Source organism: Muntiacus reevesi, chromosome 3 (assembly GCF_963930625.1).
Source record: "Muntiacus reevesi chromosome 3, mMunRee1.1, whole genome shotgun sequence".
NCBI lineage: Eukaryota > Metazoa > Chordata > Mammalia > Artiodactyla > Cervidae > Muntiacus > Muntiacus reevesi.
Window position 1 is genome coordinate 140,730,038 of NC_089251.1, and position 72,089 is coordinate 140,802,126.

Sequence of the window (72,089 nt, forward strand, 5' to 3'; positions counted from 1 at the left end):
GAAGAGCACTGCCATCTCCTGGAAAACCCTCTATCCTTGGGGCCTGCCGTCCCGGCTCCCCCAGCGCCACCAGGAGGGAAACAAAGCCTTACTCATGGTCTTCTATCTTTAGAACCCAAGATCTTGGTACACAGAACCATCTTCTCCTGCCCCTTCCACTTGTAACACTCCAATTCCCTGAAGGACACGAAAAGGTGTGGCTTTGTCCTGTTAATTAAAACAAGTAACTAGGTTGGGGAGGCCACTGGTGCTGAGACAGTGATCATTACTCCCGCCTTCTGCTCCCAAGGCTGGTAGCAGACGCTGCTTCCTGTAAATGAGTGCCTGGCACCAGTACAGTCCTGCCTCCGGGATCTTCGGAAGAAGCTGTAACCTTATTTACGCTGTTGAGGATGGTGCTGAGGACTTGGGACCGAAGTCACCTGCTCAGGCAGAGCTTGGGAGAGTTCTGTGGCAATTTCTTGTTTCCATCTTACAGGCGTGATGCGATAACTAGTGAGATATTTTTCAGAAAGCACTGAGGACATAGAAAAGCCTCTCTGAGTTTCCACTGAAACTCAAGGCATGTGAAAGCCAGCACACACGATTGTGTCTTAGAGGTTCAGTGGATCTTCTGTAACATAGCTTTATTGATTAGAGCTGGCTCATGGTCAGGCTTGGCCTAGAAGAACAAAATACACTTGGGAAAATATCAGCCTCATCGTTATGAACAAGAATGGGGTAATGGATTTGTCTACCAACAGCTTTGCTTTGAAATAAAAAAGGTTGTCAGCATAAAGGCAAATAAGAAAATATTCTCATTAACTGAATTAACTGATTTCAGTTAATTAACTGAATTGTTTAAATTCAACTAGCATCCCTCTGAATCAGTAGTTCTTATCTTTTGGAAGACCCTTTGAAAAATGTGAAAATGTCTGTATCCTTTCCCCAGAAAAATGAAGACACAGTCTGCATTCGATTTAAAAAATATCATCACCACCTGGACAAAACCAGAGTGGTCTTAGAGGCACTCAATTTAAAATGCCCTTTGTAGCTTGACTTTGCAACTCCAGGTTTAAATTGTGGGTTTGTTGATTATTTGGGGGAGAGATGGAGGCCCTAGAAATCTTTGCAAATGAGCTGACCCCTGCAATGGCACCCACAAGGAATGGACAGGTATTCCCTTCTCTTTCACTCCCTGGACTTATATTGAAAGTAGGTTTAAATGCTCATCTTTTGATAACCCTGGGCTTGTGAAGGTACACATCTGAAAAGCTCTGATAACATCTTGTTTTCAGCCTGGCTCCAGGGAAACAAAGCTGAATCAAGGGTTCTGCCATGGCACCTATTTAGACACATCCTGTGTCTCTGAGCCTGGAGAGAAACTCTAATGAAAGTGATTTGGGAAAGCGGCTTTCCACTTGGCCGAAGGATGCAACACCACCTCTTCTGACACGGTCATGTTTGTATTCCTGCATCCCTTCCAGGGGACTGTTGTGTATGAACAAAGGGCAAATTTCATGGCACCAAGGTGAGGTGAATTGTCAGAACTCCTTTGAAATTGCAGTAAAATATGGACACACAGGATTCATTCCCGGGATCCAGGCTTCTAACCCAAGGCTTGTGTCCTTGTCTTCTTGATTTTATACTTATCAACAGTTTCTGCAAGGAAGCCTTCTCTTACCTTTCCTGATTTGTTGGCAGACGCTGTGTGGTTACATGGGTAGTTTCTGGTTTGAGCTTCCAAAGAAGTTTCACCCTCCAGCTTCTCTCCTGCCTGGGCCACTTCAGCAGGTCACTGGGAACTCACTTTCATTTCTGCACTTCACTATTTAAACCTCATCTCTCTCCACTTAGCAGATGGAAAAGTGAAGCACACATAGATAAGGATAATGAACATAAACTCCTAGCACTTAGTAATGATAATAACGGATTAATACCAATTGGTTCTTGTGTATCAGGCAGCTTATTTAGTACTTCATGTGCTTTTTCTCATTTACTCTCCCCAACAACCCTATAAAAGACACAATTATGAACTCTTCTTTTCAAATCATGTAAAAGAAAATTCAGACATTGAGAGGAGATTCAGTTAACTGTTATGAAATAATGCTGTATAGCAAACAGCTATAAATTCTCCATGTCAGACAGCAGTAAGCACCTAGTTAGACTGTATCTCTGGGTTTACAGGAGGTTGGATTTATACTAAGCTGGATTCAGCTGGGGCAATTCTATTACTTGCGTTTTTCATCCTTTTTAGACCAATCTGCTGGCTGAGGCATAGTCTTCTCATAGAGATGGTGGAGATGAAAACAGCAAAGTGGAAACATATGAGGCCACTGAAGTCTTAGGCTCAGAACTAATACAGGGACACCTTTACCTACACAAAATTAGCCAGCACACGTCACATGGGTGAGCCTAAATTCCAGAAATGAAAAGGACACTCTGCCCAAGATGGAACTATGGCAAAGTGGATGTAGAAAAGGGTGAAGATACCCTGAGAAAACCATAATTCAAAAAGTTACAGATATCCTAATATTCATTGCAGTACTATTTACAATGGCCAGTACATGGAAGCAGTCTAAATGTCCATTGCAAGATATAGATAAAGTAGATGTGGTACATAATTACAATGGAATATTACTCTGCCATAAAAAGGAATAAAAATGGGTCATTTATAGTGATGTGGATGAACCTACAGTCAGTCATACAGAGTGAAGTAAGTCAGAAAGAGAAAAACAAATATCATATATTAATACGTATATGTAGAATCTAGGAAAATTGTACTAATGAAACTAGTTGCAGGACAGGGATAGAGGCACAGACATAGAGAATGGACATCTGGACACAGAGATGGGGAGGGGAGGGTGGGATGAACTGGGAGAGGAGCACTGACATATATTCACTCCCATGTGTAAAGTAGATAGCTAGTGGGAAGCTCTACACCACAGGGCGCTCAGCTTGGTGCTTTGTGATGACCTAGACAGGAGGAGAAGGGAACGACAGAGGATGAGATGGTTGGATGGCATCACCGACTCAACAGACATGAGTTTGGGTAAACTCCTGGAGCTTACCTGGACAGGGTAAGCCTGGCGTACTGCAGTCCATGGGGTCGCCAAGAGTCGGACATGACTGAGCAACTGAACTGATTGACTGAGAGGGGTGGGATGGGAGGCGTGGGATGGAGGCTCATGAGGGGAGGGGATGTATGTATACATATAGCTGATTCACTTTATTGTATGGTAGACACTAACACAACATTGTAAAGCAATTATATTCCAACCAAAGAAAGAAAAAGGTGAAGAACTGGAAACAAACCTGCTAAGGGACAGGGTTGGAATTTGAACCAAGGCAGCCTGGCTTTAAAACCTAAGTTCATAACTACTGTGTTATATCAGAAAGGCCACTGTTGCTTTCTTGAAAACACAGCTTGTCCCTCACAGACTAGTGGGATTAATGTAGACAAACAAATGAGAATAGGAGTGGAAAGCTATTAATAAGGAAAAAAGCTGGAAGAATAAGAAATAGGACAGAGAGGGAGGTTGTAGCTATGGTGTTAATTCACAATTGCCAATATTCACCAGTTACTGAACACTTGCTTACATTTTATATCATCATTTCAGAGTAAACAGACTCCTGAGCATCCACACTGACATGTGTCAAATGTTTTGAGACTCAGAGTCACTTTTCAGTAATTTGGGAGATGTATCCCACTGTGGCAGCAGCACTCATTTGGACAGGTCAGGGATACTGTACTCTTTTGGAAAGGGTACTGGGTCAGAAATATGAGGATCCAGGCTCACAGGGAGCAGCAAGAGAGCAATGCCAACATCAGGAAATCAGATGAAGACAAATTGGACGGACAACACCTTAGAATGACCTTCGAGAGCCAGTAGGATTGGGATAAAATAAAGGTGATGGATAAAGGGTAGATGACTGAGCACAGATGAAACGTTTGCCTATCAGGGAAAGGCAATCTCGTTTCTCTAAGTTTGTGCCTCAACTCAGAGCTAGATTTCTGGTTGTTGTTGTGGTGGTGGTTGACTCTCAGTTGTGTCCAACTATTCAACCCCATAGAAGGCAGCACGCCAAGCTTGCTTCCCCGCCCTTCAGTATCTCCCAGAGTTTGCTCAAACTCATATCCATTGAGTCGATGATGCCATCCAACCATCTCATTCTCATTATCCACAGATTGCTGGTGGCAACTGCAAATAATCTGACAAGGGAGAGCAATCTATGTCAAGGCCAGGTATCCAAATTCCTGGTCATCTTCAAGGAGGCCCATTCAGTCCGTATTTGGGAATTTGATTGAAACTGTTGGAAAATAGAAGCACTTTTCCTCCAGTGTTGCAGAGAGGGTAAAATATAGGCCTGGAGCTGTGGGTGGTCACTGGCACCTATGTGGAAAGAACCTGCTTCAGTCAAACCAACAGAAAAAAATGCTGATGCAAAAGTGAAAACTGAAAATTTACTAATTCTGATAACACTTGGAATTGCCAGATCCTTTTCTCCCTGAACTCCTTCTATACATTTCTGTGATCCAAACTGGTAAATCCCCTTTTATTGGTTTAAAGCCAGACCGTTTGGGGTTCTAGTCCCTTGTATCTGAAAAAAATCTCCCTAAGACATCTGTGGTTCCTTGGAAGAAGGCATGCTCCTCAGTCCTAGGGTTTAAGAACTCCATTCCTGCAAGGGTCAGATCCTGAGGATTTCCTCCTGTGACCAGGGAGAGCAGCCAATATCAGATGCTTGGCTTTTTATTTTAAGAGGCAAACATCCAGAGACAACCAGGTGTTTCTTCACTCTTCTCCCCGACTCTGAGAGAGGGTTTGTGCATGCTTGTCCCCGACCCCACCACTCTCCTCCTAGCTCCTGATTCCCAACAATACTCCCCCTCCCCATCTCACCCTGCCTCATTCTCCTTCATAAAAGACTGAGAATACTTTCATTACAAAAGCATAACTGAACGGAAAATCCATGGCTATTCATAAGCTCTCAAATGAAAGAATGTGTCTTGCATAGAACACATATCATTTAAGCAATCAGACCCTTTCCAAGTATTGCTCCAGCTTTAAGGTAAGTAGGGGAAACCTCCCCGGGGCCACCCTAGATACTGTCACGGAGCCTGAGGTCGTGGCTCTTCTACTCTTAGCTCTGTGCACGTGGCCCATGTGAGGCGTTTGCTTGCTTTTCTGTATTTTGAACTAGACTCTAAGATCCTTGAGGGAAGAAACTTTTCACGCTTTATCCCCTTTTACTTAAGAAAATAAATCAAGGTACCCCCGATTATTAGTGGCATCTATATCCCAATGATGAGCCAAGTGCTCTTGATTAGGGTTCTGCAGTGTGTTTCCTAGAGCAGTAGCAGCAGCATCACCTGGGAATTTGTTAGAAATGCAAGTTCTCAGGCCCCACTTGCTGAATCAGAGACTGAGCTGAGCCCAGCAAGCCATTATTAACAACCCTTCCAGATGATTCCACTGCCCTAGCCTCTTGCTATTCACCAATAGTAGCAGCCTCATCTGGGAGCTTGTTAAACATGCAAAATTTCATGCTCTACCACAGACATGTTGCTGTGCCTGAGAATCTGTGTTTGAACATGCTTCCCAGGAAATCTGTAGCTCTAGTCATATCCAACTCTTTGTGACCCAATGGATTGTAGCCACCAGGCTCCTCTGTCCATGGGATTCTCCTGGTGAGAATACTGGAGTGACTTGCCATACCCTCCTCCAGGGGATCTGACCAACGCTGGGACTGAACCCACATCTCTTATGTCTTCAGCAGTGGCAGGCAGCTTCTTTACAACTAGCACCACCTGGGAAGCCCCATACTCTAAAGCAGTGTTTCCTGTATTTTTAAGAACATCACTTTACTTAAGGAAAACTCAAGTTCTGATGCCTGAGAATTGGAATTTTTAACAAGCTGCCAGGTGAGACTGATGCTTCTGGTTCATGGACCACACTTCGAGTAGTAAGTGCCTAGAAAGAAAACAGCAAGTTCTTCAAGACTCAGGGAAATTTGGGGCAAAGGAGAGCAGAGAAACATCTCCAGACCTACTTACTAACCATCCTCCTCCCAAGATCGGGCAGAGCAAATGTGTCTTTATCTGATTTTAATATCACACTTTAAGGAAATTTTTGATTTCAAATAATAATTCTGCTACAAAACAAATCTTCTAGGCAACTGCATTACAGAAAATAGTCAGCCTTTAAAGTGATAGACGTGCACATGTAATTCTAAATTAAATGTCATAGGGCAAATTAGTGTATGTGCAGGAAGAAGCTGGTGGATTCAAATGAAGGTTGCTTGTTCCTAGAGACTTGGTTTAAAGTTGCAAAGCAAACCTTAAGTTTTAACAGATACTTCAGTGAGACAATTTTGCTTTTCCTATTTCCTGTCTGAAACGAAATGGCTCATCATTTTTCCACACTGCTTCCCTTTGGGCTCCATGGATCTGTAAGTCTGTATTCAGCGTTGGTCTATGTTATACCTTTCTTGGTAGTGATGGGGTAAAGATGAATTAAGACAAAGTCTCATGATCTTCTAATACCACTGTTTTTCTGTTTGGCCATGCCCAATGATTCCAATCCTTCTTTTTCCACATTCCCATAATCAAAAAGACCCCACACTGAATCTTTCTGAACAATATCTCTGATGTCTGTTTGTTTCCATCTTTATGACTACCAACTCAACTGAAGTCTTAGTCAATTATGTATGTGCACCATACACTATATTCTTAACTGTTTGCCTAATATGTCTCTCCTCCAACTGTCTCATTCTAATCCGTCCTTTGAGACTGATCTTCGTGTTAGGAAAAACACACTGACTGAAACCGCCCACCCTGGCCAGGCACCATGGTAACCGTTTGCATGAGTTATTTTACGAAAGGAGGTCCTAGTAAGGAACTTGAAACTAACAAGCCACCCCCAAGCGTTAGAATTTGGGAAAGGTCAAGAGGAGACGCCATGTGTCCTACCGTCTCCCAGAATCCTTCTCTCTGGCAACCGTTTTGGCTGAGCAGTGTGTATGCCCCACTAGGAAGGACCCTGAGTTAGAGTGATGGGCCAAAGACAACCCAGAAACTAATCCCACCACCATAACCCCTGAGACCATGAGCCACTTGGCAGGGCAGTTCTCCCGTGTTCCCTTAACTTACTGCGCTCCACCTGGGAACCTTCCCAATAAAGGCTCTTGCTTTGTCAGCTCGTGTATCTCAAGGGACAATTCATTTCCGAGTGTTAGACAAGGGCCCACTCTCAGGCCTTGGAAGGGGTTCTGCTTCCTGCAACATTTACACAACATGTGTTTAATTACCCTCTTTGTGCAAAAATATGGGGACTCCCTGCAGTCTATAGGCATAATGGCTAAACTCCTATCCAGTGCTCAGGGCCTTACAACAGATTCCAGCTTGACTTTCCACCTCACTTTCTCAGGATCTTCCACCTAATCAACCAGATTTTGCTGGTTTCAACCCCGTGAATACACATTCCAACCCCGTGAATACACATTCTTCTTTGCCTCCTCTGTGTTTCTGTGGTTGCTTTTGTACCATTTATGTAAAGAGGGAGGGAGACTTTTTTTTTTTAATTGGCACCATTTTTAGAGCTGACTTGCACAAATGTATTTTTTTTTTTTAAGAACAAATTCTCAGAAAAAAACATAATAAGAGCTCCAGAGGAAAGGAACATGCAGGTAGGAAAGGAGTTAATACATTCACCATTTAAGCTCTTTGGAGCTTTATTTTTTATTAGTATTATTTTAAATGAATGACTCCTTGGAAAGAAATAAAATTCTTTTTTCAGGGGAGCTAAGAAAAGACTATGTAGTCTTGATTATGGCAGAGTGGAAAACTGTTATAAGTGGCTATTATTTTCTCATAAAGTCTTATCATAATACCAGATATTTCAAAATTTACAAGTCCATAAAGGCTAATCTTTTTTTTACTGTGCCTTCAATAGAGACCAGACTGGAAATGCATATGTTTTCCTGAAGTGAAAGTCTTTTCTGGAACAAGATTCTTCATGTTCCAGAATGGTTACATCTTCAAAATAGGAAATATTTCTGTCCATATGATGTTGTAATCCCCAGGCATATTCTGAATATTAAATATAGTAATACTTTAAAAAATTTATCTCTAGGTTTTTAAAATTAAAGTATAGTTGATTAACATTCATTTTCATTTCAGGTATATAACACATGATTCAGTTATATATTTTTAATATATTATAAATATAATACATATGTAATATACATGGGGCTTCCCAGGTGGTGCTAGAGGTAAAGAACCCAACTGATGCAAGAGACCTGGGTTCAATCCCTGGGTCGAGAAGATCCCCTGGAGGAGGGCTTGGTAATCCACTCCAGTATTCTTGCCTGAAGAATCCCATGGACAGAGAAGCGTGGCAGGCTGCAGTCCATAGGGTCACAGAGTCAGACACGACTGAAGTGACTTAGCACACAAGCACACATATAATATACATAATACATATATATATTATAGATATATATGCTTTTATTAAAAGCCATTTTAGGAAATTAATAAAGTATTATGTTTTGGTAATAATTCCCAAGGAGATTGTCTTATGTTGGGTTCCCTAGAGGTAGATCCAGAAGTGAGGATTCATGTACAAATGGCTTGTTTAGGAGGTACCACCAAGAGAAAGTGACACAGGACGAGGAAAGGTGGAAGCCAAGCATGGCTGTAATCTCAGAGAAATGTTTGGAGAGTCACGTCAACTGTATCCCACAGGAACTCTGGGACATGAGTGATGCTTTGAAGTTTTCCCCAACCTACTGCAAGGTGCTGGGTTTCATATTATTGGACCCACGTGTTTCTATCCAGGCAGAAGCTGGGAGTTTTGGTTGGTGGGTAGAACTCACAAATCACTCAGTTGTGTCCGACTCTTTGAGACCCCATGGACTGTAGCCTACCAGGCTCCTCCATCCATGAGATTTTCCAGGCAAGAATACTGGAGTGGGTCACCATTTCTTTCTCCAGGAGATCTTCCCCACCCAGGGATTGAACCCAGGTCTCACACATTGTAGGCAGACGCTTTACCGTCTGAGCCACAAGCTGAGAGAGAAACTCTCTGTAGCTGCAGGCAAATCACATGCAGCTGCCCAAGGGCAGACATTGGATAAAGAGTCACAGAGACACATCAAGGACAGAGAGAGATGCAGGAGAAGGGACCTAACAGGATCTGAAGGAAGCAGTGGCCGGGGCCACTAGACAGTACTTTTAACATGGTAGAACCAAGAAGTTCCTATCCCAAGAAATTATTTGATCAATCAAGAATGATTAAGAACAGTGTGACCACATGAAGGGTGCAGATGTGTTTTCTTGGACCTGTGTGGCCTTGTAAAAATAAAGACATTTGGGGATTTCCTTGGTGGTCCAGTGGCTAAGACTTTGCACTCCCAATGCAGGGGCCTGGTGTTCAATTCCTGGTCAGGGAACTAGGTCCCACATGTTGCAACAAAGAGTTCACACATCCAACAAAAAGACCCCTGCATGCTGTAATGAAGATCAAGCTTCTGCATGTCGCAACTAAGACCTGGAACAGCCAAATAAATAAATAAATGTAAAAAAAAACAAAACAAAAATTGAAAAAATAAAAGCAAGGACATTTGATAGGAAAAAAAAAAAAAAACCACTGTGACCATATATATGCTACTTACATTCTCTTCATCTCAGGCTCTTCATCAAATTAATAAAAGTGCCCAACTCAGGATTCTTGTGAGTATTATGCAAAGGAATACATACAAAGGATTCTAATCACTACCTATAGTATCAGATTAATAATTACTAATTTAATTTTTAAAAACTCTTTCATGTTTAATATTGTAATTTTATATTCTTGGGCAGTGGGCCTCTCTTAGTGACATAATAGTATTATACCAGATTCAAATTATATGCAGAAGATAAGAATAACACCAGGCAATATGAAGAATGTATTTTCAGTAACATATCAGAAGACTGCTAAACTGCATAAGAAAAGGAGGGGAAATAGAGCTTGGCCATACCTAATGTAAGCAAAAATATAACTCATTTTGACACTGAGGTAGAAAAAAGAGCTAGAAGCTTGGATACCATCTGAGTTTATCATTTTGCATCATTTTAAACTCTAAATTCACCTATGGGTCAAGAAGATCTCAATCCTTTGTAGGAATTGTTGAGAGAAAAAGCATCAATCAAGTGTAATGGAAAGAAAGAAATAGTAAAAAAAAAAAAAAAAAAAAATTTAAACTTAGGAGTAAAGTATGTGTGCACACTCAGTCCTGTCTGACTCTTTGTGACCCCATGGACTGTAACCTGCCAGTTTCTTTGGTCCATGGAATTTTCTACTCAATAATACTGGAGTGGATTATCATTTCCTTCTTCAGGGGATCTTTCCAACCCAGGGATCAAACCCATGTCTCCTGCATCTTCTGCACTGGCAGGCAGATTCTTTACCACTGTGCCACCCAGGAAGCCCTGGAAACAAAGGAAACAAATGTAAATATGCTGATGTTCACGCTGTTTCCTATGCTGCATGTGATAACTTCCTGTCTCTGACTCAGAGGGTTCATGTTTTCTAACAATCCTGAAACAGCAGCGAGCTAACTTCCTAGCTTTAAAATGTGTCTGTGTGCTCAGTCACATCAGTCATGTCCGACTCCTCTTGCGACCCTGTTGCAGGAAGGGGGATCACTTCCAGGGCCCGAAACTGGGCCCTTGTCTAACACTCAGAAATGAATTGTCAGAGGAGACACATGTGCTGACAAAGCAAGAGATTTTATTGGGAAAGGGCGCCCGGGCAGAGAGCAGGAGGGTGAGGGAACCCAGGAGAACAGCTCTGTCACATGGCTTGCAGTCTCGGGTTTTACGGTGATGGGATTAGTTTCTGGGTTGTCTTTAGCCAATCATTCTGACTCAGAGTCCTTCCTGGTGGTGCAGCCTTGTTCAGCCAAGATGGATGCCAGAGAGAAGGATTCTAGGAGATGGTCAGACATGTGGTGTCTCCTTTTGACCTTTCCGGAACTCTTCCGGTTGATGGAGGCATATTAGTTCTGTGTTCCTTAGCAGGACCTCCCGTCGTAAAACAACTCACGCAAATGGTTACTGTGGTGCCTGGCCAGGGTGGGCGGTTTCAGTCAGTGTGCGTCCCCTAACAACCCTAAGGATTGTATTCCGCCACGCTCTTCTGTCTGTGGAATTCTCCAGGCAAGAATACTGGAGTGAGTTGCCTTGCCTTCCTCCAGGAGATCTTCCTGACCCAGGAATTGAACCCATGTCTTTCCTGCATCTCCTGCATTGCAGGTGGATTCTTTACCCACTGAGCCACCTGGGAAGCCCCAGCTTTAAAGTAGGGTAAAATAAAATTTCAGACCCAACAAAGCCTCAGTACAGGCTGCTGCTGCTGCTGCTAAGTCGCTTCAGTTGTGTCTGACTCTGTGCCACCCCATAGACGGCAGCCCGCCAGGCTCCTCTGTCCCTGGGATTCTCCAGGCAAGAATACTAGAGTGGGTTGCCATTTCCTTCTCCAATGCACGCATACATGCATGCATGCTAATTCGCTTCAGTCGTGTCTGACTCTGTGCGACCCTATGGACAGAAGCCCACCAGGCTCCTCCGTCCACAGGATTCTCTAGGCAAGAATACTGGAGTGGGTTCCATTTCCTTCTCCAGTACAGGATACTTTCAAAATTGCATTAGTGGCATCAGTTGTGAAGTTTTCCCAAACTACTACCATTTAAGACTAGAAAGTTGAAAACATCCTTGAGAAAGATCAGTGTAGTCATTCATCACTGTTCTAGTCTTGCTTTTAGTATCCTTTCACATAGAATAAAATACTTTCAGAAGAAGTAAAAAACATGTCATGCCCCTCAGTCTCCCATACCCTCAGAGAGATGTGAAGCCCCTGAGAAAGCTACAGTTGTATCTGAAACTTTTGGAAAATCCCTGTAGGAGGTTTCAGGCAAGCTGATAGCTTGCATTTCCATCCATTCCCTACCAGCTTTATTTGGCCGTGGACTCAATCTTTAGACATGAATTGAGCTTTGTAACTCCTATACTCAGAGGTCCAACTTGCTAACAGACAGCCTTAGAATCTAAAACACGGACTGAATGAAAGCTAATAAACTAAGTCTCAAGCCTCAGCACCTCAGCTCTTTTCTAGGATATGGCATTGGTGACCATACTAGTTTTCTTCCTTCACAGGCTGACCATTGATGGAACCCAACCATTTGCTCCCCTACAATGCCACAATTGTGGAGCTGGCATTTTTATGTAAATAGCTCTTCTCTGATTCATTAAGCCCCGCTGCCCCTGACATTTTCCTTTCTGACCCTTATCAGCCACACACTGGCAAAACACAAAAAAATAAGAAGGACAAAGAAAGGCAATAAAAGGGTTACAAGCAAGAAGTGTATTGTGACTGTGATCAACAAGGAAATTCAGAAATGGGTGACTGAACACCCAAGGATGCCTTGTCAGTCGGTCACAGTGACAACATTTGTTCAAAGCCTGACAAGTGCTTAGCATCATTTCAAGGTGTCACATAGAGATACATAGGAAATGACAGTCATAGGTGCTACCTGAAGAGCATGTAAAATGTCATGGACAAGATGGCACCATTAAATGGGTGTGTACCTGGAAACATATAATCTGGCCCTACTTACCTCTCTCCTTATTCTTTATTTCTTTCCTAGCCCCTGTTACAAGCTGCTATGGTTAGTTTATATATTTGTGTTCTTGATTATAATGGCTCCCCAGAAAGGAGATTTGCCTGATAAGCAATACTGTCCATTCCAGTCAATCTCACCCATTGGAACAGAAATTCTACGAGAACAGGGACCATGTCTACTTTACTCACCATTGTAAATCCAGCAAACCTAGCAAAACGTACCTCGTAGATTCTCTAAAAAAATTTTTTTGAATAAGTAAAACATTAAATAAATAAGTAAAACGAGCAACAGCTATAGAGAAATTATATAACTTTATCTTCTGACTGCTGCTACTAACACTGTTGCAAAAAATTAAGAGTAAACTTGGATCAAAGGCAGGAGCAAAATTTTCAAAGAATTTAGATAGGAAAAAACTTTCTAGACCCTGAGGCAACTGCCTTGAAACTGACCACAGATCAGATTCTGTGAGCACAGGCAAGATCAGAACTTCCTAGATGACCTATAGATGTGTGAGCCACTGAATTGTAGAGTGGTACTTGGTGAAGAATCTGCCTGCAGTGCAGGAGACCTGCGTTCGATCCCTGGGTTGGGAACATTCCCTAGAGAAGGGAAAGGGTGCCCACTCCAGTATTCTGGCCTGGAGAATTCCATGGACTATAAAGTCCATGGGGTTGCAAAGGGTCAGACACAACGGAGTGACTTTCACTTATAGCATTACTCTACCAATAACTAATATTATACTCTTTTAAAGTAATAAAAATTAATTACAGCAGAGCAAACATGAACATACAAAGATGATTCATCTTTATTGAAAGTATTTCTAGTTAAATTATTTGGTTTCTCCGTATTCGCAAAAGTACCTATTGGGCAGTCATATCCATGTCACTGGGGCTGAGCAGGCCTGGGTAGGATGCACTCAGAGAAGAGACATGAAGGGCATCAGAAAGCTCAGCACCAGAGCAGTAGATTTTGCCTTTCTGGCACTGTTTGTGTACCAGTATTTCTCATACACATCATCCAGGACTGAAAGCACAGCCTCCATGGTTTCCTCACAGGTGGCCTGAATCTGAGCTTCTGGCAGGACAAACCCATAGGTACCATTGTCCCTCAGTTCAAATGTGTACGAAAAGGGGATCCCAATGTCCCGAGCCCAATCTCTTGAGGATCCTGACGTAGCATCTACAAATAAAACATGGAGGCAGTGTTAGAAGTTACTCTGGGAAAAGATAGATATCTACAGCCATTTAAGGGACTAAAGGTTCAGCCTAGCAAAGTCAACTCTTCATACTAGGATCTATGGACAGCTGCCTTCTTCCTCTCTTTGATATTTTCGGCTTTGTCTCCACTCACCATCCCAATACCTGGCATTATGCCTGGCACATAGCAGAGGTTTGGTTAAAATTTGTCAGCTGAATCAAAGACAAGACAATCTGATATTGGATGGTTAAGAGTCAACTGACATATCGGGGACAGAAACAAAATGACCTATAGGAAAAATATTAGGAAAATATCATCTTGCTGGTTCTTCAGTGCTTGGAGGGGGTGGTAGCTGGGGATTGAGAAAGCAATGCACTGTTCTTCCAACTAAATTCTTTTTTTAAAAAACACTCCAGGCCCCACCTCATTTGCTTTCTTAGCCTGATGGTCCTCTGGGAACTAAATCAACTGATCAAGGGTCACTGGAAATGGTCTTTCCTGTTAACTCCTGTACCTTCTCATGGCTAGCTCTTTATAACTGAAGCCAGAGGGAGTACTGGGCTGAGCCAGTGTATTAATTTTTACCTTTAGTTAGCTTGCACCTTATCCCTAGAGAACACAATTCTGGATTTGTACAGACTGCCTTTTATCCTTGATCACTTTGATTTGTACAACTTCCTGTTGATCCATGGAACATTTTTATCCTGTCCACCCCACCCTACTCCAAAGTCCACTGACTTCTTTTGTGCCTTAGATACTATTGAAGAAGCAAAAAAAAAAAAAAAAAAGATACTTACATAAAATATCTGCACTAGATCCAACTCTATAATTGGTTCCATGCTTTGCTTTCAATGCATTTGCTGCCTTCTGTCCAACTTGGATCTGTAGGTGGGAAATGCAGAGACAGATATCTGGTGTTAAAAATAAATCTAACAATCCAGAGGGTTTGCTATTTTGTCCAAATCCATCCTCTGAGTTCCAGACCATCTTTCTAACTTCCCACTGAACACCTATACCTGGGTCATCTGCTGATACTTCAGACTCAACATACTCAAATCCAGTTTCATCATCTCCTCCACTAATAAGGCTGTTTTGATTTTCATCATTCTGTCTTATCATGTGCCCCAATATGTAAATTCCGACAATCATCTTTGACTCTTCTCTCAAATGATGACCAAGTTGCACTTCTAACAGCATCACTCTATTTCAGTTTTATTAACTCTGAAATGGACTGTTGTCATCTCCTCATAAGTTTTCCTTCCTCTCACCTATCCTTAATCCCAGCTGATCTCCCTGACTACAGGGTGAACCTTTGAGAGCAGGACCATGATCATGATCCTGCTGAAAACCCTCACTGACTCTTGGTTGCCCGCTGAGTTAGGGTACACTGCTCAGTGTAGTATTTCAGATTCTCTACAATAAGGACCTAACCCACCTTTCCAGCATCATGTTCTCTTGATCCTACCCTAGATTATAGTCAAACTCCAGTTCTCTGACAGTTCCCCAGATGTGCCCCCATGTTCCTCAGCTTCTCTGCCTTTTCTCAAGAAAAGGCTGGGTTGTCTCATTTCTTATCTCTGCTGAAATTGCACACCACCTCAAAACGTTCTCAAATGCCAAGTTCTCTTAGGTCTTTCTTGAGCACCATGACTAGATTATCTCTCCCCATTTTTTTTTCTCCCATAGCCCCTTGTTCATACTTCCTCTTATTGCTTCCCTCTTATTTTTATTTAAAGTTATTTGATATTTATCTTTCACAAGCTCACAGATTTTCAGAACAGGAAATGATACCCTTCTCCATACCTATCACCATGTCACCTGACTGCTTTGGAAACCCTTCAGAACTAGATGATGTCTAAGGTCTCAGCCTTGTTCTCTGAAGACCCTTTCCTGAGATCAGAAACACTAACTGAAGTCTAAGTATATTGGCTATATTTATTGACCAGGCAATAAATCTCCTTTCATACCCTACTGAAAGTCTAAGTATTCCCCACCCTAGATTCCCTAGTGCTATATTCTAGTCACCTGATGAATTACCCCACTACTTTCCCTTGGGTTCTACATAAGACACCATGAAAATCCCCTTAGTCACCACCTGCCTGGATCCACCATTCCTTCACCCCTTAGGGCAGCCAGACTACACTTTCAGGAGCATCAGTTCCCATACTTCTTCCCTTGACTAGTGACAGATCTTGTTTTAGATTCTGTCTTTTTTCTCCCTGCTCCTGTACTATCCCACTGAATCCTAATGTATGACAGTGTGGTGTCTGGGTAGAGTGGATTTAGACACAGTGACATTCAAAAGGAAAAGCAGGAGAGGTAATAAGTGGCGGTAGGGTTCCATGCAACAGTGGTAAGACTTAGAACTTTAAGTTGAACATATTTGCAAGTTTTTTGCCTCCTCTCCACTCACTACTGAGTTTTATATTCTCTCTCTCTTCTGGAAAGATTCTACATCTGCCCTAGTTCCTGGTTCCTGTTCCTGTCTCCAGAACTGAAATGATGGGTAGGAAGGGTTAAATAAGTGCAAGGAATAAAGCTGGTTTTAATCACTTACACTGGAAAGAAGTTTCTGTTTTTGTTGTTCAATTGCTAAATCATGTGTGACTCTTTGTGACCCTCCAGGCTCCTCTGTCCATGGGATTTTCCAAGCAAGAATACTGGAGTGGATTGCCATTTCCTTCTCCAGGGGATCTTCCTGACCCAGGGATTAGACCCTTGTCTCCTTCATCAGACAGGCCGGTTCTTTACCACTGAGTCACCAGAGAAGCCTCTGGAAAGGGGTACAAGAGCTGTCTGCAGAAAGAAGAGGAAATTATAAGAAGGAGAAGAGAGTCAGAGAGGGGATTTCTGGAGAGAAAAATTCCATTAAGGAAATCAGAAAGAAGAGTAGAGAGAAAGGAAGGATTCAGGGTAGCTGCTGTGGTGAGTGAAATTAAAACACACACCCTGGAGAAAGAGTTGCTAAAATTTAGCAGCTCACTCCTTTTTGTAGTTCTTTGGGAGTCTCTGGTAGAGATATGAATTGCTTTTAATTATTCTTAATTCCCATGTGTTTCTGTGTTTCTTTGAATGAAACTCTGCTAACTTGTCAATGTGGGGTCTTAACCGTTATTTGGTTTGCATGAAGCAGCTCCAGGCTACATTTTCTATTCAGATGGGTTCTTGCACTCATTTTTTCTTTCTTGCAACTCACTCCAGACCAAGATTCCTTCTCCTCATGGCCAAACTTAATTTTATATAGTTCCCTCTCCTTAAATCCTGCCTATTGGGTGGGAAAGAGTCTTTCCAGTTTCCTTTTCTTTATTGACAAAAGAACTTAGGATTTTTTTTTTAATGATTACACCAGGAATTACAATGGATAAGTAGATAGGAATAGGAAATATAACATCTATGAGAAGCACACAACTGTGATACTTAGCTTATGAGATTTGTCCTTTCTGAAAGATGAAATGATTTCCCTATCTCTAGGGGTCGACCTCCTGATTATTCTTCTGCCTCCTTTTGACACTATACTCCAAGACCATAGAGAGTCAATTCCTCTGCTGTCCTTCTTTTCAGCCTAAAGTTTCCTTCTAGCCAAAATAATAAAAAATCTCTTTGCTAGTAGTATGTAATTTACATTGTTAAAGACCTCGTGCATGCTTAATAACTTCTTTCCTGGGCCCAGAGAGTTTCCTATAGGCATATATTCACAGGCAAGCACTCAGCAAGATTGAGCAAGGCCCTGGCATCTGTGTGGGAGGATGGAACTTGGAATGGGATATAGGGGTTGATATGGAAAGAGTTCAAATGGAAAGAATGTCAGCATTTGAAACATTAGACTTCTTATAGCTATTCTAATTTCCAGAGAAGTTTTGAATGAGGCTATATATAGTTCTATTTCCCCTACTTAGTGATTGCCAAGTTGTCTATCACGCAGTACAATATTTATCATGATTTCTACAAATTTTTGGTTTTGTAAATACATAGAGATTAATTACTAGTCTCTGGTGGTTGTAAATACACCAGAAATGGAAAACTCCTGGAACAGTTGGTGTGATTCTGTCTTTGTGGGCTCTATCAAAGCTTACCACTGAGAATCTAGAAACACTGCTAACTAGCTTCAGTGAGTTTGACACATGGCGGCAACATTTTCTGACTTTTTACGGAGAAGTCTTAGTGATGAATGTTATGCTAACTTTTCAACACCTGATACTGTAAGAGACACAGAATTGAAGCAATCTTTGTCAATTCAATTTTCCAATCTCTACATAGAGTATTAAGGATTGCCAGTAATTCTCATCTTAGAGTTCCACCTTCCGCTAGTGGTAAAGTCAATGCCCACTCTGTGGTCAGAGGGTTCTAAGGAGACAGCCATCAGTAGCCCAAGACCCTGTGACCTTTGAATGCAAACCTTGCAACATGGTGATGTAGTATTTGTTTTCCTGGACCAAAAAAGGGAATGAAATTGCCTAGAAAAATACTGGGATATATGAGCCAGTATTTTTTTTTTTCTGGTAGAAGACCTGTTGCATCAAAGATCTACAATGGCCTGTCTATGGTGGTTCATTTGTATTTGTCACAGAATCCTTTAAGAGGAAATCAAACGCCTATGGCGAGATGGTTGGATAGTATCATTGACCCAATGGATGTGAGTTTGAGCAAACTCTGGAAGATAGTGGAGGACAGGGAAGCCTGGCGTCATCCATGGGGTCACAGAGAGTCAGAAACAACTGAGCGACTGAACAACAGCAACAACGGCAAGCATCACGGGAACTGGGAGATAAGGAAGGGTCTGGGCTTCTTCACTGAAATCCCTGTTTCTGTACGTTCCTGAAGAAACAGAATTTCTGGGGCACAGAAATGAGAATATAGGACACGGTGGCCCAGGCATTAAAGTCAGTGACAGCTTCCAGAAGTTGCAAAGCCTTCTTAAGTGGAGAGGAGAGGCAGTGTCTGGTGGCCTGATGAATGTGACCCTTGGAATCTGAAGACGTGAGCTCCAACCCAGACTCCACCATTTACCGTCTACAGGGATTTTAGAAATACTATTAACTCAAGGTCTTAATTTCTGCATCTCCAAAGTGAGTTTACTATATTGTCATGAGGATCAGATAAGGGCCATAAAATCTCCTTGTAATTTTTAAAGTTCTAGGTAAATGTTATTTCTACCTCACACAAAATAATCAGGTAGTACAAATGCCCAAAAACAATTGTGGAAAGACACTGGGGTACTGCTGGGTATTTTTGACTACTGGAGGAGGTATTCCCCTCAGCAAAGATCTCCAGTGGTTTTTCTTGTAGAGCCCCGATGTGTGTTTTATAAGTGATGTTCCAGGGGGAGAGAGACATGAAGAATGACAGAGTCCATGGGCAGCCAGCCTTCTGTGATCTTAAGAACAGAGCAAGCCAGGCCCCCATCCAACCCAGCATTTGTTGATAATGAGAAACTTGTTTAAAAAATATTTTTAAAGGGTATACAGAAAATAACAAGTGTTGGTGAGAATGTGGAGAAATTGGAACTCTTATTCACTATTGGAGGGAACGGAAAATGGGGTACTTTCTCTGGAAATGATGGCTCCTCAAAAAGTTGAAGATAGAATTACAACATGATTCAGCAATTCTACTTCTGGATGTGCCATGTGCTCAGTTGTGTCTGACTCTTTGTGACCCCATGGACTGTAGCCTGCCAGGCTCCTCTGTCCATGGAGTTTTCCAGGCAAAAATACTAGAGCAGGTTGCCATTTTCTCCTCCGGGGGATCTTCCTGATCCAGGGATCGAAACTGCATCACCTGTGTCTCCTGCATTGCAGGCAGATTCTGAATTGAAAGCAGGGTCTCAAGGAGATATTTGTACATTTGTGTTCATAGCTGCCTTATTTGCAATAGGTAAAAGATAGAAACAATTCAGTTGCCCATTGATTGATGAATGGGTAAAGAATATGTGGTGCATACATACAATGGAATATTATTCAGCCTTGAAAAAGGAACTTCTGACACATGGTGCAACGTGTATGAAGCTTGAAGATATGCTAAGTGAGAAAATCCAGTCACCAAAAGGACAGATGCTGTAAGATTCCACTTATATGAGCTACCTGGAGTAGTCAAACTCAGGAGTCAGAGAGTTAGAATGGTGGTTGCCAGAAACAAGGTGGATCTGGAGTTGTTTGACAGGTAGAGATATTTGATGATGCAAGGTGGAAGTTTTGAAGATTGGTTGCACAATAATGTGAATATACTTAACTACTGACCTGTCCACCTAAAAATGGTTAAGATAGTAAATTTTATGTTATATCTATTCTACCACAAGTAAAAGTTGAAAAAATAAATTTTAGGAAAAGATAACAAATACTACAACAATTCTAAATTGACCCTTTCTTTGACTTATGTCTATTGTTCTCAGGTTCACAAAAGGGCAAGAACCCAGTACTTTCCAGCAATTCTGCCCACCAGGGCTTGGGTAAACAGAGCTTCAGAAAAGGACCCCAGATAAGACAAAGCAGAATTTCCCTGCCCCGGCTTGAATTTCACTGGCACTTCCCCTTACAAATATTCCTAGGCAGAAACTAGAGGCAGAGTTCAGGAGGAAATAAAGCATTGTGTTGAGCAGAGAAGGGAGCAGATATTATTTAGCCATGTTATTTTAGATATGCCATATTCCACTAACAGCTGGCAAGCTCTTTAAAGCACAGTTCAGAAGCTATAATTGCTGAACTGAGCTTCAAGAGAATTTACAGAAATGAAAGCACATTCCTACAGATTATTAACATAATCATCTCATTTATATTATACATGAATACCTGAGATGTCTCCCAACTTGACACTTTTCGAAACAGGTAGTTAATTAATGGAGGTAAAGCAGCATTTAACCTGAAGCCTTCCCAGCAGGCGTCTGGCAAGGTGAGAAAAGCAGGAGAAAGAAAGGAAGGAAAAGCAGAGGGAATAAAAGCAGGGCTGGAGCCAAAACCCTGTTAAAGGAAATGAGGGGGGAAAGGAAGGCAGAGTCCTATTGAGGCTTCTCAGGGCTCCGGCACCGTGTATGGGCTTACCAATTCTTCATGGTTATTTGATTTATTTTTGGTATAGCCATAAGGCACGAGAATGAGCTGCCCGTAAGAGTGCATGGTCAGGAAGCAGGCAACGTTCTCCTTCTTGCTCTCGATAAAGCTGGAAACAGCTTTCGTCTCTGGTTCAGACACGGGTCCTGTTCCACAAAATGTTAAACTTTCACAGTCGTTACTTGCACCGATACCTGAAATATACAGGAAACCCCAAGAAAGGCATCATGGTCTCTGTTTAGCACTGACCTGGGTGGGGGATGAGATGGCGGGGGGGTTGGGTTGTGAGGAATCACTCTTACTCAGGGCATCTGTGGGTGGAATCAAGGCTTGCCTTTGCTTGTCTAAGTTTGTCCTGGTTAAATAAGTCATTTAAGGAGGAGCATAGAAAGGCAGGAGGGCTGGTGTTCAGATTTAGAAACAAACTCCCTGCTTATGTGGCTGGGGAAGGAAGATGCAAAAAGGAAGAGCATTTTCAGCAACCTTTCACTAAAATTTTTGGTGAACCCTGAAACAAATGCTTGGGAACCAGTTCTTGGGTCCCAGGGTCAGCCTCTGTCATAGTCTTATTGTCCTAAGTTTCTCTTGCTGTTTTACTGGCATGAGTCTCTCTAGAGCTATTTTGCAAGGATAGAAAAACAGTTATTTTCAGTCAGTTGTCCTCACCAGTAATAATAAGGACCATCAAGAGAGCACCTTTTCCATGCTGGGCACTGTACTCTGCCCTCCTGTGAGACATCTGAGAAATGGGATACTTCCTACCATATCAGTAAACAAGGATATCACAGTCATCACCAATTGCAGCCCTCCAAGGTGAGCTGAGCCCTGAGAGAACTCGGGAAGGGGAAGAATACTTGCCATCGAGCAGCCATCAAAATGCAGCCACTCTCTGCAGTGAACCCCAAGGAAGTTCAGGGGGAGAAAAACAGACAATACTGGCCCCAGATAGCTGAGGTGCATATCAAAGGAGATTTCAGTGAGTCCAGACTCTTGCATCTTCCCATACAAAGAAAGGGTTAAATTCCTTATCTTGGTATATCTGGTTTTCTTTCATTAACAATAATATTTTGACCTTCAGATCACCTGCTCTTTATTGCGAAACTCTCCATAAACCTGGCTTTTCCCCTCACCTGCTCAGAGCAGTTCTCTCAAGGTCACTTCATACACTGTCTCCCAGGCTTGAAATCCTAAAAATTCTCACCGAATAAAACATAATTCTCAACTTCTAGGTTGTGAATGTTTTTCAAGTTGATACATCTCATTGAAACCTCCTGATAAGATGGTATTATGTTGAGCCACATTTTTTTTTTTTTTAAAAGAGAAAACTAAAGCTGAGATAGAGCAATTTTTCCAAGATCACACAGCCACCAAATCTGAACCTTTGTCATCTGGTTTTTAACCAGACTGCTCTTAACCATCCTTATTTCTGTTTGCTTCCAATGTATTGAGTGTGTTGGGATTCAGAAACATGAAAATGCCTTAATGAGAAGAAAATATTTGTCTTGTTCTGCCCCCATGTTGTAAAAAATATCTGCAAGGATAATTCTCTGACTTATCTTTATAACAATTCATAAAGAGATTCTTGATGAAGGTGAAAAAGCAGAGTGAGGAAGCTGGATTAAAACTCAACATTCAAAAAACTAAGATCATGGCATCCAGCCCCATCACTTCATGGCAAACAGATGGGGAAACAATGGGAACAGGGACAGATTATTTTCTTGGGCTCCAAAATCACTGTGGATGCTGACTGCAGCCATGAAATCAAAAGACATTTGCTCCTGGGAAGAAAAGGTATGACAAACCTAGATAGCATATTAAAAAGCAGAGACATCACTTTGTCAACAAAGGTCCATATAGTCAAAGCTGTGGCTTTTCCAATAGTCATGTACAGATGTGAGAGTTGGACCATAAAGAAGGCTGAGCACCAAGGAATTGATTCGTTCAAATTGTGGTGCTGGAGAAGACTCTTGAGAGTTACTTGGACAGCAAGGAGATCAAACCAGTCAATCCTAAAGGAAACAAATCCTGAATATTCATTGGAAGGACTGATGCTGAAGCTGAAGCTCGTATTTGGCCACCTGATGTGAAGAGCTGACTCATTGGAAGACTCTGATGCTAGGAAAGACGGAGGGCAGGAGGGGAAGGGGACAACAGAGGGTGAGATGGTTGGATGGCATCATTGACTCAACGGACATGTGTTTGAACAAACTCTTGGAGATACTGAAAGGCATGGAAGCCTGGCATGCTGCAGTCCACGGGGTCACAAAGAGTCAGACATGACTCAGTGACTGAACAATATATTTTAAAACAAAGTGATGGATTTCAAACATATTCACACCGATCAAAGTCATCGTTGCCCTTTTTTAGGCAATCTCACTTGAAAAGAGTCCTGCATATGAGTGTTGCTGTTCTTATTGCATAGATAATATCATCTCTTTAGACAGAGTAACACTGACCAGGAAGTCCAGAAAGCTATACAAAATTTGATGTTTATTTCAAAAGTTGCATATATAAATAATACTAACTCTAGTAATGCACTTCTTTCCTGGCTTCTCTGCTCCATTTTTTTGTTTTTTGTTATTCATCTACTTACTAATGATGTACTTAGTAAGCATGTACTTACTACACCAGGATGCATCAAAGTTTCGATTGAGATCTGTTCCAAAACATGTGCCATTATTATGGGATGAACGGGACTTCCTCCAAAGCCGATCCTGTAACAGGGAAACAAACAGCAATGTTGTCATTCTAAGGTCTCATAAATCACAGTGTTAGTGATGATGGGTGATCCTCAAACATGAAAAATAGTTCCTAGGATTGTCTGGAAGAACCTGCCTCAACATTATGAAGCTAGTGCATTTAATTTTTAGTCCCCCAGATGGGTTAGTAACCCCTAATAACAGGAACATCTGTACCACCCTAAGTGCACATGTGTGTAAACCATCACTTTGGAGGGGTAATTTGGCCTCTCCCTCATGGGCGGATTAATAGTGCCTGGTGGATGTAATCTGCTTAATCAGGAAAAGCTTCAGAGAGTCATTTTTTTAGGTTCAAATGATAAAGAATGAAAGAGAAATGGCTTGGCAGATGGAAAAAGGCTCTTCCAGGTGCATCAGAGATGGTTTGTGCACATTCTGGAGGCAGACAACCGACGAGTAGAGATAGGGCTAAAGACATGTTTCACCAGACGAGCCGGGAGGGAAGGGCTTGATTTATACTGGGCCAGAGAGGCCGTTACAGAGAAAGGGGTCCCTTGAAAGTCTGGGGGAGCCAGAAGAAGTGGGAGGAATGAAGACTCCCTAGAAACAGGGGCTCTGACTTCTGGAGCAGTGTGCTTTAGAAACATTTTAAAAGAGGAAGTTGTCTATTAAATAAAAATCTTGGATTTCCCTGGTGGTGTAGCAGATATGAATCCGCTTGTCGCTGCAGGGTTCAATCCCTGGTCAGGAAGACCCCCACATGCCACAGAGCAACTAAGACTGTGCTCCATAGCTCCTGAGCCTGGGCACCTGCAAGTCTGTGCTCGGGGACAGAAGCCACCGCAATGATAAGTCCGCACACAGCAACGAAGAGTACCCCCAGCTTACTACAACTAGAGAAAGCCTGCACAAAGCAACAACGCAGCCCCCCCCCACCCCCCACAAAATGATAATGTTATGAGATGCTCCCCTGCCCCCAACTCCATACGCATGGCCATCATGGAAAAATAAAAGTTGGGTTAGAATTTATAGATTATTTGTGCCACTTGTGTTTCAAGAACTGATTTAAGGATACACGGTAGTATGGGAATTTTATACCAACATAATCCTTATCAGGTGACAGGCAATCCACAAATTTTATTTCATTTTATTTTTCATTTATTTTTATTAGTTGGAGGCAATCCACAAATTTTAAGAAGATGGAGTTGAAGAAACATTAAGTCTGAAAAACTGGGAATATGTCAAAAACAAACAAAAAAACATGTTCAAAAAAGGCCTTCAGCGTCCCCAATCCTTAGATTGTCGACTTAAAAATGTGGATTTTAATCCCAAATGAGGTTTCTTCCTTTAAATGACCACAAAACATTTTTATAGTTGCAGTGACTGAAGTCAGAAAATGAATCTGAATCAAGACCTGGTTTGTGAACCCATCCCAGCACCAAACTCAATGTACTCACAGTTGTCCAAGTGTAGATGTAACCATCTATGTTAAGAACTGGAAGCACAAAGAAGTCCAGGTTTTTAAGGAGCCTTCTTATCCTTTGGTTGTCTTTATAGTTCTGTAGAATCTGGACATTTAATAGAAAAATGTTTGGAATGATCCTGGTAAGAGGTCTTTTCTCTCAATTTTCTAACAATTTCAGCTTAATCGTAGGAGGTTAGTGTGCACTGGCCTTTGCCCATCAATCCTGCCTCACTTGTCCTGTTCAATGTTGTGGTCTTTCTGAAACCTCTGCATGCATCAGAATCACCTGGAGGCTGGCTTGTAACATACTGCCCACCTGGTTACACAGCCCCATCTCCACCCACAGCCCCAATTCACTAGGTATGAGGTAGTGAGGTGGAAACCCAGAATTTGCATTTTGAACAACTTCCCAGTTACGTTGATGCTATGGGTCTAGGAACCAGACTTTGAGAACTACTCCTTGTGGATATCATCCTGTTTGGGCTTCTGAAAAGGCTTGACACAAAAGTATCTTATACTAATTTTAAAGTCTTGTTCCCTAAGGAGGGGTATAGGTAATATGTGAGAATTCACGGAGCAAGGTATTGATAGTTTCTATGTGTTAATCTCTTAATCCACACAACAGGCACTGAAGTAGTCACTTCACACACTTTTTGCAGGTGAAAAACTAGGGGTCCTGGTGTTAGAAATTGTGCACCAGGCTGTTAGAAAGAGATGGCTCTGGGATTTAAACTCATCTCTAACTCCCAAGATGTATTTTCTTCTCCATTTACATTTGTTTACCTTCCAATAAAAGTGATTTGGGGTGCACTAGAAAGACAACAGAACATCTAACTCAGTTTTCAGTGAACCTACTTATGAATTCCATTCACTTTGAGGTGAAGGGGCAGCTCAGTGGAGAACTGCCTTGCCGATACGTGAAAAGAAACATGCTCTGCAAATAGCTGAGACGTGACAGGTGCTTTGTAGGGTAGTTAGCCATCTGCTGGCTCAGACAGTAAAGACTCCGCCTGCAATGTGGGAGACCTGGATTCAGTCCCTGGATTGGGAAGATCCCCTAGAGGAGGGCATGGCAACCCCCTCTAGGATTCTTGCCTGGAGAATCCCCATGGACGGAGGAGCCTGGCGGGCTACAGTCCATGGGGTTGCAAAGGGTCAGACACGACTGAGCGACTAAGCACAACTAGCCATTGTGAGGACATTAAAAACACTTACTTCTTTCACAAACCACTGGCAGAAAGCAGGGGCAATCCATTCCCTGGCATGAATTCCACAGTCCATCCAAATAATCTTCTTGGGGTTATTGGATGGTTGGCTGATCTGGAGGGGATATTTGTGTTCCATTATCAAACAATTGCTTATGATTGCAGGCCACTGTGAAAAGTTATTAGATTTTGTTTTATTCCCCTCCATTTTATTCTGTTTCTCTCCATTCTGTGGTTTCAAGGATGAGGCAAGGCTGCTGGCAAAGACACCCACCAATATGACCCTCCTATGGTTACACTTGCTCTCTTTCTGTTACCTTGGTTGTTGTTCTTAGGACAGCTTACCGACTCCCCTGTGTCCCCTTCATAAAGCCTGGTCTCCCCTATACCTAAATTATTCCCTAACTTTAAATAAAGGCTAAAACTTCCAAGCCACAAACTGTGATGCTAAATCTCTATAAACATTATGAAACCTTCCCACGTAGAGTTCACTCACAGTGAAAAAGTATACAAGTAGTAACATTCAAGAATCAAAAGAAGTAAAATTGAATCCCAGTCTACATTTAAGGACTTCCCCAATGGCTCAGCAGTAAAGAACTCCCCTGCCAATGCAGGAGACATAAGAAACACCGAATCGATCTCTGGGTTGGGAAGATACCCTGGAGAAGGAAATGGCAACCTGCTCCAGTATTTCTGCCTAGAAAATCATATAGACAGAGGAGCCTGGCAGGCTATAGTTCATAGGGTCGCAAAGAGTCAGACATGACTGAAGTGACTTAACATGCACACATGCACTACGTTTAAACTTCTTGAAAACTGTGAAAGGATCCAAATACACAATGTCCTGCAATACTTATTAAATTCATTAATTTCTTCTTTCCTTAGAGACTCCTCCAGTACCAGCTGACCCAGTCTTCTTTCTCCTCTTCCCACTTGTTCTTGTCTATCAGGTCAGCCTCAGTCAAGCAATAGAGATCCTCTCCTCTTTCAGGGTAATTATGGATTAACCTGGCAATTAAAGATTCTCTTTGATGGAGAAATTGTGAACATGCCCATGTTTGTAACAGTCACATCTGGTTCTGTTTTGTAAATGTCCTGGACTCTTGATCATTGAAAGCTCTCGGGAGTTGGACTGATGAAGGTTCTCCCTCTGTATCTATGAGAAAGTTACAAATTTTGAAATATGCAGCTTGAACTCATCATATTCAAGGAATTTTTCCTTTTAGCCTCACCCATTTTCAAAGCTCCTAATCTTCCTTTTACCTTAAATTCTGTCTTATAATTCCCTCTTTTATGAGTATATATATATATGACCATAAGTTTATCTTTATTGCCTCCTTATTACATGCCAATTCTCTTTTTAAAAAGATGTCATGTGCAAAGGATGTTTAGATGTCTTCTTGGCTGACTCAGCTCAGCTTGACAACCTATGGAAAGTCACATAGGTAGGTGGCCCACATTTAACATAGCAGTCAACTCCTCGGTAAATTCTGTCTTAAAGTCAATAGACTTTTTTGTAACTGTGAGTAACTAAAATTTGAGGATGTGCTTTGCAAAATAACATGTCTATAATAAGTAGTAAGAGGACAGCAAACAAATAATGCTAGTTTTTAATGCCAAACTGCTTTGGTGGTGGTTCTGGAAGAGCAGTCCTGGGCCGGTGATATAAGTACCAGCTGGGAACTTGTTAGAAATGCATTGTGGTCCTGAAACGTGTGCGTGGGGTGTGTCTAGTCGCTCAATCGTGTCCAACTCTTTGTGACCTCATGGACTGTAGCCCACCAGGCTCCTCTGTCCATGGGGATTCTCCGGCAAGAATACCTGAATGGGTTGCTATGCCTTCTCCAGGGGATCTTCCCAATTCAGGGATCAAACCCAGGTCTCCCACATTGCAGGTAGATTCTTTACCGTCTGAGCCACCAGGGAAGCCCTCTGAAACTTGAGTGTGCATCAAAATGGCCAGGGGGAGGGCTTGTTCAAACACAGATTGCTGGGCCCAACCCCAGAGTTTCTGATTCAGTAGATCTGCAGTTAGGCCCAAGCATGTGCATTTCTAACAAGTTTCCAGGTGACGTTGATGCTGCTGGTCCAGGACCACCCTTTGAAAACCCGCTGATTAGGTGCAGCAGTCATCAACCCTGCCTGTACCTTAGGGTCATCTAGGGAACTTTCAAGGGGTGCCTGGGACCCATCCTGGAGCAATTAGCTCAGAATCTCTGTGAATGGGACCCAGGCATCAGTATTAAGCAAGCAGGATTGAAAAATCACTGGTCTGAACCTGAAAGTCTGTGGAATAGTGGTTAATCAGCCTCAAACACTTTTCATTATGTCATATGCAAAAGGGGCAGAGAACTTTGGGACTGGCTTATTCCTCTGGCTATGCTATGATCTGACGTTGTGACTTTGCACAAGTCACTTTACTTCTCTGGGTCTTTGTTCCCTCATAAAATGAGGAAATGAAAAATAAAGGTTGTCCATAATGTTCAAATTTTTTTTATGGAAAATAATGTGTTAAAGAAAGCTGAGCACCGGAGAATTGATGCTTTTGAACTGTGGTGTTAGAGAAAACTCTTGAGAGTCTCTTGGACTGCAAGGAGATCCAACCAGTCCATCCTAAAGGAGATCAGTCCTGAATATTCATTGGAAGGACTGATGTTGAAGCTGAAACTCCAATACTTTGGCCACCTGATGTGAAGAACTGACTCGTTTGAAGAGGCTCTGATGCTGGGAGGGATTGGGGGCAGGAGGAGAAGGGGATGACAGAGGATGAAATGGTTGGATGGCATCACCGACTCAATGGACATGAGTTTGGGTAAACTCTGGGAGTTGGTGATGGACAGGGAGGCCTGGCGTGCTGCAGTCCATGGGGTTGCAAAGAGTCGGACACGACTGAGTGACTGAACTGAAATGAATGTGCTAAAAAACAATCTTGTAAAAACTCAAAAGCATGAAAAGTGAACTGGGGATTTCACCCTTCTGCAGACCATCCTTCCTGCCCCCGCCCACCCCAACTGTGGGAACACTGGAGGAATCCAGGCCTTCACAGAACACAGTCTGGAAACCGCTCAGCCAGAATGTCTTAAGTTCTTTTCAGCCACCATCCGCAATTCTAAGTTCCTCAGTTTTAGCAGGGACAAGGGAGGCACAGCAGGAAGGAAAACTAAGGAGTAAGTTCTTATTTCTGGGCCTTAGGTAGTGCAGTGGTAAAGAATCCTAGTGCCAATGAAGGAGTCTGAAGAAATGCAGGTTTGATTCCTAGGTCAGGAGCATCCCCTAGAGAAGGTAATGGCAACCCACTCCAGTATTCTTGCCTGGGAAATCCCATGGATGGAGGAGCCCAATGGGCTACACGGGGCTGCAGAGTTGGACACGACTGAGAGACTGAGCAGGCAAGCCCATGGTGTCACACAACCATTCTTTGCTTCTGAACATGATTCCACCCCGGTGATTAATATGTAAGCATTTACAAGTTGTTAATTTAAAAAACCCAGTTTGGGGTGGAAAAGTCAGCATCTCTCTGTCCTGTCTCTTTAACCTTGTCCGTACTTGTGACTAGAGCCCCCGAATAGTAAGCAAATATCCTTGGGTAAGGCTGTAACTCTCAGCCTTCTCACTCACCTTCAAATAATACATGGGCCTGCTCTCATAGGTCATTCCTAGGAAATGCTGTGTCACCACTTCGGTGTACTTCTCCCTTATCTCACTCATCCACTGGTAGATCTGAAACGGCCAGGGAGGACTGAGGTTATCAATTAGAAGATCCTTTGCTTGCCTCTAATTAAGATAATTGTTTCTTTCATCAAGATACTGAACTTTCAACTCTTGGCTCTTCATTAGCACACAAATGAAAGACAACCAATGAATTACAACTGTCCTTTCTCCCCTTTTCTTTAACACCACCCAGGCTAGGACACCCTGTTGAACTTCACAAATAAATGATTGAGAATGATCAAGTTCAACAATGCAGAATAACACTTCCGAAACATTGTCCAATCACACAATCTTCAAATAGCCACCAGACTTCTGGACTTTGCTGTGGCACTCAATCATGCCAGAAATTTCAGGATAAGCTTATTTTGTGGAATCTTCTTTGAATCCCCAAAATATCCTTTGTTAATGTCCATGAATCCAAAATTAGAGAAGAGTCTGGGTATGCCCCTTCACAGAACAGTGAAATTTCTAAATCAAGACCAAGTTAATAACTTTAAGGAGAGAATGAAATAAGGTCCTTTAAGGGTCCTTTAAGGGAGAATGAAATAAGCAATTAACCAAGATAAGACATATTAGGACAGTCCTCAGCATATGATACCCTCCACATGCAATTTCTGTATAGTAGAATTATCTGAATGATAAGAATTATGGTAAATGATAATAATTAATTTGGCATAACAAATTCTATTTGGATTTCTGTGTCTCAATTGACTTTGTCTCAATTCTGACACAAATTTCTGTGTCTCAATTGACTTTCATCTTAGCATAGAATATCTATGGATAAAATGCATTATTAAATCTCTTCCCTCGAAGAGATTAACAACTCATCACATGGGTACTATATGCTTTTCTGTGATGAGACTAGATCAGATGCAGGTGCCCTGAGTCCTGCGAGAGATATAAATAGCACATCACAGTTGCAGCTATCATTTTATTTATTGCTTCATCAGTAAAAGTGTAGCCTATTTCATTTACTTTCACAACCAAACTGCGGGAGAAGTACTGCTATTCCTTTTTCACGTATAAGGAAACTGAGGAACAAAGAGATTAAATGTTTTGGACAAGGTCATAGAGCAAGTAACCAAGCCAAGTATATCTCATCTCTGATACCAGCACATACACTTCTCATGGGTCTTACTGGATCTTGTTTAAAAAAAAAATCTAAGAGACTTTAGTATTTTGGGGTGAATGTTACAGAGGAAAATGTAAATTTTTTCTTGTACTCTTTGAAAAAAATATGGAAAATATTAATATATTCCTCAAGACTGAGGAAATAAGTGGCAAAGCCTGGCTGGAGGGCAACTTGGGCATTTATATAAAAAATATAAATGATTGTTTAACCCAGCAATTCTATTTTTAGAAATTTATACTTCAAAAGAAGTGTTACATAATATCACATACATACATACACTGCATATATGCATAAATACTTTTTACTGTATCCAGTTTCAGAAACCACTAAACATATCTTCATAGCAGTACAAATATTTCTTTTGAGAAAGGTTGCCTGTGTTTCTTCTATCCTACTGGAAATACCACTCTTTTAGCTAAACAGGATTCAATCAGAAGGCTTCTCCACCCATGTTTTACATCCATATACACACTGATCCTGCCCTACTTAAAGCAGCTAAAAGACTTGATGAACAAGAGTAACATTTAATTTTGACCCATGTTTACACTAGAAAAATGGGCATTATTTTCCATTTTTTTTCTTTTGGTTGTTGATTTACCTTTTTATTTCTATCACTAGATTTGTATCTGTAATGGTGATGGTCACAGAATGATGTTTGTGAATCCCTTGACCTCAGTGCACAGACAAATCTCAACTTCTCATTTTGAGGCCCTCTGGTCTGCAGATATTAACAGTAAACTATCCCTTGCCCACCATAAAGGAGTTGTAACTACCACCAACCCCCCGCCCCCCCCCCACCATGCGTCCGTGCTCACCTCCTCCATGGGGTGGTATCTGTTATAAGAATATGTCTCCAGGATTCTCCATGGACTCGCCACTTTATCCACAACTTCTCGTCTCTGTTGTGTGAGGGATCTGCAAAGACAAAAAGCAGCAATGAAACCAGGATATCATGAGGGTTGGAAGGTTAATGATAAAAGTAGTGGAAACCAACATGCACAGCACCTTGAGGACAGAAGTCAGTCCTCAAGTCTCACCTCTGCAGCTTACTCACTGTGAGACCATGGGTACCACTAAGCCCCTCTGAACTGCAGTTTCTTCATCTGCAGGTTGGGGACAGGCATTCCCACTTTGCAGGGAGGCTGGAATAATTCAGCAAGATGTTGTAGATAAGAACACTTTTTACATTTGTAAAATAAAGAATAAGATTTATTGAACTGAAACTTACTGTGAGACATCCATTAGATTAACCAATTTAAATCTCTCACTTTTCTGGAAAACTCTAAGATGAGATATTCTTTTTTTTTTTTTTTTTTCCCACATCCTAAGGCATATGGAACCTTTGTTCCCAGACCAGGGATCAAACCCATGTTTCCTGACCTGGAAAGTGAAGTCTTAGCCACTGGACCACTGGTTAAGTCCTAAGATAAGGTATTCTCTTTTTAAAAAGATAATTTTATTTATTTATTTTTGGTTGCACTGGGTCTTTGTGTTGCTACAAGTGGGCTTTCTCTAGCTGCTGTGAGCAGGGGCTACATTCTAGTTGCAGTGCTGGTGTTTCCCCTTGCAGTGGCTTCTCTTGGTGCAGCTCCCAGGTTCTAAGGCACAGGCTCAGTGGTTATGGCACGCGGGCTTAGCTGCTCCACAGCACACAGAATCTTCCCAGACCAGGGATCAAACCGCATCTCTTGTGTTTCCAGGTAGATTCTTTATCACTGAGCCACCAGGGAAGGCCCGAAGTATTCTTATTACCCCCATTTCAGAGATGAAGAAATTGGGTCACAGGGGAAAGTATTGTTAGGACTTAAACTCTGACAGCCTGAGTGAAAAGCCTGAAGTATTAACCTCAATACTGTGTATACAGTTGTAAGAATCTTAATGCAGTGGTTTATATTTTTTTAAAACAAGCTTTGTTTTTTAGAGGAGTTTTAGGTTCACAGCAAAATTGGATGAAAAATACTGAGAGTTCCTATATACTTACTGTTCCCTGCCCCCTCCGACACGCACAACCTCCCCCATTACCAACATCCCACACCAGAGCAGTCTATTTGTTATAATAAACCTACATAGACACATCATTATTTCCCAAAGTCCATAGGTTACATGAGGGTTCACTCTTGCTGTTGTACATTCTATGGATTTGGACAAATGCATGATGATGTGTAGCCAGTATTATATTAATAGTATCATACAGAAGAGCTTCACTGCCCTAGAAATCTTCTCTGATCTGCCTATGCATCTTCCCCTCCCACCTAACCCCTGGCAACCACTGATCTTTTCAGTTTTAGTTTTGCCTTTTATAGAATGTCATGTAGTTGGAATCATACAGCATGTGGCCTTTTCAGATTGGTTTCCTTCACTTAGTAATATGTATTTAACTTTCTTCTATGTCTTTTTAGGGCTTGATGGTTCATTTCTTTTTGTGCGTGCTAAGTCGCTTCAGTCGTGTCCAACTCTGAGCAACCCTAAGGACTGTAGCCTCCAGGCTTCTCTGTCCATAGGGATTCTCCAGGCAAGAATACTGGAGTGTCCCCTCCTCCAAGGGATCGTCCCAACCCAGGATCGAACCCAGGTCTCTTATGTCTCCTGCCTTAGCAGGCAGGTTTTTAGCTCTGTCTGATGGTCTACTGTCTATATTGCCATAGTTTATTTATCCATTCACCCACTGAAGGACATCTTGGTGGCTTCCACGTTTTGGAAGTTATGAGTAAACCTGCCACAGATAGCTGTGTGCAGTGTTTTGTGGACATAAGTTTTCAATTCATTTTGGATCGTACCAATTCATTTTGGATCATACCACAGAGCGTGTTTGCTAGATCATATGGCAAGAGTATGTTTAGTTTTGTAACAAACTACCAAATGGTCTTCCAGAGCAACTGAAGGGACTATGCCATTTCTCATTTTCTCCAGCAAGGCTTTCTATGTTTATTTGCCACCTGTGTATCTTCTTCGCTGAGGTGTGCCCATTCAGGTCCTTTGTCCATTTTAAAAATCGGGTTGTCTCTTTGTTATTACTAACAAAGAGTTCTCTGTATGTTTTAGATAACTGTGCTTTATCAGATATGTCTTTTGCAAATATTTTCTCTCACTTTGTGGCTTGTCTTCGCCTTCTCTTGACATTATCTTTTGAAGACATTTTTAATTTTAATAAAGCATAGGTTATCAATTATTTACTTCATGGTTCATGTCTTTGGTGATGTATTTAAAAAATCATCACTATTCCCAAATTTATCTAGACTTTCTCCTACATTATCTTCTAGGAGTTTTATGGTTTTACATTTTACATTTTTTAGGTCTATAATCCATTTTGAGTTAATTTTATAAAGAATGTAGGTCTGTGTCTAGATTCACTTTTTTTGTGTGTGGATGTCCAATTGTTCCAGCACCATTTATTGGATTTTTTCAATTTTTTTTTCTGCATCTACTGATATGATCATGATTACATTAATTGGTTTTCAAATGTTAAACTGGCCTTGCATATCTGGGATAAATTCAGTCAGTGGACATGGTGTATAATTCATTTTGTACATTTTTGGATTTAATTTGCTAGTGTTTTGTGGTGGATTTTTACATCTATGTTCATGAGAGATATTGATCTATAGTGTTTTTTCCTCATGATGTCTTTGACTGGTTTTGATATTTGGTTGGCCCCAAAGAATGAATTAAAAAGTATTCCCTCTGCTTCTATTTTTTAGATGAGATTGTAGAGATATAACTTTTTCCTTAAATATTTCATAGAATTCACTGAACCCATCTGGGCTTGGTGCGTTCTGTTTTGTAAGGTTATTAACTATTGATTCAATTTCTATAACATATTCTTTGTTGCTTAGTTGCTAAGTCATGTGACCCCATGTAGCCCACCAGGTTCCTCTGTCCTTGGGATTTCCCAGGCAAGAATAATGGAGTGGATTGGGTTGCCATTTCCTTCTCCGGTGGACCTTCCCAGCTCAGGGATAGAACCCAGGTCTCCTGCATTGGCAGATGGATTCTTTACCACTGAGACACCTGAGAAGCCCATAATAGATAAAGGCCTATGTAATGGATTGCCATGCATGGCTTATATTTTAAGAAACAGTTTGATAAAAGTATTCAATGCCTCTCCTTTGTGCCAGAACAATAATACACAATATATGATTTATTCTTATTACAATTCTGTGAAATGTCATCATCCATGTTCTACAAATAAGGAAAGTAGGCCAAGAGAAATCAAGTAACTTGCAAACAGTCACAGAGTTAGTAAGTCTTGGAGCTAATTCTCTGTCTCCAAACCACACAAATGTTTGAGGAATGTTTTGGTTCCCTAACTAAAAGTCTTTACCTAAGTTAAAAGTAGAGTTATGTTTTCATTATGAGAGCATAGTAACCGATCATTCATTTACCCAATAACTATATTTGGAGTGATTTCTTTCTATGTTAATAGCACTAGGATGTGAGTTTTTGGTGAAGCTAGGGTGTGAACTTTTGGATAGAGAGAAAGAAATGTGTTTAGTGATCTAATTAGCTAATGTTTCAATGATTTTATCTGTTTTCTCACATTTTTTTCTCTGAACATTCTGGCATATTTAGCCTCATTTTATAATCTGTAAAATGGGAATAATATCTTTCCAAGAGATTCTTATGAGGATTAAATTAGTTAGTCCATGTTTTAAAATGAGCTAATTTCTGGAACGTAGTTAATGCTTAATGTACATGAAAACACAGTAGCAATTCAAAACAATGCTGAGTAAAAACCCTATTTTGCTACAATAATATTGAAAATAATAATTATATGGAGAATAATTTAGCCATCTTACTGATATTATCTTCAAATAATATCAAACTACAAAATATTTTGATAGAATCAATTAAAACTCAAGTTCCATTCACATTATATAACTCCAATGTAGAACTGACTATATTTAATTTTTTAATCTGTTCAGTTAGCACCATGTACCATAATAATCACCCACTGGAGTAGAAATCAATTTCTCTACACAATTCCATGATTTTAATTGTTACTAATATTAATAATAATAATCTGAACTTAGCAGAAGCTCTTTATCTTCAAAACTGTAGATGTTTTATTGTTAAATGAGTAGTACTTCATTTAGCTTGTCCAAGAAAAGCTCACAAGATATGATTGTCTAGATAATTAGTTAAAACAATGAAATGAATTTTAAAAGGAGATTACAAGAAACAAATGCTATTAAAATTGTAATTGTTGTGGAGCAATACACTTTTCCAGTCAAGGATGCATTTCTAATGCTTATCATCAATTTGATTTTTTTAAGAAAACTAGAGTGCTTCAGAATGAACAATTTCAGTTTAAAAATACTATAAGTGTAATATGTTGAGGCCGATTATTTACAAAACATATTATCATTTTATAAAGAAAACACATACATCCCTTGGTGTGTTTAAAATTTAAAAAAATTCAACTTACCCATAAATTTTCAGAAGCTCATTTCATCTGCTATTATCAAATAATCATCTTGTACATATATGCTATATTAACGTTTGTTAACCCTTTTGGGCACTATAGTCTAGGCACCAGTCTAAACATTTACATTATTATCTTACCTAATTCATTCAACAACCCAATAGGTGGGCACCCTTGGGACTCTATGCAAAAATGATAACATAGTAATAGTAATAGAATATAGATTTCTTCCTTACAGAGCTTAAAATCTACTTAAGGAAGTGAGATATAAATACATGAAAAGCAAAATAACTTAGCTATTAAAAAATATAAAGTGAGGTATGATAAGCTAGAGCCTAATTACCAATTAAATAGTGCACTAAGTGTATTGAGGACAGGAGAGGGAGAATCCCAAACTGAAGAGTAGTTGGTAATAATAGCGACCAATATTTTACAAGCAATTATGCATGTCAGCACTGTTCTAACTCTACATATAATCCTAACAACAATCCTTAAGGTAAATACTAGTATCCTAGGTTGTTGGATTTTTTTTCTCCTGTGAAGATTTTGTTACAGAGACTAAATTAGACATTTGTGTGCATGCTAAATCACTTGAGTCATGCCTAACTCATTGCAACCCCACAGGCTATAGCCTACCAGGCTCCTCTGTCCATGGGATTCTCCAAGCAAGAATACTGGAGTGGGTTCCCATGCCCTTCTCCAGGGGATATTCCTGACTTTGGGATCTAACCCACGAATCTCGAATCTACCTGCATTGGCAGGGGGGTTCTTTACCACTAGTGCCACCTGGGAAGTCAAATTATACATTTATTATACTCTAGAAAATATGCATTAAAATGTTTATTAGCCTATTTTTTTTAATTATCGATCTCTAATTTAGACTACAAAGAAAGTTAAATAAATGTTAGCACTATAAATGCATCAGGACCTAGTTTCAGTGCTTTTGCAGAATGGGGAGAGGAGAGGAAATGAAGCTAATGAGAAGAGTCTTTTCAGCCCTTCCTTCTCACTCCTCACACTGGCTGTCCAACTGAGAAAGGAGATCACTGCAGATGCTTTCCTGTGGGGTTGGGACCAGGGATAGTGGTTGTTCAAGGCAACACGGTTCTTTCCATCACATAGTTCAGCAAAGGTCTGTTTCGATCACAGTCATCTACTTGGTGACATATGAAAGCGAGTACACTAAAAAGCAGCCTGGCAGCTGGTGAATTCCTGTTTCAACTGAGCTGGTATTCCCAGGTAATTTCACAATATGGAAGGAAATAAATGAAAGGTCACTGGACACTTTCAAACACCAACCTTCAACTTTGCCCAGTTAAATGTCTGGAAAATGTGTGAGTATAATGCTTCCTAAGCCCAGCATTGAATGACTGGGTGCATGTGATATACAAAAAAAGTTAGCCACATGAGATTTGAATGAAAACCCCTAATACTAGAAGTGCTGATTATTTTACATGAAATTAAACACAATACTTATATCTCAAAACCCCAAATGCTACTTAGTTCAAGCAACATATAAACCATATACTTAGAAAAGGCAGCTTCCTGTTTCCAGGCAATTTCTTGGCTGATGCATAATACATGTAGAGAGCGAAGGAAAAAGCTGGCTAATCCCCCGAATTATCACCAGTCTCATCTCACGATCAAATGAAAAGATTATTGTACGTCGTGTATTCTTTTCGAATAGGAATTCATAAAATGTTTAACAGAGAAAATGATCTCTTGGGGTACATTATTAATAAATACTGCAGATCAAAGATTGTCTGATGAATTTTTTTTTAGAATGTTGAAAGAGGCAAAAATCCTAATGTATATTGATGCAAATTTTGTATTTAAATACTTAGGAAACAGTTACATGAATATTTCATGACAGAAATGTATTTTCAATTTTTTTCTTTCTTACAAAATTAACATTTGCTTATAAGTGGAAAATTTAGGAAGTACAGAGAGAAGAAAAATAGAAAAGAGAAGGAAGGAATAATCCTCCCATCTTCCTGAGTTAACCACTGCTGATATTTTGACATATTTCCCTTCAGGCTTTTATCAGTGAATATTTTTTCATAAACACAGTGCAAATTATCTCTATATATAATTTTGTATTTGCTTCTTTTTATTATATATTCTACCAGAGACATTTTCTCAAACTAATAGAAACTCATTATAAATATTTTTATTGACTGTATAGTATTTGACAGTAATTACTGGAGCTTCCCAGGTGGTGTTAATGGTAAAGAAACTGCCTGTCAGTGCAGGACATGTAAGAGATAGGAGTTCAATCCCTGGGTTGGAAAGACCCCTTGGAGTAGGGCATGGAAACCCACTCCAGTATCCTCGCCTAGAAAATTCCGTGGACAGAAGAGCCTGGTGGGCTACAGTCCAAAGGGTCACAGAGTTGGACATGACTGAGCATGCAGAAGCATCTGTCCTTGATTCATAGTGCTAGATACAAACAATTCTACGTATTGGGAGTATGTAATATATATAATAGATCACCTCCCTAAATGATCAAGGGAAAGATTACAAAGCTTGTCATCCTTGTTGATTGTAGATTTTCTGGACTACTATTACATCAGATGTTCAAGCTGGTGTTAGAAAAGGCAGAGGAACCAGAGATCAAATTGCCAACATCTGCTGGATCATCGAAAAAGCAAGAGAGCTCCAGAAAAACATCTATTTCTGCTTTATTGACTATGCCAAAGCATTTGACTGTGTGGATCACAATAAACTGTGGAAATTTCTGAAAGAGATGGGAATACCAGACCACCTGACCTGACTCTTGAGAAACCTATATGCAGGTCAGGAAGCAACAGTTAGAACTGCACATGGAAAAACAGACTGGTTCCAAATAGGAAAAGGAGTACGTCAAGGCTGTATATTGTCACCCTGCTTATTTAACTGGTATGCAGAGTACATCATGAGAAACGCTGGGCTGGAGGAAGCACAAGCTGGAATCAAGATTGCCAGAGAAATATCAATAACCTCAGATATGCAGATGATACCACCCTTATGGCAGAAAGTGAAGAGGAACTAAGAAGTCTCTTGATGAAAGTGAAAGAGGAGAGTGAAAAAGTTGGTTTAAAGCTCAACATTCAGAAAACCAAGATCATGGCATCTGGTCCCATCACTTCATGGGAAATAGATGGGGAAACAGTGGAAACAGTGGCTGACTTTATTTTTCTGGGCTCCAAAATCACTGTGGATGGTGATTGCAGCCATGAAATTAAAAGATGCCTACTCTTTGGAAGGAAAGTTATGACCAACCTAGATAGCATATTAAAAAGCAGAGACATTACTTTGCCAACAAAGGTCTGTCTAGTCAAGGCTATGGTTTTTCCAGTGGTCATGTATGGATGTGAGAGTTGGACTATAAAGAAAGCTGAGCGCCAAAGAATTGATGCTTTTGAACTGTGGTGTTGGAGAAGACTCTTGAGAGTCCCTTGGACTGCAAGGAGATCCAACCAGTCCATCCTAAATGAGATCATTCTTGGGTGTTCATTGGAAGGGCTGATGCTGAAGCTGAAACGCCAGTACTTTGGCCACCTGATTCGAAGAGTTGACTCATTTGAAAAGATCCTGAGTCTGGGAAAGATTGAGGGCAGGAAGAGAAGGGGACAACAGAAGATGAGATGGTTGGATGGCATCACTGACTGAATGGATATGGGTTTGCGTGGACTCCAGGAGTTGGTGATGGACAGGGAGGCCTGGTGTGCTGCAGTTAATGGGGTCACAAAGAGTCAGACACGACTGAGCAACTGAACTGAACTGATTACATCACAAAGTACAGAAGGAGGATCAAAAATGGCAGTTAACCTATGTTTTGAGTTGGTAAGAGCCTTATGAAAGTGGACGTTACTTTGTCAGTAAATAATAATGAAAATGAAACCCATCAACAAGGACCAGGACTAGCAGATTTGAAATGTTTTGCTCAAGTGCTGGGATGAGGAGCTGTGCACTGGAAGCCGTCTTGTCCGATTCCCCGTATCTGAGCCAAATCAATTCCAGAATTTAACTTGGGCTTGTCTATCATTTTTAAAATAAAAATTTTATGTATTTACTTCGTAGATATTTGCAAAATGAAGAATAATTGAGGGAAAAGGAAAAGAATTAGCAGCCAAAGATAGCAGTGTCCATTTTGGTACATACCTGGTTTCTTCTATTTTTTTAAGTATTTTTATTACATTTTGTATTCTGCATCTTTCTTTTACCATAAAACATGTCTTCTCCCATGCTATTAATTTTTTCATAGTTATTATTCTAATGGATAAATAATATCCTACTGTCATCTGTCATGTATCAATATTTACATACCTTAATATGGGGCACATAGGTTGTTTCCAAATTTTATAATATTTAATATCATGTTTCTTATAAATAAAGCTATATCTCAGTGCCTATGATTCTTTCCATAGTTTGTTTTCTCAGTATAAATTTACAAAAGAAGGAATACCAGTTCAAAGAATATGTATGTTTGTTTTGCATATACAGTTATCGTTACCATCTTTCTAAATTCCATATATATGCTTTAGTATACTGTATTGGTCTTTATCTTTCTGGCTTACTTCACTCTGTATAATGGGCTCCAGTTTCATCCATCTCATTAGAACTGATTCAAATGAATGAGACAAGTGCTCAGGCCTGGTGCACTGGGAAGACCCAGAGGAATTGGGTGGAGAGGGAGGTGGGAGGGGGGATTGGGATGGGGAATACATGTAAATCCATGGCTGACTCATGTCAATGTATGACAAAAACCACTACAATATTGTAAAGTAATTAGCCTCCAACTAATAAAAATTAATGGAAAAAAAAAGAATATGTATGTTTGAAGGTTTGTGATAAATTAAGCAAGTTTTTTATTCCAATCAAAGTCCTGTGTTATATGTAAGTCTTTGTCTATGATTTATGAATGAAGACTCTCAGAAGAGAAGATAAATGCAGTATCTATATGAAACCCAAGTAAAGTAATGAAAACATGAGATAGTGATGTCCAAACAGCTTTAGGTATCACATAGATCCTGGACTTCCTTTATGTATCTGAAATCAGACGGTCTATGAAGCTGAGGGACAGGCTGAGGTCATACAGTTAATCTGGGGCAAAAATTGGACTGGATTTCTCTGCTCAGTGAGAGCGTGTTTGCTGTAGGATTAGATTAAACATGGAACTAAAGAGGAAACACTGTTTCTAACCACACATGCATGATGAGACATATTAAGTGTGCAGAGTAATAAACTGTGCATAATACTAATAAAGGAAAGTACACTTAATGTTGGAACTACACATACACACAATGTTTAATATATATTATATATTCCAAAAATATATTCATTATGAGTGGAGAAAGAACACAAAATGGCAAATGACATGAATGAGCAATTTATAAACTGATAAAATGAGTAATAAATAAGACAAAATACTTAACCTTATAAGAAATAAACAAAATGAAAAATAAGTAACTGTGGCTATTTTTCACTTGTCAAATTGGAAAGTGCTTGGAAAGTGCTTAAAAAGTGCTTTCATACACTGTAGTTGGAAGTGTAAAGCGAGGCAGCTTTCTAGAGGGCACTTTGGCAATATGTAGCAAGATTCTTGAGCTTTTTGCAGCTTCTAACCCAGTGATTCCACTTCTTATAACTTATATTAGGGAAATAATAAAAAATTTGCAACAATAACAACAAAAATTATCATATGGCTGGATGTGCATCACAGCATTATGTATAAAATGACAGTAGAAATCACTCTGACTTATAGGGTAGCAATGATGGAATATTATTAGTGATTGCATTATGCTTTCAATAAGTTATGAATGCCATAAAAAATTTTGTATAAGACAACTTAACTGAAAAATGTTTGCAGTAGTACTATATGCTTAATTAGCTATCTCACTATCTGTTCAAAAACATCAACAGTAATTATGTCTTAGTGAAGTTGTTTGGTAGTTTTAAACACTTGAAACATTTTCTGAATAATTAGAATAATGTGATTTATCAATGGAGAAATTATGTAAATGAGGGATATAGAATTTTCACTACAGTTTTCTTTTTTCAATTACAAGATATGACATATCTATTGGTATTTATCATACACTGTGCTAGGAAATCTTTGTTGAAGATCTATATATTTATTTAAAGATTATTAGAGTAATGCTCTAGAGAAGGGAATGGCTCACTCCAGTATTCTTGCCTGGAGAATCCCATGGACAGAGGAGCCTGGTGGGCTACGGTGCATGGGGCTGCAAAGGGTTGGACACGACTGAAGTAACTTAGCAGCAGCAGCAGCAGAGTAATGCTCAGTTTGATTCCTGGATTGGGAAGAGCCCCTGGAAAAGTATTCTTGCCTGGAGAATTCCATGGACAGAGTAGCTTGGCAAGCTACAATCCATGGGTTTGCAAAGAGCCAGACACGACTGAGGGACTAACACACACACACACACACACACACACACACACAGAGACATACACACACAGAGTAAATCTCAATGATAAAATTTCAGTCATTATTATTCTCATTTCATGGTGGTATGCATAATGGGTAGGAAGAGTGGAGAATCCAACTGCACTGATCTTGAAGAGAAGCTTTCCATTTAGACAATCCAAATCATATCAGTCACCCCTCCTTCCACTTCATACTCACCTATGGTATCCCAGCCAACCAGGAACCAGCATACTCAACAGGTAAAAGGTTCCAAGCAGAGGTTTCATTCTTCTGTAAAGAGAGCTAGAAAATCCTGTGCTTCTCCTGCAGGTCAGTGGATCCTGTGTCTCTGAGAATGCATAGGGCATAGGCTTCCACAGCCAAGATAAGATAAGTCTGGATGTCTCAACAGAAGTTAATACGTAAGCAGTTGTTTCATTAACTCCATCGTGTCGTCAAACAACTTTTTTTTAATAGTGGAAAATTATTTGACTTTTTTCTCCTTTAAAACCAACTTTATCAAAGCTCTTGGCTCCCCTAGATGCAGAAAGAAGTTTCTTCCCTGTGTAAAGTCCTCAGTTCTAGGAATCCCCATCACCTATATTCAAGAGCAGATTACTCCTGCTCTTTCTTCCACACAGGTCACTGAGTATAATAGCGGCTGTGTCTTCTGCTGTGGTCATGGTGGGCATGATTATTATTTGGGGTCTTCACTCTGCAATCTAAGGCTTTATCTGGGGTCAAAAGTCTTCTCTTGTTCTGATGGACCACATCATCAGCTTCTTAACCAAACGCAGGCCTCTCCATATCTGAGCAATGAAAACATTTTAAATCCTTTCCCAAGTGGATTTTCCCATACATTCTTCTTACATAAAGGACTCTTGTCAGACACTGCCTCACACCCCCATGTTTTTAGACAAACCCAGGATACGCCTCAAATCTCAAACAGAGACCAGTAAAACAAAGGTTCAAGTTAAGATTACTGATAAAAATCTAACTGAGCGAGGCAAATTTTAGTGCAGAGACGTAAAGGGTTTAAACAGAGTTCTTAGCATCTGGGTTGTGTGTGTGTTCGTTGTTCAGTCATGTCTGATGCTACGCTGTCCCAACAGGCTCCTTTACCAATGGAATTCTCCAGGAGATCTTCCTGACTCAGGAAATTAACCCAGGTCTCCTGCATTGCAGGCAGATTCTTTACCATCTGAGTCACCAGGGCAGCTCAGCAGTAAAGAATCCTCCTGCAATGCAGGAGACACGAGTTCAATCCCTGAAACAGGAAGATCTCCTAGAGGAAGAAGTGGCAATCCACTTCCTGAACAACCTTGCCTGAAGAATCACATGGACAGAGGGCAGTAGCTGGCTATAATCCAAAGGGTCACAAAGAGTCAGACACAACTGAGCCACTAAGCATCTCCCCTCATGGTGGGGATTAGGGTTCTAGAATTTTGGGATCCATCTAAATCCTTTGCCATGTATGATCATTCATCCATACATTCTTTCTACAAAAATGTAACGAGTACTCTCCAGATACCAAGCACTATTACAAAGATCAATACATACAAGATGAATGAGGTTCTTTAAATGGAATTCAAAGTAGAATTGAGAAGAGAATAAGTAAGTTCACAAACAAATAATACAATTTTGAGTAAAAGAAATCACAGTAAGGGAAGATATGGGCCAAGAATATATTGAGATAGACAGCCATTCCTGACTGATGTAAGACAGTTCTGAATGATGTGGTTCTTCAGAGGTCTGTAGAAAAAGTATTTTAAGTAAAGGGGAGCAAAGGTGTAGGAAGAAATGAGCTTGGCGTGATAGAGGAACTGGAAGAATATCAGTGTTTAAGTGAAGTGGGAGCAAGAGAGAGTGATGGAAAATGAAGTCAGAGAGAGAGGCAAGAGCCAGATCTTATAGAAACCATGGGCCACAGTATGGACTTAGGATTTTCTTCTAGGAAATCACTGAACAAGTTGTGTTTTGATATTTTATTTTTAATTAATCTCATTGATGTAAAGTTGCTTTACATTGTTGTGTTGGGTTACCCAGGTGCCACTAGTGGTAAAGACCTGCCTGCCAGTGTGGGAGACATAAAAGACATGGGTTCCATCCCTGGGTCAGGAAGGTCCTCTGGAGGAGGACATGGCAGCCCACTCCAGTATTCTTGTCTGGAGGATCCCTACGGACAGAGGGAAATGGCCAACTTGAATTCATAGGGTCACAGAGTCGGACATGACTGAAGGGACCACGCACATATGCTGTGTTAGCTTCTACTGTACAGCAAAATCAATCATATTTATACATATACACCATCCCGTTTGGATTTCCTTCCCATTCAAGTCACCACTACAGATGGAGGTTCATAACACTGCACAGGAGGTGGTGATCAAAACCATCCCCAAGAAAAAGAAATGCAAAAGGAAAATGGCTGTCTGAGGAGGCCTTACAAACAGCTAAAAAAAGAAGAAAAGCAAAAGGCAAAGGAGAAAAGGAAAGATATACCCACCAGAATGCAGAGTTCCAGAGAATAGCAAGGAGAGATAAGAAAGCCTTTTTAAGTAAACAATGCAAAGAAATAGAGTAGAACAACAGGATGGTAAACACTAGTGATCTTTTCAAGAAAATTAGAAACACCAAGGGAACATTTCATGCAAAGATGGGCACAATAAAGGACAGAAACGGCATGGACCTAACAGAAGCAGAAGATATTAAGGGAAGGTGGCAAGAATACACAGAGGAACTATACAAAAAAGATCCTCATGACCCAGGTAACCAAGATGGTGTGATCACTCATCTAGAGCCAGACATCCTGAAATCAGAAATCAAGTGGGCCTTAGAAAGCATCACTACGAACAAAGCTAGTAGAGGTGATGGAAGTCCAGCTGAGCTATTTCAATTCCTAAAAGATGAAGCTGTGAAAGTGCTGCACTCAGTATGCCAGCAAATTTGGAAAACTCAGCAGTGACCACAGCTCTGGAAAAGATCAGCTTTCATTCCAATCCCAAAGAAACGCAAAGCCATAGAATGTTCAAACTACTACACAATTGCACTCAACTCACACGCTAGCAAAAGTAATGTTCAAAATTTTCCAAGCTAAGCTTCAACAGTATGTGAACTGAGAACTTCCAAATGTTCAAGTTGGATTTAGAAGAGGCAGAGGAGCCAGAGATCAAATCACCAACATTCGTTGGCTCATAGAAAAGTAAGAGAATTCCAGAAAAACATCTACTTCTGCTTTATGGACTTTGCCAAAGCCTTTGACTGTCTAGATCACAACAAACTGTGGCTAAATCTTCAAGAGATGGGAATACCAGACCACCTGACCTGCCTCTTGAGATATCTGTATGTAGGTCAACAAGCAACAGTTAGAACCGGACATGTAACAGCAGACTGGTTCCAAATTGGGAAAGGAGTACCTCAAGGCTGTATATTGTCACCCTGCTTATTTAACTTATATACAGAGTACATTATCAGAAATGTTGGACTGGATGAAGCACAGCTGGAATCAAGATTGCCAGGAAAGATATCAATAACCTCAGATATGCAGATGACACCACCCTTATGGCAGAAAGCAAAGAGGATCTAAAGAGCCTCTTGATGATACTAAAAACAAAGAGCTAAAAAGCTGACTTAAAACACATTTTAAAAATGAAGATCATGGCATCCAGTCCCATCACCTCATGACAAATAGATGGAAAAACAATGGAAACAGTGAGATGACAGAGGATGAGATGGCATGCCATGGTTGGATGGCATCACCAACTGGATGGGCGTGAGTTTGAGCACACTCCGGGAGTTGGTGATGGACAGAGAGGCCTGGCATGCTGCAGTCCATGGGGTCGCAAAGAGTTGGACATGACTAAATGACTGAATTGAACTGAACTTGCACCTTGGAAGAAAAGCAATGACAAACCTAGACAGCATGTTAAAAAGCAGAGACACTAATTTGCCGACAAAGGTACATATAGTCAAAGCTATGGTTTTTCCAGTAGCCATGTACAGATGTGAGAGTGCCAAAGAATTGATGCCTTTGAACTGTGATGCTGGAGAAGACTCTAGAGTCTTTTGGATGGCAAAGAGATCAAACCAGTCAATCCTGAAAGAAATCAACCCTAAATATTCATTTGAAGGATTATGAAGATGATTATGAAACTGAAGCTCCAATACTTTAGCCACCTGATGCAAAGAACTGATTCATTGGAAAAGACCCTGATTCTGGGAAAGATTGAAGGCAGAAAAATGAGACGAAGATAATGAGACGGCTGGATGGCATCACCGACTCAATGGACATCAATTTGGTCAAGTTCTGGTAGATGGTGAAGGACAGGGATGGCATGTGCAGTCCATGGGGTCTCAAAGATTCAGACACAACTGAGTCATTGAACAGCCTCAACAGGTCACCACCACAATGTCCTGAGTAGAGTTCCCTGTGCTATACAATATGCTCACATTAGTTATGTATTTTATACAAGTAGCTCAATATTTTAAAAAAGCAACCAAATAAAAATGTGGGCAGAAGACCCAAATAGACATTTCTCAAAGAAGACATAGAGATGGCTAATAAACGCATGAAAAGATGCTCAACATCACTCAAAATCAAAAGTATATCAAAAGTAAATCAAAAGTACAAAGAGATGTCACCTCACACCAGTCAAAATGGCCATCATCAAAAAATCCTAAAGCCTGGAGAGGCTGTGCAGAGAAAGGAACCCTCTTGCACTGTTGTTGGGAATGTAAAATGATACGGCCATCATGGAAGTCAGTATGGAGATTCCTCAAAAAATTAGGAATAAAACAACCATATGATGCAGAGATCCCACTATTAGGCATGTACACAGAAGAAACTAAAATTGAAAAGACACGTGTACCCCAATGTTCATTGCAGCACTATTTACAATAGCTAGGACATGGAAGCAACCTAGATATCCATCAACAGTGAATGAATAAAGAATCTGTGGTACATATATACAATGGAACATTAGTCAGCCATGAAAAGAAAGGTATTTGAGTCAGTTCTAATGAGGTAGATGAACCTAGAGCCTATTACAGAGTGAAGTGAGTCAGAAAGAGAAAACAAATATCATATATATGCATATATATAGAATCTAGAAAGATGGTACTGATTAACCTATTTGCAGGGTAGCAATGGAGATACAGACATAGAGAACAGACTTAGGGTCATAGGTTGGAGGGAGGAGGGTGAACTGGGGATGAATGGAGAGACTAACATGGTAACATATACCCTCAGTTCAGTCGCTCAGTCACATCCGACTCTTTGCGGCCCCATGAATCGCAAGACGCCAGGCCTCGCTGTCCATCAACAATGCCTGGAGTTCACTCAAACTCATGTCCTTCGACTGGGTGATGCCATTCAGCCATCTCATCCTCTGTCGTCCCCTTCTCCTCCTGCCCCCAATCCCTCCCAGCATCAGGGTCTTTTCAAATGAGTCAGCTCTTCACATCAGGTGGTCAAAGTATTGGAGTTTCAGCTTCAACATCAGTCCTTCCAATGAACACCCAGGACTGATCTCCTTTAGGATGGACTGGTTGAACGTCCTTGCAGTCCAAGGGACTCTCAAGAGTCTTCTCCAACACCACAGTTCAAAAGCATCAATTCTTTAGCGCTCAACTTTCTTCACAGTCCAACTCTCACATCCATACACGACCAATGGAAAAATCATAGCCTTGACTAGACAGACCTTTGTTGGCAAAGTAATGTCTCTGCTTTTTAATATGTTGTCTAGGTTGGTCATAACTTTCCTTTCAAGGAGTAAGCGTCTTTTAATTTCATGACTGCAATCACCATCTGCAGTTATTTTTACTGTTTCCCCATCTATTTCCCATGAAGTGATGGGACCGGATGCCATGATCTTAGTTTTCTGAATGTTGCGGTTTAAGCCAACTTTTTCACTTCCTCTTTCACTTTCATCAAGAGGCTTTTTAGTTCCTCTTCACTTTCTGCCATAAGGGTAGTGTCACCTGCATATCTGAGGCAATCTTGATTCTAGCTTGTGCTTCCTCCAGCCCAGCGTTTCTCATGATGTACTCTGCATGTAAGTTAAATAAGCAGGGTGATAATATACAGCCTTAACGGACTCCTTTTCCTATTTGGAACCAGTCTGTTGTTCCATGTCCAGTTCTAACTGTTGCTTCCTGACCTGCATACAGGTTTCTCAAGAGGCAGGTCGGGTGGTCTGGTATGCCCATCTCTTTTAGAATGTGATCCACACAGCATATACCCTACCATACATAAAATAGATAACCAATGGGAATTTATTGCTTGACTCAGGAAACTAGAACAGGGTCTTTGTAACAACCTAGAGGGGTGGTAAGGGGTGGGCGGTGGGAGGGAGGTTCAAGAGAAGAGGAGACATATGTATGCCTATGGTTGACTCATGTTGATGTATGGCAGAAACCAACACAATATTGTAAAGCAATTATCTTTCAATGATAAATAAGTAAATTTATAATGAAAAATGAAGACAGAAAGAGCAGTGGGGAAGGTTACCACAGCATTCCAGGGGAGAGATGATGGGGCCCAGGGCTAAATGTCATGGACTACATGGTAAGCCATGGTTGCACTGGGAATTTATTTTAGCAGCAGACTAACACATATGCTTATGGAATAAATACAAAGTATGAGGAAAATGAGGAACTCAAGAACAACTCCTAGATTGAGGGGCCATGAAATGGATTGAATAGTAGTGACTTTTCATGATACGGGGGAAATCAAAGGAAGAGTGACTCTGAGGGGATGGAAAGTCAAGATTTGATTTAGGGTTGATAATTTTGAGATGTTTCTTAGACACCCCAAAGACTTAGAAATGGGCAGCAGCTATAGCAGGCTGGGTCTGGAAGGAAAGCTGGAGTGAAGTGCATACATTTGTGACTGTCTGGGATGAAAGAGCTAGTGTTTGAAGCCACACAGAGGAGCCCTTCTAGGGTCCAAGTATAGACTGAGAAGGAAAGAACAAGGACTGGTGTGTAGGTCAGTGTAACATTTAGAGATTGTGGTATAGAAAAGGAGTACTCCAGCAATGGAAATTAAGAAAAAACAGCTAGTGAGGTAAATAGAAAACCGAGAGACTGTTGTGTCCCAGAAGTCAAGTGAGAGGAGCATTTTAAGAAAGTGAGAGTTATTCACTGGGCTAAATCCTGTAAAGAGGTCAAGTCTGATGATGGCCGAGAACTAGCAGGATAGAGATTCCTGGAGACCTTGAAAAGAGCAATTTCAGTAAGTACATGCCATGTGATAAGACAAAAGTCAACTAGAGTTGGTTCAAAAAGGACCGAGAAGAGAGAGGAGGTGAGGAGTACAGAAAATTCTGCAGCTTGCCTCTGTGGCCTAATAGAAACTTCATTGTTAATAATCTTCCTTCATCCCCTTGGGGAAATTGCCAATTTGGAAATCTTGAATTTGAATTTTGATGGTGTTCAGAACGAGAAGTAAAATGAGCCCCTGTGATATTCTTCCCCTCACCTAAATGCAGAGACAGGCCAGCCACCTGGGTGGTCCTAACTCCGAAGCAAATGTTTTCACGGAGCTGAGAGCTCCACAGAGGGAGAGAGGAACATAGGAGATAAAGGTGTTTTCTTTCCATGCTTCTGCTAATTGGAAGGGGACCCAGATGGACTCAGGGACGCATGGGTAGTTTAAATAAAAAGCAAGATTAAATAGGCTTTCCCCCTCAATAGATATGCAATCCCATGCAGTCATTCTGAAGAAAAAGAACATAAATAAAAATAAGAAGTACATGAAATGCATGGTCAAATAATGCATACAAATTGTTAATGGAAATCAAATAATTTTTAAGAATACATTGTGAGGACATTTGGCAGTACTACACAGGATTTTCCTAGCAATCACTGATAATTGGATTTTCCTCAATCCCCATGTCCAATTTCACTCTAATATGTAGTCTCCTGCCAACCCAATGGTCAAAGATTATCTTTCTGCAACCTTATGGAATGCAGGCAGTAACCTAGAGCACCCGGGGCCAATGAACTGGAACCATGGACTCCTCACTAACAAGCGTGAATTATTATCATATCTTTTCTGGTGATTAGATTATTCCTTATCATTGTGTTTTATAGCTTTCTAGTTAGTCATCTCAACACAATTTATTCTCAATAATAGTGTTTTTTATTATTGCTGTTTCATAGTTCTTATAGCAGTAAAATTTATTCTCAACTTTATTATTACAATATTCAACTACTAATGGAATTCTTGTTTTTATTTGATTGTGTTTTAAAGCCATAACAATAAAATTTACTCCCCAAAATTATTACTGCAAGTTTTATGTTCTCTAAACTACTTGATAGAATGCCTGCAAACACATGTGGTTCTTTAAACCATGTGAGAGAAGGCCTGCCAAAGTGTAAACATTGTTTTAGATAGAAAAAGGGAGGAATTAGTTCCTATTATGGTGAGATCCATGTCCTTTGTTAGAATAAGTAATAGGGTGAAAGAAATGCAAAGGACCTTAGAGACTGCTGATATAGTGGAAGATATATTTCTAATTGGCAAGAATATCTCTTTAAAAAAATCAACCTCTTTTCATTATCTGCCAAGCCCTAGGCAATCCCAACATTGGGTTAAAGATCCTCCAAAATAATATGCTCTCAAAATCAAGTCCATGATTTCTCATGGCTGGTGGCCGTATTAGTTGGAAAGAGGATGCTATGAAATGTTATAACCAAAGGCCGGGGTTATCTTGAAGGTAAACAGTTTCAGTGACTTCAGAACTGGAAGGCACACAGCCAAGCCATCTCACCACCTCTGCTGTCCCGTAGCTGTTCTTATTGACCCTGAACCCAAGGACATCACAGTGAGCCTCGTCACTTGCCATGCACCTTTTATGCCTGCAACGCTGAGTCAAAGGGCTATAACATAAATTATGGTCTATCTAGTGGAGCAAAGTATCATTTAGACTCAAGAAAGAGGTGTGTCAGACTGGTAGAAATTAGGGTTTATAAAGGACTTCATTTCAGAAGTCTATGTTGAATTGGGAACAGAAGCATATTGGGTAGAGATACAGGCTAGTTGTCACTCACAGATTGTGGCTGTGTAGCAAAGAGGCAAAATCTAGATTTGGTTTCTGAGGTAGCACCATGGATGAGATTCTTGTTTTGAGAGAAGCTTCAGAGATTGCTGCTGTCATCTAAGATGATAAAAGAGTGTATGGGTGGATAGTTAAGTGGGTGGATCCATGGACGCATGGATGGATGCATGAATCTGTATCCATGTTCTTATCAAATGACATAAATCTTGGCTATGTCTACCATCTCATGTATACAGCTAGGCACTTAGCTTTCTGTTTCTGCCTGCTTCCCTTCTACCAGCTATAGCAGCTGTGGGAGCACCCCCATTGAGATTCAGCTTCAAGAAGGAAACTTCTGCCATTCTCTGGCTGTGGGTGCCTTCAGAATCTTACTCAGTATTCAAGCTAAAACTATGCGCTACCTGGACATTCCCCAACCAATGATAGAACACAGAAATGGCATAAGAGCTCTTCTTTGTATATATGCAGGGTTATTCTATGAGCAATATTCTTGGAACTGTACCGTGGTCTATTCAGTCCTCCTTTCTTCCTTCTCTCTTTAATGAGTGTCAGAACTACATCAAGTTCTGAAGGTTCTCTCCTGCTTACTATGCCTTTGATCTTTCACAAGGACTACCCCCTATAAATCTTTTCCACTTCCAACTCCATCTTGGCATCTACTTCTCAGATGATCCAGCCAACACACCAACCAGATTCCAGGACAAATGAAAATAAGTAAATACAATTGGTCTTAGTCTTCTTGGACTTTGTGAATAATTAAGTGTAGAAACAAGATTGAGGTTTGGAAGAACAGGAGCAATCCTCCATGGCCAGATCTTATCAGGTTTCCAAAACACAGCCAGCAAACTACAGAAAATTATACACTAGCTAAACAGCGCCACATACTAGTTGGCTTTAAATATATATATATATATATATATATATATATATATATATTTTTTTTTTTTTTTTTTTTTATCTCATTGCTTGCTTGCCCTGTCTACTTTGTTCCCAATACTGTATGGCAGGTGCTCTATCTTCTCCTGGAGATAACAAAGTGTTCTTTCTTTCTTTTTCGTGCTGAAGTATATTCTGTTAGGTCATTAGGGGAAGAAAGAGAAACAGGAAGGAAATACAGGCTCTCAAGTGCCAGGAGTGTAGATGGAAGGGTAAGGAGACTGAGGGGCTACCAGTGAGGAGGTTGGGTTTCCTCCAGAAACCCCAGCAACCTGCCTGGAGGTGAGATGGGCATAGAACCAAGGTATGCTAAGGGCAATTAGCTTAGGGATTAGCCCTTTGGATACTTTTCCATCTCTTTCACAGTTGGATAGTATCTCATTCCACATCAGCCACCAATCGGTTTTCAAAAACTGTTTTTGCTTCTTATGAGTTTAAACAAATCAAATTAAAAAGAAAAAAATAACACTTCTGATTTATCACCATTGGGACTTTGTCAATGGTGATATTTAAATGGAAGGCATTCAAATGGGAGGCAAAAGATATGAAGACAACCTCAGTGTCTGTCAACAGATGAATCGATAAAGAAGATTTTAAGTAGATAGAGAAATATATAATGGAGTATCATTTAGCCATGAAAAAAGAAAAAAATCCTGCCACTTGCTATGACTTGGATGGAACTTGAGGGCACTAGACTAAGAGAAATAAGTCAGAGAAAGACAGACCAATATGCTCTACTATATGTGGAATCCAAAATAGCCAAACTCATAGAAACAGAGTGGAATGGTGGTCACCAGGGAATGAAGGTTGGGGGAAAAGAGGAGATTTTGGTCAAAGGATTCAAAATTTCAGTTAGAAGATGAATAACTTCTGGGGATCTAACATACAGCATGGTCATCATAGTCAATAATACTGTGTTTTATGCTTGATAGCTGCTAAGAGAGTAGATCTTAAATGTTATACCACAAAAAGAAAATGGTAATTATGTGACGTGATGGAGATGGAGATGGTAGCTAACATTGTTCTCCCTAAATTTACATGTGTCAATTATATCTCAATAAAGCTGAATATATATATATGTATATATATAAAACAATATCTTTAGAACAATCTTCCTCTCCTTCTCTGGATTTTGCCTCAAGGTCATTTCCCTGCATCTTTTAGTTTCCAATTACTATATTTAGCATGATCATTATAGATCATTATGGATTACTATGTTTATTGTCAGAATCTCAGTGCAATATTAGGTGGGCCAGATGCAGAGCCCTGAGTTAGAAATCAGAAGCCTTGGATTCTAATTTTGATTCCAGTATTTATCAGTCATGTAATTTGGGGCAGACTTCACCTGCCTTCCTTCATAAGCAATTATCCTTGTCTGGCCTGTCACTCAGTTATGGAACACATTAAAAGAAATAATGTATGTAAAAGCAGTCTGAAGTTTGTAAAAACCATCAAAAATGTATAGTGTAATTATTATTGACACTAATAATAAGGATTTGTAACTAGATTATAGTTCTACACAGGATTATTCCATTATTATAACCACACTATAGAGAAGAGAAAAACTAACTTCCCTCCAAAGAAAAATGTGCAACTATTTTCTCTTTTACCACAAAATTTCTGAATGTAAAGTTCATGAAAGGATTTTCATGGGACAGAGGTTAGAGGGATTTCTCAGCTTTATATGCATTAGAAAACCAGATTTTTGAAATGCATCATCTGTTGAAAAAAAGCTATAGCTTAGCTGCTAAAATCAGCTGTATATAATCTGTATGATCATTGCTCTCTGTTTATAAAATAAGAAAATTCTTTCAGTATAATTACTCCTTATATAAAAATATTCCTAACTTAATGTCATTCCCATATTCCTATTCCTGTGTATTTCCCTATTTCTCTAAAACAATTTCTATAGAAGGATAGAAGTGAGACTCATACCTTATTTCATAAACTGAGATGCATTTTATACACAGAAAAGTAGTTGTTAGTAACATTATGATGGTGTTTAATAAAACCAAATACATTCAGCAAGTTCAATTTCACACTTGCACACTAAAACCACCAAACTCCACAAGACTCCTACTGGTTCTTTGCATACACAGGAATAATATTGTCAGTAAGGGTGGAGTGCCTTATGCTAACTTTCCTATGTCCCTCTTGCTCCTATTAGCACTTCCTTAATTCCCTAGACAGACACCATGTTACACTGATGAAAAATATCTTAAAAAATTTTTTTAATTAAAGAGTTACAAAGACAGTTTATAGAGTAATTGCTATGTTCCAGACATTGTGCTTTAATGCATAAACTACATGGTGGGATCATTTACTGACCTCAATTACCAAAAAGGAAGGTAGCTCAGCTGGTAAAGAATCTGCCTGTAATGCAGGACTCCAGTTGGATTCCTGGGTCAGGAAGATCTCCTGGAGAAGGGATAAGGTACCCAGTTCAGTATTCATGCTTCCTTGGTGGCTCAGACCATAAAGAATCCGCCTGTAATGCGGGAGACCTGGGTTCAGTCCCTAGGTTGAGAAGATCCCCTGGAGAAGGGCATGGCAACCCACTCTAAGATTCTTGCCTAGAAATCACCATGGACAGAGGAACATAGGCCCCCATAGGATCACAAAGAATCAGACATGACTGACAGACTAAGCACACAGAAAAGGAGACTAAGTCACAGAGACCTTCATTGACTGTTTTATCTGAAACATAAAATAAAAAATCTGTGGGCTGGAGACCAGTAGAATTAGCACTGTCTGGCCCAAGCACCATTAGAAAGGCAGAGCCTCAGACTCTGACCGCAGATTCTCCACTTTAACAAGATCCCTAGATGAGTCCTTTATCAAGCCCATCTTTGCATGAAATGTTCCCTTGGTATCTCTAATTTTCTTGAAGAGATCGCTTGTCTTTCCCATTCTATTGTTTTCCTCCATTTCTTTGCATTGGTTGCTGAAGAATGCTTTCTTATCTCTCCTTGCTATCCTTTGGAACTTTGCGTTCAAATGGGTATATCTTTCCTTTTCTCCTTTGCTTTTCCCTTCTCTTCTTTTCACAGCTATTTGTAAGGCCTCCTCAGACAGCCATTTTGCTTTTTTGCATTTCTTTTTCTTTGGGATGGTCATGATTCCTATTTCCTGTATAAAATCACGAACCTCCATCCATAGTTCATCAGGCACTCTGTCTATCAGATCTAGTCCCTTAAATCTATTTCTCACTTCCACTGTATAGTCATAAGGGATTTGATTTAGGTCATGCCTGAATGGTCTAGTGGTTTTCTCCACTTTCTTCAATTTCAGTCTGAATTTGGGAATAAGGAGTTTATGATCTGAGCCACAGTTAGCTCTCAGTCTTGTTTTTGCTGACTGTAAGGACAGAAATGGTAGGGACCTAACAGAAGCAGAAGATATTAAGAAGAGGTGGCAAGAATACACAGAGGAACTGTACAAAAAAGATCTTCACGACCCAGATAACCACGATGGTGTGATCACTTACCTAGAGCCAGACATCTTGGAATGTGAAGTCAAGTGGGCCTTAGGAAATATCACTAAGCTAGTGGAGGTGATGGAATTCAAGTTGAGCTATTTCAAATCCTGAAAGATGATGCTGTGAAAGTGCTGCACTCAATATGACAGCAAATTTGGAAAACTCAGCAGTGGCCACAGGACTGGAAAAGATCTGTTTTCATTCCAATCCCAAAGAAAGGCAATGCCAAAGAATGCCCAAATTACCACACAATTGCACTCACCTCACATGCTATTAAAGTAATGCTTAAAATTCTCCAAGCCAGGCTTCAGCAATACATGAACCATGAACTTCCAGATGTTCAAGCTGGTTTTAGAAAAGACAGAGGAACGAGAGATCAAATTACCAACATCTGAAGGATCATCAAAAAAGCAAGAGAGTTCCAGAAAAACATCTATTTCTGCTTTATTGACTATGCTAAACCCTTTGACTGTGTGGATCACAATAAACTGTGGAAAATTCTGAAAGAGATGGGAATACCAGACCACCTTCCCTACCTCTTGAAAAACCTGTATGCAGGTCAGGAAACAACAGTTAGAACTGCACATGGAACAACAGACTGGTTCCAAATAGGAAAAGGAGTACATCAAGGCTGTACATTGTCACCCCACTTATTTAACTGATATGCAGAGTACATCATGAGAAATGCTGGGCTGGAGGAAGCACAAGCTGGAATCAAGATTGCCAGGAGAAATATCAATAACCTCAGATATGTAGATGACACCACCCTTATGGCAGAAAGTGAAGAGGAACTAAAAAGCCTCTTGATGAAAGTGAAAGAGGAAGTGAAAAAGTTGGCTTAAAGCGCAACATTCAGAAAACCAAGATCATGGCATCCGGTCCCATCTCTTCTTGGGAAATAGACGGGGAAACAGTGAAAAGAGTGTCAGACTTTATTTTTTTGGACTCCAAAATAACTGCAGATGGTGATTGCAGTCATGAAATTAAAAGACGCTTACTCCTTGAAAGGAAAGTTATGACCAACCTAGACAACATATTAAAAAGGAGAGACATTACTTTGCCAACAAAGGTCTGTCTAGTCAAGGCTATGATTTTTCCATTGGTCATGTATGGAAGTGAGAGTTGGACTGTGAAGAAAGTTGAGCACTAAAGAATTGATGCTTTTGAACTGTGGTGTTGGAGAAGACTCTTGAGAGTCCCTTGAACTGCAAAGAGATCCAACCAGTCCATCCTAAAGGAGATCAGTCCTGGGTGTTCATTGGAAGGACTGATGTTGAAGCTGAAACGCCAATACTTTGACCACCTGATGCGAAGAGCTGACTCACTTGAAAAGACCCTGATGCTGGGAGGGATTGGGGGAAGGAGGAGAAGGGGATGACAGAGGATGAGATGGTTGGATGGCATCACTGACTCAATGGACATGGATTTGGGTGGACTCCAGGAGTTGGTGATGGACAGGGAGGCCTGGCGTGCTGTGGTTCATGGGATCGCAAAGAGTTGGACACGACTGGGCGACTGAACTTAACTGAACTGAACTAGATGACTCACATTTTGTTATCTCTGTATTTGTTTATTGTGGGTCCTATTGGCTTCTATGAGGAGCTTCTTTAACATCCTAGAAGAATGTCAAATTCCCCATGCCTTGGCTCTTCCTTGCCTAGAGCGCTCTTCTTTGGGAGAGTCAGATAGCCATAGTCAGATAATCCCTCCATTCATCAGGGACTTTGACCATGGCCTTAATTTCCAGTCCCTTGAACACAGTCTGGCACATAACAGGTATCTTGTAAATATATGGTGAGTGAATGAATTCTATTTTCCTAATGACACAGTGATAGCAACATTTAAAAGTTATCCACACACTCCCGCCCTTCATCAAGCTCTCCCTCATTCTCTTAACATCAAGTCACAGAAACCTCCCTGAGCACATCACTTCATTTCTTTGAGCCTTTTATTTCCTCATCTATAAAGCAAGGATGAAAAAACCTCTCTTATGGGATCACTATGAGGGCTAAATTAAACCAGAGAGCACAAGTAAATTATGTAGCACAGGGATCTAGTAGCTTGGTTTCATTTTAGAATCATCTGGGGAATTTTCCCTGGCACCTCCTTCTCCAGACCAATTACATTTGAATTTCTGATAATGGGGCTCAGGCATCAGCATCATTACATATCCACCAGTGATTCTAAGGGGTGCTCAGGTCTGAGAATCTCTGGCACACATTACCTTCTATGTTGTGAATGCCAAATAAAATTTAGTTTTGATTATTAATTTTCCTATCCAGACCTTGTCAAGGGACAAAATCTCTCTGAACAGGCCAAGCTGACTTTCATCACTTGTTGTTGTTAATCACAAAGTTGTGTCCAACTCTTTTGCAACCCCATGGACTGTAGCCCTGCCAGGCTCCTCTCTTCATGGGATTTCCCGGCAAGAATAGTACAGTGAGTTGTCATGCCCTCTTCTAGGGCATCTTCCTGACCCGGAGATTGAACCCATGTCTCCTGCATTGGCAGGCGGATTCTTTACCTCTGAGCCACCATGGAAGCTCAATTTCTATCATATATTACCTCAGTGGTGTCTTCCCTTCTCAAAGCAAGTTCTGTTTTCATCTCTTCTGGGATCCTAACTCAGAAATATACATTTTATCTGAAACCTTTCTAGTTACTCCAAATCTGATCTCTTTCTCCTCTAAATGGCAATCTCTATTATAAAATCTACTGACTTGCCCCATTCGTTCACGTGTAGTTTGCAATTGTTTTATATGTATTAAATTGGCATACCTCCCATGCCTCCAGCCCAGTGCTAGGGACACCTGAAAAGGATTGATAAGATACTGAAAAGGGATAATTGATTTTCAAATGTAAAAATCAAGACTTTCATATAGTATGAACATGTGGCAAAGATTTTATTTATAAAATTTATCTTATTTATGAGGGAGTCAGTAAGATGTTAAAACCAGTCCAAAGAAGAATTTAAAGAACCACAGATATGTGGGCAATAAGGAACAGACAGATGCAAAATTAGTCACTTCCACTCCACCAAATGCTGTTCATTTCTTTTTTATGGACAAGAATCATTTGGGTTATTATTCATTTTCTATTATGTACAGAGTTATAAAGCAGATTAGAAACAATGAAAGTCGGAGACAACCACAACAGTGCTCTAGACAGTGTCTCATTTTTCCACTGTGGATGTCTCATGACTTTTGTGGTTCATTTCATAGCTTTTCACAATTTTTCCTTATAACACTCAGTGTTTTTATGGTCTGTTGAATGTTGGGACAGATAGAAAGGTTAGATGGAAACCAACTAAAAAGCCTCACTTCATTAGGAACTTGATTGAGATTAATTTAGCTACAGGTATCTTCAAGTAACTACAGGCAAGGTGAAGCTCAAATCTAAGCTTTAACTGGAGTAGCCCAGACTTCTGTGATGCCTGTTTAAATTTTGTTAGTTATGAGATGAAACTTCTGATGTTGGAAAGGAGTTATCATCAAGTTGGCTATCCTGGGAAAGAAAGAGAATATGCACCAAGAAGCTTATTAAAGTCTGCAAATGAGAAGAAACATTTGGGAAGGAATTGGAATGTCTAAATTTATAGCTCAGTTGGTAAAGAATCTGCCTCTGATGCAGGAGACAGCTATTCGATTCCTGGGTTGGGAAGATCCGCTGGAGAACGGATAGGCTATCCACTCCAATATTCTTGGGTTTCCCTTGTGGCTCAACTGGTAAAGAATCTGCCTGCTGTGTGGGAAACTGAGTTCGATCCCTGGGCTGGGAAGATGCCCTGGAGAAGGGAAAGGCTGCCCACTCCAGCACTCTGGCCTAGAGAATTCCTTGGACTGTATAGTCCATGGGGACGTAAAGAGTTGGACACAATTGAGTGACTTTCACTGGTTTGTGTAATACATCATTTCAACTTCCTAACAACCCAAAAGGCAATCACTTTTATCCCATTTTCCCACGAAGAAATGAAAGGTCAGAAATACAAAGGGATTTGCCCAACTAAGGGCAGGGATTGGAACCAAACCCATCTTTGCCAAGATCCACACTCTCTCCCATAGTTTAAGGTTGCAGATTAACTTTGCTCTTTTATTGTCACTTCCAGAAAGCTTCAAAACTTTATTTTTTTTTATGAAGCTATAGTTTTACCCTGAGAAAGAAAATTTGATTATCACTCAGTGTGGTCTAAATTTATTCGAGGAGTTTAGCAGCAACTTGAAATTTCATTTTCGGTCACCAAATTTCACTAATATTTTACAAATTGCTTTCCAAATAACTGATTTTTTTCCAGATCTGCCTCTGACTTCCATTTCTTATTAAGCTGAAATATTTGAGGTGTGATCATTCTCTACAGGCATTTTGCAATTGTAGCACAAAGATGCTATAAAGTACCAGAAACTTGGAACATACAGTTATTACCATGATGATGCTAAAGTTGAGCATTTGGATTGAGGATTTATGTATTACAGCCTTACTTCTGGGAATGTGTGACTAGCAGATCAAGTACAAAGATATGGTACAGGAAGTGCAGTCTCTCAGCCTTCTTTGGAGAGCACGTTTATTCCCAATCCTACTACTAAACTCAAGAGTTACTCTTAAATCTTTCAAGTGCCCAGGCCAGAAGAACAATTTCAATTTCTCTTCTGAACTTTGTTCATGAGTTTTCTGTAGGAATGCGTGTGCTGCCAATAATTTGGATTCAGATCGTCCTGTACTTTGCATCTTCACATCACCTCCACTTTCCTGCTGTACGTGGTAGCGGTGCAGATCTCTTCATGCTTGAGCTGGCACAGCCCAGTTAGTCTCCCTACCGTGTAACATCAGGTCAGGGGCAACCTGGTTGTAGTACCTGGATTTCTATAATTAATCATGATGATGTAAGTACGGCTTCTTGGTTGTTGGAACTGTATATGAGGTGGACCTAGAGATTTTCACGCTTTAACTAAGTCAGAAAAAGGAAGAGAAATTCCATGTTATTGTTGTTCAGCTGCCAACTTGTGTCTCACTCCTTGCGACCCCACGGACTGCAGCACGCCAGGTGTCCCTGTCCCTCACCATCTCCCGGAGTTTGCCCAAGTTCATGTCCATTGAATCAATGATGCCTTCCAATCATCTCATACTCTGTAGCCGTCCACAAATACAATAGGATATCACTTAAAAGTGGAATCTAAAATAAGAGACAAAAACAGACTTATAGACAGAGAACAGACTTGTGGTTGCCACAGGGAAGGTGGGGTGGGAGTGGGAAGGACTGGGAGTTTGGGATTAGCAGATGCAAACTGCTAATCCATACTGCTACCATACATAAGATGGATAAACAACAAGGCCCTACTACAGAGCACAAGGAACTATATTCAAAATCCCGTGATAAACCATAATGGAAAAGAATATGAAAACAATATATGTATATAAATACAAATAAAAAATATATATATAACTGAGTCTCTTTGGTGTATGTAGAAATTAAACACATTATATACCAACTATAGTTCAATAAAAATTTTTTAAAGAGTATATATGGATTTTAATACTGACTCAGCTTTCTAAAACTCATTTAGTCAGCTTTTTTCATTCTGAAATGCATTATTATCAGTATAATGTTAGTCACTGATCACTTTTGATCAGTGTATTCTCATTTGGGATATATATTTCCTTAGGACTCACCAAGACAGAATTAGTAGGTCTACAGCTACGTTATAGAAAATTGAACTACTTTGAGACTATAGATTGCTACAACAGTCTTCTAATTTATATTTACCTGCTGCCATTCCCTCTCCATGTCAGTCTGTTCTCTACCCTAATCCCAGAGAAACCTTTTGAAATCCCAACTTTGGCCATACTTTTCCACGACTTCCCATTGCTTTAAGGGTTAAGATAATCTCCTTGTCAATTCCTGCAGGGAAAGTGTCTTTTGATACTTCCTTATAACCCTATCCTGGTCTAGACAGTGATCAGTGTCCACTTAATACCTCAACTCATTCCTTTCTCAAGGTCTTTCCTGCCCCCTTTTACTCTCAACTGGATCCTATCTTCCTATTATATGTTCTCGTATGAGCACTAACCAAGAATCCTTTGTAACATTAATTAAGGATGCAATTTTGTCAATTAATTAAGGATGCAATTTATTGATATGATGATTTGGTTGTTGTCTAACTCTCGAATCAGACTATAAGCTCCATGAGGGCAAGGGTCTGCCTTTTTCTGTTTATCACTTATTTCCAGTGCTTCACACCGTGTCATGCCCAGAAGGGCACCAAATAATTGTGGAATCAATAACTGTGTGAAGTCCCCACTTATACACAGATGTAGCAATTGCTTCTTGGTTCCTAGAGTTTTATTTATTTCCTTGTTGATTGCTTTCATTTGGGCTTTTTGTTTTGCTTTGCTTTTTTGCTGCTTTTACAAGACTGCATCAGAGACATGGGAAGGAAGAAGTGTGAGCTGAGCCAGTGCAAAGTATTTTCACATGATCTCATTTAATCTTCATAATCTGTGAGGTAGCTGTTTTTCAATCTTATGAAAATAAACTAAGGCTTAGAGATATTATACAGAATTACACCATTGGACATGGCAGAACAAGGGCGAGCCCAAGTTTCCGTTTTACTGCTGAGCTTGGCATCAGAGACCCTGTTTTGTCTGCAGGTTGGGAAGTCGCCCATGGCACCATCTTACCAAGACTTTGGGCCTCAGTTTCCTTCTCTACAAAATAAAGACTAAAGGACTTTATTTCTTATTCTTCTTTAAAGAATGTATGCTTCTTTGATCACCAGTAACAAGGTGAGGTTTTCACGTGATGACCTACTATTCTTCATAACTAAGCAGTCTCTTTTACCAATCACTGAAGCAAGGTAAAGATGGTCACAAATCTGCCTCTTCCCCACTTCCATACTTCAGTAGTGCCCCAGGTCACTGACTCTGAGACTGACCATGGGACTCTTTTGGTTCACATGGTAACCAATGTAAAGTAAGCAAGAGACATGCCAAGTGTATGTGCTTCAGAGTTTGCCCTCTGGCTGCACTTGGAAACTTTCTGCCATGTGTGAACAAAGCTTGACTAGCTTTTCAGGTGATGAGAGCATGGGACCCCAGGGCTCCAGCTGACAGCTCGCCATCCCTTAGAGGCAGGACCATAGAGGCCAGAGTTAGTTGGCAGAGACAGGCAGAAGGATTGCTGAGCCAGTCCAAACCCATGGACTCAAGTGTCAAATAAATGGCTATCATTTGAAGCCACTACATTTCGAATATTGACTTTGTATGGGGCTTCCCAGGGGGCTCTAGAGGTAAAGAACCCATCTGCCAATGCAGGTGGACACGAGAGACATGAATTTGATCCCTGGGTTGGGAAGTTCCCCTGGAGAAGGAAATGGCGACCCACTCCAGTATTCTTGCCTGGAGAATCCCATGAACAGAGGAATCTGGCAGGCTACAGTCCATAGGTCACAGAGTTGAATAGGACTGAATTGTCTTAGCATGCATGGAAATATAACTATAGATAATTATATATATATATATATATATATATATATATATATATAATTTCTCTATTTTTAACAGTAAGTTTCTATCATATATTAATTTTTTCATTCTGAGAGAAATGTGTCATATTTCCTAGATTTATTCTATTAAATGAGGTAAAATGTGTAATTTAATAGACACATATTTCTTCTTTGTAGGTGGGAGAAATACACTTTTATTTTATTTTAATTAATTTATTAATTTATTTTATTCATGAGATTTTAGGGATGAGGCTTCTTCCCAGGCAGCACTAGTGAAAGAGACACAGGTTCGATCCCTGTATTGGGAAGATCTTCTGGAGGAGGAAATGGAAACCCACTCCAGTAATCTTGTCTGGAGAATCGCATGGACAGAGGAGCCTGGTGGGCTACGGTCCATAGGGCCGCAGAGTTGGACACGACTGAGCGACTAAGCACATACATAAGGAAGATGCATGAATTTAAATGATTTTTCTCCACATTAATATACAATTGTGACATTCTTTTATCATTTAATAACTCCTTTCTCAGTTACTATACTGCTTCTTGATTTCCAAGAATTAATTTCATAAAACATGTTAGTTATATTCTTTGTAATTGGTATGGCATCCTATGAACTGACTTCTCTATTTATAATTTAATACCATATTTTTATTACAAATGTACATTTCAGAAATATAAAATATGTTACTAATATACAGTTGTTTGTACAAATGTACATTTCAGAAATATAAAATATGTTACTAATATACAGTTGTTTGTAATAGTGTAACTAGTGAAAACTCTTTATGTATCACAGACTGTAGTTTCTTTCTCTTTGCTAAATTTCTACTGCCTTTCCATCTTTCTTCTGACTCCTTCACAATCCTGTTTTCTCTTATAGGTCTTTGATTCATTTTCATCATTCTCTGACTGTAAACTTCTTGAGAGCAGGATTAGTATCTGTTTTCCCTTGTTCACTGTCTTCCACAGAGTATTCAGTCTCTGTAAGAGTGATGTGCAACTTAATTATCCCAGTAGTCCTTAGTTTCGGTTATTTATTTATGCATTTATTTATCTGTGTTGGGTCTTAGTTCAGCACAAGGGCTCTCTAGTTGAGGTTCACAGGCTCAGTAGTTGCAGTATGGGCTTAGTTCCTACCCAGCCTGTGGGAAATTAGTTCCCAGACTAGAGACCCAACTCATGTTCCCTGCATTGCAAGGCAAATTCTTAACCACTTCACCACCAGGGAAGTCCCTCAGTCCTTAGTCTTAATGCAGTCTTCCTGAACCTGTGAGTTTTCCTTCCTTATAAAGTTCCAGATCTTCTCTGGGTTATCTAAATGGCATGGTGGTGGTTTAGTCGCTAAGTCGTGTCTGACTCTTACAACCCCATGGATAGTAGCTTGCCAGGCTTCTCCGTCCATTGGTTTATCCAGGCAAGAATACTGGAATGAGTTGCCATTTTCCTTCTCCAGGAGATCTTCCCAATCCAGGAATCAAACCTGGGTCTGCTACATTGCAGGCAGATTCTTTACCGACTGAGCTACTAGGGAAGACCAGTCTCTAAATGGCAGAGCCAAAAGGAATTAGGAAACTCTTGAGTAGCTCAAATAAGACTTTAAAACAGGCATGTAAATTTAACTGATTGGGATGTCCTTGGAAATAGGTTCTAATTACTAGTAAAACAAATGAATGCAAGACCTGGAGACTTTTCAGGACAATGTCAGCCTCCTGGACAATATCCTATTTGCCAGGCCCAGGGTCTACAAAGATCACTTGGGTGTGGACTCTGCTTTCCAAACCAGGATAACAGTGACCAAAAGCTAAGAGAGTTTCAAACTTAAACCACATGACTATGCAAATCTTATTTTAACTACCTTAAAAAAGTATCTGTAGGAATTTAATGTCAATGTTGTCATTTAAAAACTGAGTTCTAATGTTTGTTCCCTTCTCCCACTCAAAAATCTACTTCCCAAGTAGAATCTATTCATTGTTTAGATTTTTCTCCCCTCCTTATCCTTGATGGATGGGAGGTTCCCATTGGATTGTGAGGAATGCTCTGAGAAGTAGAATTGAAAGGCCAAAGGCACTCTTAGACCTGCCAAGGTCACATCCCAGCCCTGCCTCAACCCTAATGCCTCCCATAAGCCCTCCACTCCCTTGGCCTCACCCCAGACCTCTCCCCCATCTTGACAGGCACCACCTCTCATATCCTACCCAAACCAGCCCTTCTGGAGCATTGTGTCAACAAGGCTCCTGCCAGCATCCTTAACATCTTTACCCCAGGTGACACCCACCCTGCAAACCTCTTGATCATGCTAGATCATTTATTTCATCTACTTCCTTTGCTTTTCTACTCTGCCTTCTGAGAGCTATGGGTGAAGCCTCACAACTACCATCGTGCTGATGCTTACTCATTATTTATTGAGCATCTAGTATGCACTAAAAACACTAGAAGAATCTATAGTAGGCTCAGAAGAATGTAACAGTAAATGAAGCCAGGTCTACTCCCTCTTAGAGAATAATGTCTGATGGGGCAGGAAAGCTCAACAATCACACCATCACGTGATAAGGATCTTCAGGATGGAATTACAGAGAAAGCCCACAGGAGGGCACCTAACCCAGAGATAGAGGGGGCCAAGGGAAGACTATGACACTTCAAATTCATGGTCTTCAATTCCAGTGGGGTCCCCAGCACCACTCAGAAATCTTCTATAGTTGTCTGAGTGCATGCTAGGTCACAACAGTTGTGTTTGATTCTTTGAAATCCTATGGACTGTAGACCATCAGACTCATCTGTCCATGGAATTCTCCAGTCAAGACTTTTGGAATGAGTTGCTATTTCCTCCTCCAGGGGATCTTCCCAACCCAGGGATTAAACCTGTGTCTCTTAAGTCTCCTGCATTGGCAGGTGGGTTCTTTACCTCTGACCCATCAGAGAAGCCCCTAGTTATCTAGTCAACCACAATTTCCCTGAAAGAATGGTTAAGATCTCATGGTTCTCCTCAAGACACCCAGATTACTCTTGCCTTTCTCACCTCGCAATAAATGAGATAGCCTCTGTCTACAAGGAGTAAGCACATTCCATGTTGAAAATTCATTTCCATTTCAATGCCTCCCCTCTTGACTCAGTAAAAACAGAAACAGTGCCCTTCTTTTATCCTAGTTCTCTATCATTATCCCCCAATTAATTGGGGACCAAAACCTGAAAAAATTGGTTTATTTCCTCCCTCACTTTTATCTTCTTAAGTTCAAGTTCTTCCTCTTAATTACTCAATAGTAAACATATACATCTCTCTTACACACACACACAAATATACAGACACGCACATGCACACTAAATTATAAATAAATTTTAAAATAAAGCAAACTAAATTCTCTTAGGCTTCATCAGATTCCAGATTAAACCCAGATTGTAACAGGTGAAAAATAACCCACTAGTTACAAACATTTTCCTGCACCTTAACAAGTTTCCTAACCCCAACCTCCACCCACTCCTGCCTCTAGGTATATCTGAGATTCCCAAATAGGAGGAAGAGGTTCTTACTTGTGTTCTTAAAAAAGGTGTGTTTGTTCCTTACTGTCACCTTGCTGGAGATCTGCCTCTGCCAAACCATTGCCAGACCCCGTGTTGAGGTTCTGTCCGCCACCACTGGCGAGGTCTTAGCATGGCTGCCCTGGGCTCAGTAGCCCCTCAAGACTCCTGTTGAATCTTCAGTATGACTTATTGTTGGCCTCCCCTCAGCTGAGTTATGGCTTCGTGCTGGGGTGCAGAGTTCCCCTGAGGGTTCTGCCCACCAATGTTCTCAAAATGGACTCCAGCCCCATCACACTGCATGATGTCAGGACAGGTGTGACGTGCAAACAGAAGGGAAGGTAATTGCTTCCATGCATCTGCCCTAGTGTCTGTTAAGAAACCCCAAAGCAAGCATGTCCTCTACACACATGATGCCTTGTACAACACCAGGGGACCCCGTGCACATTCTTTTCTATGTGAATAACATACTCAGAACAAACTCTTTAGAGTCCTCTCTTGGGGGCAGTGCTGTCTAATATTCCAGGCTGTGCTTGCGACCCCATGGGCTGTAGTCCACCAGGCTCCTCTGTCCACGGAATTCTCCAGGCAAGAATACTGGAGTGGGTTGCCATTCCCTCCTCCAAAGGATCTTCCCAACCCAGGGAGGGAACCCTGGTCTCCTACATAGAAGGCAAATTTTTTTACCGTCTGAACCACCAGGGAAGCCTCTGCTTGCCCACCTCCAATCAAAACCCATCTGCTAGGCATGTCTGTGTGCATCTGAATTCCCACTGTGGTTACAGCTCAGCTTCCCAGGAGGGTCCTCAGCTTCCTGTAAATCAGTGGGTGTCAACAGATACCTGGATAGTTATGAGTGTCACAGCTCAATATGGTAGCTGTAGGGGAGAAAAGTTTTCCTCCACCCTCTTAAGGGCCTTGGGTGTGAAAAGTGTACTGTCCAAGACAGAGTAACAAGAGAAAAGTATACACATTTATTTAATGTAAGTTTTATGTGACACAGGAAGCTTCATAAGAAAATGAGAACCTGAAGAAATAGTTAGATCTGAGTGTTTTTGTGCTAGGATTGATGAAGAGTGGGCAGTCATGTAGAAAGGTGACAAGTCAGAGAGTATGAGGCATGCATAATAAACTGGAGGAAATATAGCAAGCCCTATTTGTTAGGATTCTTCTCAGCATCCACTTTGTCTTCATAGATAAAGATGTTACTTTCCTCTGGGCCTAGGGAGGGTACCTCTCACCTGAGGGTTTTATGACCTATCTCAGGGGAGAAAAAGTGGAGGAAGTCAAAGTAAAATTCTTATTTCTTCTGTTATCTCAAACTCTCTTAGTTTAAAATATTGAATATGCCAAGGTGCCATATTTTGGAGCATTGTGCACTCAACCCCACCATCGTCTTACACAAACTATGGACTAGTCATGACTCTGCTACAAAAAAATAAAGCATCACTTCTCAATCCTGCATCCAGTTCTAGCTCCTGCCTTTTTCTCTTCTCTCCACAGCCAAGCTCTTTGAAAGAATAGGCTATAATTTTTACTTCCTACTGCACATGCATTTGCCAGGAGAAATATCAATAACCTCAGACATGTAGATGACACCACCCTTGTGGCAGAAATCGAAGAAGAACTAAAGAGCCTCTTGATGAAAGTGAAAGAGGAGAGTGAAAAAGTTGACTTAAAGCTCAACATTCAGAAAACTAAGATTATGGCATCCGGTCCCATGGCAAATACATGGGGAAACAGTGGAAACAGTGGCTGACTTTATTTTGGGGGCAAAATCACTGCAGATGGTGATTGCAGCCATGAAATTAAAAGATGCTTACTCCTTGGAAGGAAAGTTATGACCAACCTAGACAGCATATTAAAAAGCAGAGACATTACTTTGTCAACAAAGGTCCATCTAGTCAAGGCTATGGTTTTTCCCGTGGTCATGTATGGATATAAGAGTTGGACTATAAAGAAAGCTGAGCACAGAAGAATTGATGCTTTTGAACTGTGGTATTGGAGAAGACTCTTGAGAGTCCCTTGGACTGCAAGGGGATCCAACCAGTCCATCCTAAAGGAGATCAGTCCTGGGTGTTCATTGGAAGGACTGATGTTGAAGCAGAAACTCCAGTACTTTGGCCACCTGATTGGAAGGGCTGACTCATTTAACAAGACCCTGATGTTGGGAAAGACTGAGGGCAGGAGGAGAAGGGGATGACAGAGGATGAGATTGTTGAATGGCATCGCCAACACAATGGACATGGGTTTGGGTGGACTCCGGGAGTTGGTGATAGATGGGAGGCCTGGTGTGCTGCAGTTCATGGTGTCACAAAGAGTTGGACACAACTGAGCAACTGAACTGAACTGAACTGAACTGAAATGTGCACTTGGTTTAAAATTCAAAAAGTATCAAAATCTATCCCTAGCTCCCAAATATTCCTCCCTAGAAGCAACCAATATCCTATGTGCCCTATCAAAGTTACTTTTTTAAACACAAGCAAAAATATATCTATTTTCACTATTTTAAAAATGGCAATTACATCCAATACACTGCTGCTTTTTCCCCTTAATACTATATTTTAGGGATCATTTCAAATCAACAAATAAAGAGCATCTTCATTCTTTTTTGTGAAGGAGTTGTAGAATAATCCATTACATATTATAGAGCAATTTATTTCACTAATCCCTTATTGCTATATTTGGGATAATTTTTAATTTTTTACAATTGCAAGTGGAACCAAATTTTCTTTAATGCAGGTTCCACTGAGGCATCAAGATATTACATTCCAAAGTGAGGTTAAAGAGCATATAATTTCTAAAGGAGGTGAAAAGCCAGTTTTGTGCTCTCAAGCTTCTGACCCATAGAGAGGATAAAATGGGGTTGGAATTTAGAGATTAGAAAGCATTTGGAGACCGCATTCAGGGGATATGAATTCTATGAGAGTCGCTTGGAATCCTTATCCTTCATTTCATGACAAAGGAAGAGGCTTCAAGATGATTACCCAGAGAGTTTCTTACGTGGCCATTTTGTCTACCTAGAAAACCTAGAGAATAAGAGATGTGCATCTAGCTGCTGCTGAAGCTCCAATACTTTGACCACCTAATGCAAAGAACTGACTCATTAGAAAAGACCCTGATGCTGGGAAAGATTGAAGGCAGGAGGAGAAGGGGGTGACATAGAATGAGATGGTTGGATGGCATCACTGACTCAGTGGGCATGAGTTTGAGCAAGCTCTGAAAGATAGTGAAGGACAGGGAAGTCTGCAACGCTGCAGCCCATGGGGTCACAAAGAATTGGACATGACTGAGCAACTGAACAAAAAAAAAAATCTAGTTGCTTAGAAGGTGAACAAAGAGATGGCTGCAGGGAAGCTCACACTCCTAGGATTGGGAAAAGGATGTGTGAGAGGATCCCAAGCAATGGCAATGTAAAATGTCTTAGGTTTTGGGCAAGCTCAGTTCAGTTCAGGTCAGTCGCTCAGTCATGTCCAACTCTTTGCGACCCCATGAACAGCAGCACGCCAGGCCTCCCATCCATCACCAACTCCCGGAGTCCACCCAAACCCATGTCCATTGTGTTGGTGATGCCATCCAACCATCTCATCCTCTGTCGTCCCCTTCTCCTTCTGCCCTCAATCTTTCCCAACATCAGGGTCTTCTCAAATGAGTCAGCTCTTCATATCAGGTGGCAAAAGTATTGGAGTTTCTGCTTCAACATCAGTCCTTCCAATGAACACCCAGGACTGATCTCCTTTGGGATGGACTGGTAGGATCTCCTTGCAGTCCAAAGGACTCTCAAGAGTCTTCTCCAATACCACAGTTCAAAAGCATCAATTATTCTGTGCTCAGCTTTCTTTATAGTCCAACTCTTATATCCATACAAGACTACTGGAAAAAACATAGCTTTGACTAGACAGATCTTTGGTGACAAAGTAATGTCTCTGCTTTTTAATATGCTGTCTAGGTAAGTCATAACTTTCCTTCCAAGGAGTAAGCATCTTTTAATTTTATGGCTGCAATCACCATCCGCAGTGATTTTGGAGCCCAGGAAAATAAAGTCAGCCACTATTTCCCCTGTTTCCCCAGCTATTTGCTATGAAGTGATGGGACTGGATGCCATGATCTTAGTTTTCTGAATGTTGAGTTTTAAGCCAAATTTTTCACTCTCTTCTTTCACTTTCATCAAGAGGCTCTTTAGTTCTTCTTCACTTTGTGCTGTAAGGGTGGTGTCATCTGCATATCTGAGGTTATTGATATTTCTCCTGGCAATCTTGATTCCAGCTTGTGCTTCTTCCAGCCCAGTGTTTCTCATGATGTACTCTGCATATCAGTTAAATAATCAGGGTGACAATATACAGCCTTGACATAGTCCTTTTCCTATTTGGAATCAGTCTGTTTTTCCATGTCCAGTTCTAACTGTTGCTTCCTGAACTGCATACAGATTTCTCAAGAGGCAGGTACTCCCATCTTTTGAAGAGTTATCCAGTTTATTGTGATCCACACAGTCAAAGGCTTTGGCATAGTTAATAAAGCAAAAATAGATGTTTTTCTGGAATTCTCTTGCTTTTTCAATGATCCAATAGATGGTGGCAATTTGATCTCTGGTTCCTCTGTCTTTTCTAAAACCAGCTTGAACATCTGGAAGTTCACGGTTCACGTATTGCTGAAGCCTGGATTGGAGAATTTTGACCATTACTTTACTA

General features: G+C 40.6%; 1 protein-coding gene across 1 annotated transcript; it reads right to left on the reverse strand.

Annotated features, from left to right (window-relative positions):
- Window positions 1-13,558: 13,558 nt before the first annotated feature.
- On the reverse strand, window positions 13,559-43,206 carry CPO (carboxypeptidase O). The gene is made up of 9 exons (XM_065927684.1): window positions 43,139-43,206; window positions 31,907-32,006; window positions 29,867-29,968; window positions 26,259-26,363; window positions 25,036-25,146; window positions 23,503-23,593; window positions 20,871-21,073; window positions 14,637-14,721; window positions 13,559-13,821 (listed from the first exon to the last, which is right to left on the reverse strand). Exons 1-9 carry the CDS (start codon window positions 43,204-43,206, stop codon window positions 13,559-13,561), a joined length of 1,128 nt encoding a protein of 375 aa, XP_065783756.1.
- Between the last annotated feature and the right edge of the window lie 28,883 nt (window positions 43,207-72,089).

Coding starts and splice junctions, on each gene's coding strand:
- CPO (XM_065927684.1), bottom strand. CDS start 43,206: ATGAAACCTCTGCTTGGAACCTTTTACCTGTTGAGTATGCTGGTTCCT. Junction 25,147..26,258: donor GCCAGTGGTTTGTGAAAGAA/GTAAGTGTTTTT, acceptor TTAAATGTCCAG/ATTCTACAGAACTATAAAGA. Junction 14,722..20,870: donor CAAATAACCATGAAGAATTG/GTAAGCCCATAC, acceptor TCCCACCTACAG/ATCCAAGTTGGACAGAAGGC.